Here is a 72,089-nt window from a genome sequence, read left to right on the forward strand (position 1 = left end):
ACAGGGAGGTGGGGGTGGCGTGAAAGGCAGGGAGGGGGGGTGACGTGAAAGGCAGGGAGGGGGGATGGCGTGAAAGGCAGGGAGGGGGGGTGGCATGAAAGGAAGGGGAGGGGGGGGGTGGCGTGAAAGGAAGGGAGGGGCGGTGGCATGAAAGGCAGGGAGGGGGGGGGTTGCATGAAAGGCAGGGAGGCGGGGTGGCATGAAAGGCAGGGCGGGGGATGGCATGGAAGGCAGGGCGGGGGGGTGGCATGAAAGGCAGTGTGGGTAGCTTGAAAGGCAGGGAGGGGGGGGTGGCGTGAAAGGCAGGGAGAGGGGGTGGCGTGAAAGGCAGGGAGGGGGGGGTGGCGTGAAAGGCAGGGAGGGGGGGGCGTGATAGGCAGGGGGTGGCGTGAAAGGCAGGGGGTGGTGGCATGAAAGGCAGGGAGGGGGGATGGCGTGAAAGGCAGGGAGGGGGGGGTGGCGTGAAAGGAAGGGAGGGGGGTGGTGTGAAAGGCAGGGAGGGGGGGGTTGCGTGAAAGGCAGGGAGGCGGGGTGGCATTAAAGGCAGGGCGGGGGGTGGCATGAAAGGCAGGGGCGGGTAGCTTGAAAGGCAGGGAGGGGGGGTGGTGTGAAAGGCAGGGAGAGGGGGTGGCGTGAAAGGCAGGGAGGGGGGATGGCGTGAAAGGCAGGGAGGGGGGCGAGATAGTAGGGGGGTGGCGTGAAAGGCAGGGGGGGGTGGTGGCATGAAAGGCAGGGAGGGGGGGTGGCGTGAAAAGCAAGGAGGGGGGGGCGGCGTGAAAGGCAGGGAGGGTGGTGGTGTGAAAGTCAGGCAGGGGGGGTGTTGCGTTAATGGCAGGGCGGGGGGAGGGTGTTGCGTGAAAGGCAGGGCCGGGGGGGGGGGGGTTGCGTGAAAGGCAGGGCCGGGGGGTTGGGGGAGTGGGGTTGCGTGAAAGGCAGACCCGGGTGTGGTGGGGGTGTTCCGTTAAAGGCAGGGCCGGGGGGGGGGGGTTGTTGCGTGAAAGGCAGAGCCGGTGGGGGTTGCGTGAGTGGCAGGACCTGGGGAGGGGGTTGTGAGAAAGGCAGGGCCGTGGGGGGGAATGCGCTGAGCCCCCATTGGAAGGTCACTACCAAACCAACTGAGCCTAGTCTGGAATGTTACCACCTTCCCGAATTAAAATACTTCCAAAGTCTACGACCTCCCTCCAGGAGCCAATACTGAGTCCCCCTCCCAGAGTAACCTTACTCCCGCCAACAGCAGTCTTTTTTCTAATGTGACCAAAGAAGTTTTTAAGATTAAAAATGTTATTAATTGTAGAAGCTCTTCGGTTATCTATTTACTCCAATGTCCATGCGGACTTCAATATGTACAGTGGCGGCCGATCTGAGTCTAAGACGGCTAGATCCGCGGTTCTCAGATTATCCCGGTTAGGTGCGTTTTTTTGTCTTTTTCGCCCGGAGTGAACTGCGTTATTTTCGCGCTCGTGATTTTACCATTTTATTCTCGCTGTCTGCAATACTGCAATGCAGTGTAAAAACTCAGGGGGGCGTTTGCGAGCTGTTGTCTTGGAATAATACCTAATACCTTCGCGGTTGGTTGTTGTAAATGATTATGACTAGCAGGAATGTGAATAAATATTTATTTTATTTTATCAGGAACCAAAAAATACAAATATAAAAATAATCATGAATAATACATAATGTAGTCTTTATTAAGTTCTTTTGGCAGATTGAAATTGGATAAACATTTAGAAAACATTTCTAAAACATAGGGAAACATGAATAATGCACATTTATAAGAATATTATTTAATAATATATACTGTAATGTAATGCAGCGAGATAGTGATTTTCCTGCAGAGTGTATTTGACCCTTAATGCACTCCTCTCATCATTCTCCTCACTTATTTTGTCCACCAGAAGAGTTGTCTCCCTACAATGTAAAGAAAAACATTCCGGTAAGTAAAAAAATTAGAGACAGTAGATCAAGAGGATACAATATATTGTTCTATTAATACAGTATGCAGCAATATAAAACTGTTGAAATATAAATATAAATATACAAAATATATATACTGTTGTAATATAAATATAAATATACAAAATATATATATATAGTAATATTGTTTTTTCCGTCTATATCTTGTTCCTCATTCTGTGTACAGTACAGTAGTTCATTGAGAGACGAGAGGTTTTGTGTACATCATTACTGCTGTTTATATACTGTACATTTTACTGTACATACAGATTAGACTGGACACAAAACCCCACCTCCCCCCAGGCCACCCTTTTTTCCTGAAACGACAAGAAAACAAAAAATGAGTGCAGTTATGTGCGTACTGTATTATGGCATTGTGTGATGTGTAGTACTACTGTAGATGGCTGGTGCTGCTTTCTCTGGAAAGAAAAAATTGAGCAGTTAGTAGGCAGTTACTGTAGTACTGTCAAACTAGTCTATACTACTGTAAAATACTATGTACTGTAACCTGATGGTTGGTGCTGCTCTCTCTGTAAAGAAAAAACTGTAACTACTGTATACTCTGACTATTGGGAAAGAAAAAATCTGTGCCATACTTACCTGTATCATACTGTACTTACAATACTACAGCAGTACTACTTTCCTGAAGCTTGCCCATTACGCGCAATGACAATGGGCAACACAGTGGCAATATGGTCTATATATTTATTGCAGCATTCCACTGTGAGTACATCGTTCCAAAAACTCATTATGCCTTTCAACAACTCGTCCTTTTTGGAGGGTTTCGCCACTTTCCGGATATGGTCCTTCAGCTGATGCCAGACCATTTCGATCGGATTGAAGTCTGGCGATCTGTCATTGGAAAAAAAGGACAATTCGTTTAAGAGATACAGTACACAGTAAAAACTGTGGGAAACAAATGAGACATGGTTACCGCACTTACTCCGCTGGAGTCTTCACCCAGTTGATACCGCGCTCAAGGATATGCGCTGTTGACGCGGTGTGCTTCAGATCGTTGTCCTGGTAGAAGCGGTGACCATTCGGGAACTCGCGTGTGATGTATTGCATCTCAGGGACAATGTTGTCTTGGAAGAAAGCTTTATTCATGATTCCTATAGCAAGAAAAGAAAAGTGCTCAAAAAACTGCACAATAGTACAGTACAGTGCATACAGTAAGGCTACACTAGTAAAGTACAGTGCATAAGGCTACATTATATTTGATATATTTTACCTTCAAAGATGACAATGCATCCTGGTCCACGCCTAGAGATGGCACCCCACACATGCAGCTTTACGGGGTGTTTTGGCCGCGGCTTCAAAGATATGCGGCCTTTTTTGTGGAATGCAAAGCTTGCAAATCTCTCCAGCGACACAGTAGACTCGTCAGTGAAGATGCAATCCTGGAAAGGTTCCTCACTGTCGATCCATGCCTGGGCCTGGACCACTCTTTTGATTTTGTTTGCGTCCCTTATCATGGGGTACGCTCTGTAATGACAAGGAATAAATAATTTTAGCGGTACAGTACAGTTTCCTAAACAACACTTTTACCTCCTGTACTGTCCAGTACTAACCTCACACGTCCATATTTCCATCCAATGCTGCGTCTCATCTTCTTTATGCTTATGCAGCGAGATAGTGATTTTCCTGCAGAGTGTATTTGACCCTTAATGCACTCCTCTCATCATTCTCCTCACTTATTTTGTCCACCAGAAGAGTTGTCTCCCTACAATGTAAAGAAAAACATTCCGGTAAGTAAAAAAATTAGAGACAGTTGATCAAGAGGATACAATATATTGTTCTATTAATACAGTATGCAGCAATATAAAACTGTTGAAATATAAATATAAATATACAAAATATATATACTGTTGTAATATAAATATAAATATACAAAATATATACACTGTTGTAATATAAATATAAATATACGAAATATATATACTGTTGTAATATAAATATAAATATACAAAATATATATACTGTTGTAATATAAATATACAAAATATATACACTGTTGTAATATAAATATAAATATAAAAAATATATATACTGTTGTAATATAAATATAAATATACAAAATATATACACTGTTGTAATATAAATATACAAAATATATACTGTATACTGTTGTAATATAAATATACAAAATATATACTGTTGTAATATAAATATACAAAACATATATACTGTTGTAATATAAATATAAATATACAAAATATATACACTGTTGTAATATAAATATATATATACAAAATATATATACTGTTGTAATATAAAACAAAAATATTAGATACAGTACTGTAGATGTACAGTACATTTTTGGATCAAATTTTTTTTTCAAAGTTTTATAAATATACTTACGCGTTAGTTAACCTTGGTGCCCTTTTGCGTTCTCTGTTTTTTCCGTGTGCATGATAGCTCACGGTGGTTGCTGGCACAACGAGGCCAGAATTAGCTAACCAGCGTTGGATAGCAGCAATTCGGTGTCCGCTCGTGTACATCTCCTTAATTCGCATGCTGAGATCCTTGGAAATCTTTTTAACAACCATTGCTGCGAGTAGAAAGAAATACAAACACAAGAATGTATATTCAATGTTTAGTCGATGTGTATTCAATGTGCATTGAATCCACAAAATGGATGGTGTATTTATACGATAATGACTCACATTAGAGTACGCCCACTTTCAGCACCTGTACCTCGCTGCCATGCATAAAAGGTTACACACTTTGCATAGCCCACCACTCGATGATCTTTATCTGAACTTGCCCTTGTCCAGATACTGTACTGCCTTTTGCCACCTAGTTCCATGGAGCAACCCCGATTCTACGGACGCAGGAACCCTCTCGCCTCATTCATTTCCATTTATTCATATATATTCTCTATGTTTATATTGTTTATTATTACAGTACCTATATATTGTCCGTTTTATAGTAGTAGCGCTGTTTTTGTATGTTTATGTGTTTATGCCAATCATCCCTAGTACTTCCTCCTTTGCGTCGTGACGTCGTCTGCTCAGGGACTATTTAATTAGGACTGGCTACCACATGTCCATACACCCCTGAAGAAGTCTGGTTGCACCCGGATGAAACGCATAGGGTTTCTGTTGTACCCCGTGGATGTGTGTGTGTGTGTGTGTGTGTGTGTGTGTGTGTGTGTGTGTGTGTGTGTGTGTGTGTGTGTGTGTGTGTGTGTGTGTGTGTGTGTGTGTATGTGTGTGTAAAAAAGTTAACAGCACTCCAGTATATAAACTCGATAGGTCTGGTGCTATGGCCATAAACTAATACAGGTATATGTTACCAGCAGGGATGATGGCACAAAGACGATAGCACTCAATGATGTAATCAAAATAAATTGTATTAAAGAAATAAACAGCACAAATACAACGTTTCGATCCACATAGGGTGATCTTCCTCAGGTGTGTGTGCAGTGAACAACAGACATAGAGTGACTTAAATACCCTAACCCAGTGTAACAAACCACTCCCAACAATTAGCTAATCATGCAAAAACGCAAAAATGCAGGCGAGTCAGATCAGTTCAAATGTGTGACAGCTAAGTCCTCAATATTAACGTATAGCAGCTGTGAGGGTCCTTAGATCAAATCTCAAACAGCTGTGAGAGTCCAGCAGACCCGTCCAGGCCGTGCACGTAATCACATTATGCAGACCATCCTGGCATCACCATGGCAACCATCTCGCGCATGCGCGATTTAATCCAAAATGCTGCTGTGGTTTGACAGCTCGAGCGTTCCAATCGCGGATCCCCAGAGCATCGGATCAGTTTGATGGGGGGGCAAACCTTGAGCGCCGCATCCCATTTGTCCGCCTTAGCTGACAGGAGCGTCAGATATCATGCCAACAGGATCGTGCATGCGTGGTTAGGTCCGTTGGTCCGTCGGTTCTCACGTAGATAGTCCACACACGCAAGACAGTCTGGGCTACCCTAATGAGTGCAATTGCGAGTGAAGGAGGAAACCGTTTGACAGTATGCCCAATGTCCCAAGAAGAGTCCATAGGGCAAAGCGGTGTGTGGCACATGCATGATGGTTGTGCAATCATGTACTCCCGTTAGTAAGTCCGTAGTATAGGTATGGCATACATAGTAACCATGGTAACCTTAAAGGGGCATCTGTAGTGCATCAACAGGTCTTAAATACCGGTGCAATAAAGCCAGGATTTAATTTTACACTAATCGGTCTCCATTAAATGTACCTCTGCACACATCTCTTAACAATGTGCTAACGTAAATTAACGCCTCATTAAGCATTAACTTGTATCTTCCAAGGTCAATAATTCAGCGTTAAAGTATTCTTCTTGTCCAGAAAGTGCCTTACCTAAACCAGGGGTGTGCAAAGTTTTTTGGCTGCCGCCCTGTGTCCCGGTCCCTGAACTCGCGCCCCCCCTCCCGAGTGACCCGGCGTGAAATGACGCTGTGGGTCATGTGACATCACGTGACCCTGCAGCGTCATTTGACGCGTGTTATCATGACGACGTGGCACGTCACATTACCTGTGGCGTCATTTGACACCACGTTGTCATGGGTACGTGAGCAGAAGCCGGCAGAATCCCAGTAAGTACAGGTTGCAGAGGCCTCGTACGGACCCCTGGCATTTAATTTAAAAGCCTCAGAGAAGACCGCGGGGCATCTGCGACCGCCCGCGCCCACCCCAGAAAAATTCTGCGCCCCCCAGGAGGGGCGACACCCAGTTTGCACACAGCTGGCCTAAACCATGATGGACGTTAGCGCAAATGAAATGCAAAGGAAGAATTCGTCTTAGCAACGCACATCCACAAGTCCTGACAAAACTTGGCGTTTCTCACATCCAAACCCTGAAATATGGGTTTTGGAGAAGAGGGGAGGGGTATAGATGAGAGTAATACCACCTTTAGGGAAGACATGCTTAACACTGATATTTAAAATTAACGCAATGTTGTTACGACAATAAGCCTGTGATGAGATATAATTACATAATTACATTGTAGGATAGGTTGAAAAAAGACATGTCCATCGAGTTCAACCTATGTTAAATTTAGATGACAGGTACTTATCCTATATTTGTAGTTACAGTATTTTTATCCAGAGAAAAGCAAACAAAAAAACACTGTGAAAAACATGCTTCCCATGTTTACTTATTTGGTACTATATCCCTGTATACCTTTCCTTTCTACAAATATGTCCAACCTTCTTTTAAGATATCTATTGTATTTGCCAACACAATCTCCATGAGTAATGAATGCCACATTATAACTGCTCTTACTGTAATTATTCTTTTCTTTGTTGTTGCTGAAATCTCTTTCCCTTGAATCTTAAGCGATGACCCTGTGTCATTTCGAATGTCCTTGGGATGAATAGTTCTTTTGACAGTTCCTTGCATTGCCCCTGAATATATTTGTAAAAATTATCATATACCCTCTTTTCTAATTCAAACAAATCTAATTTAGCTAGCCTCTCCTCATAAGTCAGATTTTGTATCCCCTTTATTAATTTGGTGGCTATTCTCTGCACTTTTTCTACTTCCATAATGTCTTTTTTAGGGAGTGGTGGCCAAAACCGAACTCCATATGCAAGGTGCGATCTTACTAATGATTTATACGTGGTAAAATTATGCTTTCTTCCCTACAATTTATACCCTGTTTTATGTAAGATAAGATCTTATTTGCTCTTGCAGCTACTGCCTGACATTGAGCACTATTGCTAAGACTACAACAAGCACTCCTAAATCCTTCTCCATCAAGAATGTACCTAATTTTGCCCCATTTCATTTGTAAGTCACCTGTTTATTCTTCCCAAATGCATAACCTTACATTCATCTGTATTAAACCTAATCTGCCATTTACAGTACCTGCCCAAGTTTCTTTTAAGTTCAATTGCGAACCTCTTTCTGAGAGAGGCTCTCTTTCAGTGCCTTCCCATACTTCTGTTTCAGATTAGCAATCATTCTATCTTTTCTAGAAAAATTACATCCTGCTCTGATTTTACTACTTTACATCATTTAGAGTCATCAGCAAAGATTGAGACTTTGCTTTCTATACCAACCTCAAGGCCATTAATAAACAAGTTAAAAAGCAGGGGTCCCAGTACCGAACCTTGAGGAACTCCACTCACAACTTTAGCCCAACCTGAAAAGGTGCCATTTGTGACAACTTTCTGTTGCCTATCCTTCAACCAGTTTTCAATCCATGTGCAAATATTTTTACCCAGAACAAATATGTCCTTTGTTTTTGCATTTAATTAACTTTCTGTGTATGTGATAACCTCAGCTGCTATTGATTTTGATAACTGTATGTTATGAGCCCAAGTTTAACAGACTTCAGTGGATCTGGGCCTTAGTTCCACAAGAGAATGAGAGTGGACTTGGCCTATACCTGAGAGCTGCAGCAGAGGGAGCCGAAGAGAAGTTCTGATGACATTTACCAGAGCTGTTTTTAATTATGGTTGGCATTAATTAATGGAGCAATACCATTTAACAGACAAATCCGCCTATATTTTAAACAACTTATCAATAAAGTAGGCAACTAACAGCAAGCATTAGCTTATATGGGTTACATGTAACAATGTTTTCTCAGACAAAAGGTGACAGGTGTGCTCATTTGCATGTCATTTCCCAGAATCCCTTGCTGCAGTGGAAGCACTGTATGCTCCGGATAATGGTGAAAGACAAGGTTGCAGACCTGCCTAAGACATGTGAATGTGATCTTTTTATTTGCTAAATAAAGATATACATACATACATACATACAAAAAGGGGTGACTAGTTATGGGGAAAATCACTGCATGAGTGACTGAATCTTTCCAAAGATGCCTACTTTATTGATAAGTTGTTTTAAAAATAGGCGTTTTTGTCTGTTAAATGGTATTTAAATAAATACTGGTTTTATGTGGGGGCACAGGGGGTTGGTGGGTTGTGTATTGTTGTTTATTAAATATTGTAATGGTTTTTGGTGGCCTAGGAGGTGGCTAGTAGGTCTGTTATGTGTATTTTTTTTTTATTGTTGGTAGTGGTGGTGGGTGAAGGGGGTATTAGCCCCAAGGATGGGTGTTTAGGCCTACTGGGTGGGTAGCGGGAGGTTTAACCCCTTCATTACTTTAACTGTATTAACCACTAAGGTAATGAAGGGACTAAGTCCACCCGCAAGGCCTAAACACCCACCAAGGGCTAAATACCACCTTCACCCACCCCCGCTACCCACGATAAGCATGGCACTGCTGGTTAACCCCATCATTGCCTTAGCGGTTAGCTACTAAGGTAATGAAGTTGCCTGTAAATGCATTTTTCATGCATCTGATTCATGCCTGGGGTCTCCAGTGCTGATATTAATGGTTATCAACTCCAGAGGCTCCCGGCATCAATCCAATGCAGGAAAAATGCATTTTTCTTTCTAAGTGCCGTCCGCCGCTTCTCGGCAGCTTCTCCCCCCCCCCCCCTCCCTTCTTGCACACTTTTTGTGGAGGGACGATTTGGAGAGGAAATCTCCATTCTAGAGCGGCAATCAGCCTCGATAAGCTGATCAGGACTACTAGAATTGAGCAAGTTTGAGAAGCTGGCAATAAGCGGCGAAAAGTGGCTTATCGCCGCGCGTTTGACGTTTTCTTTTTTCGGCAGAAAAACCCGCTGATTTTTTCTCTTATCGCCAGTTTATCGGGGCTTACAGAATCGCTGTCAGCTTTTTTTGGCAATAAGCTGGCGATCAGGGGCTTATCGCTGCTTATAGCATGAGGCCTTTAATCGGAATAAGCACTTCAGACATAAAAGAAACATTAGGAAAACGAGCCCTTGTCCCAAAGAGCTTACAATCTAAGATTTTTGTAAAGATTTGGGACCAGGGGATCCTGCAGAGTAGAACCATGCTTTTTACCGCTCTGGGGGCCCATGGTTCTTGGAAAACTCAGAGGTTAAGTTACCAGAATTACTTCCTGGTTTTTGAACTGCATTTAAATTGCCATCCAATAGGAATCTGCAATCGATCATTTTGCAGCTTCCTATTGACTTGAGTTTTGTCCATTTTGTTTCCCCTGGAAGGAAATATAAAGCCTGTGAATTAGACCTAAAAATATTGTGGCTCAGCTCCAGAGGACTATAAAAAAAAATCACTAAACTACAATCTCCTTTTCTAATTAAACAACAACATTGAGCATGAAATTCACAAATCGACCATAGCAAAATGGTGCTTGGTGCCGAGTGCTACTGCGAATACAGATGTAAAAAGTACTCTTAGGGGGATATGTATTAAAATGATGCACTTTGCTCCAAAACAGGAAGCACGCATTTGTACTAGCAACATATATATATATATATATATATATATATATATATATATATATATATATATATATAAAGCTTGCTTATCATCCTTCTAAGGCTAAGGCCCCACTCCCAGAGTCAGTGCGCCCGCACTGCAGACAGGCGGGGCGCTGACATACACAGACCACGATATGCGGTCTGTATGGAGCGGGAGCCGGAGCGGGAGGTGGGCGGGAGTGGGAGGCTTGAGCGGGAGGGGGGCGTGGCTTGAGCGGAGCGACCCTCTACTCTCCCCCCCCTCCCTCCACGGCTCGGGCTGCTGATTGAAGGTAAGTAAAGCAACACACACACACACACACATACACACACACACAGACAGGCACTCACGCACTCAGGCACACACATACACACACACAGACAGGCACGCACGCACTCAGACACACACAGACAGGCACGCACGCACCCTGACACACACACAGACAGGCACTCACGCTGCTTTCACTCCACACTCCTCCCCGCTCCCCGAAGCCTCTCCTCCCCCCGAAGCCTCCCCTCCCCATTGGCTCACAGCCACACCACGTGACGCGTCAACGCTAGGGATCACCATTCTCTTGTATCCCATAGCGGCTGACGCGCCACAGCGTGTAGTAAGCTGTGCAGCCAGGGGGGACCGGGACCGGCTCCGCAGGATTCCCCTGCTGGTGGGGAACTCGCGTGTGGCCGCCCGCGCCACCGAGCGCAGCGGGACCGAGGCCTTACATTGCCACAGATCATTTAAGAGCAGAGGTTAACGTGACTTGAACCTGGTACAGTAGATTTATTTGGAGTAATGACAGAGGAAAACTGCACCAATTATACATGTTAGTATAATATTGTTTTAATTATCTCTTTCCTATAAACACTGCACATGGTGCAAGTGTAGCAAAAAATGGAGCAAAGCCCCTTGATTAACATGGTTATGCCGAGTTAAAATTACACTTCCCCTTAGTTTTGGATTCCTGAACATTTTCTTTAACTTGCTTGGCTGCTGGAGAGACCTCAGCAATGCATTGCTTTGCAATCCAGCGTAGAACCCTTCTAAAGCAAGGGATTGTGGGTCCTACTAACAATGTTACTGCAGCCTTAACTATTTCAACCAATTCTTCAGCCTGCCCCTTGTCAAAGACCCATTTTGGTAAGAGTAATAGGCCAAGAGACCGGGTAAATCCTCCAGTGCAGGTAGTAGAAGATTACCCATAGGATAACATGGTGAAAAACATTTCCAATGGCAGGCAGATCCCCAAGTTATCTTACCTGAAATCAAGTCAATCTGGGAATTGTGGGTACATAGCCAGGTGTAATGGATGCTCACCACAAACTGGACAGGACCACGAGGCTGAGGTGGGGATGTTGATCACTGACCTACAACCACATAACCGCTTCCGGAATGCAGAGTGGTAGACGTGTAGCTGGGTCAGGGTAGGAGAGGTCGGATTGGTCGTAATAATCGCCATGGTCTAGGATAGGAGAAGTCGGATAGTCGTTGTGCGGTGCAGGGGTCCAGGAATATAGAAGGTAGAAGTCCAAATGAGAGCCGAGTTCAGGGGTCAGAGAAGGCGGAGGTCCAGGTACAAGCCAAGGTCAAACAGGAGCAAGAGAAGCAATACAAGGTCAGACAAGGCAAGGCAACAGCAGAGCAGCAGGGTGTTTGAGGCAAAAACTAGTTACACAAACAGAAGTTTATGCTCAGCCAGTTTGCAGCAGGGCTGGCTGAGCATTTAAGGAACAAGCAGCCAATGGTAGAATAGCAGACAGCTGCAGGGTAATGAATGAACACCGCCGCTTAGACATATCCAGTCCACTGATAGGCAGGGGAGGGGAGAAGTGCAGGTGAAGAATAATTGTGGATGGAATTAACCCCTCATGTACCCATGGCAACGCGGCGGCTGAGCGTAGGTTGTGTGTGGTGCGCATTACCAGTGAAGTCGCAGGGGCGGAGCCTGAGCGTTGTCCGTAAGGTGTCTCCAAGCCTGGTAGCATGGCGCGTGTCACCCATCATGTTACGGAACGCGTCACGGGGCGTGGCTTAAGCGTGGTGCATGCGGTGTCCCCCAGCCTGGTAGAGCAGTGCGCGTCACCCGTCTCATCACAGGTCGGGCAGAAGGCCAATCCTTACAGTATCTCCCCCCTTCAGGGGCGACCTCCGGGCATTCCAGGGATGGTTTGGAGGGAAACCTTTGATGAAAGACCCGAGCAAGTGCCTAGGGGTGTGAAGTTGGTCCCTAGGAACCCAAGAACGCTCTTCGGGACCAAAGCCCCTTGTAGAGGGAGAAAGGGGTTGGCCCGGGATTAGAGGGGTTACACCCCATTTGGCCATCCCCTGACCTCACCAGGGAGACAAGGAGTTAACTGGGCTAAGACCCAGAAATGTGATTTAACTCCTGTTATGACATGTAAATGTGTATTCCCCTGTTCCCCCTGTTTTATTGTAACATCTGGTTAAGCAGTGTCTGCATCACACACACACTGGGATCCATGCGGGAGCACAAGGGTTAATAGTTGTATAGTGATTGCAGCCCTTTGTGTAATTTTCCCGCCTTTTCAGGCACCATTTTGCAGGCTCCCATAGGCCGCCATTGGAACTCCATGTATTTCAATGGCGAATCTTGCTGTCGAGTCCTGTTCCTGAGAAGACCAGCAGATGGCGTCCGAGAGGGAGAGCGGCGGTTTCCCATTGTAAGTCAATGGGCTCATTGACTTCAATGGAGAAATCCTCGAAAGGGCTTTCCAGGAACGAGTTGGCTGCCGTCTAAACCGCTTAACCGCAAAGCGGATACATTTTCAATAGGAGAGCTTTGATCACTTACAAGTCAAGTTCAATGACAAGTGGCGTGGGAATAAACAGTTCTAGGGCACCTAGAAATAAAATTCTTTCTGTCCCTAGTTCCTAGACCTCCCCCCACTCGACCACAACCGGGTCCCCGTATCCTGGACCCCCGATAAGGGTCGAACCGTGAAGAGCGGGCCGCGCCATAGGTTCCAATGGCGGCGGCAGAAACAGCTCAGAAAAACGGCTGTGTCAAAAGCTGAAATTTGGTAATCCATAGCTCCGGTTCCAGAGGGCCCAGGGGATCAGGGTTTGGGGTATCTGTAGCCACTGCTCCGGCATCACTGCAGAACCATCCTTGACCCTCTTGGACCAACTTGACGGAGTATGGACCCTCTTGAAAGTTCGGGATTTTTTCCCATAGACTCCAATGGCGGCCAAACCCTATTGACCGGCTACAGCGGAAAAACCCCATTGACTTCAACGGCGGCGTCGCCCCGTTGAAAGTCTATGGCGGGGATTCCCATAGACGCCAACGGCAGCGGTTTGCCATTGAAAGTCTATGGTGGCGAAGCCCGTTTTTTTCAATGGGGATTTAGTGAAAAAACGTGATTTAAGACAGCGGAGATTTGTGTATTAAAATGTGAAACGGTTTTAAGTGTATTTTTGTATCTCCGGTTCCGAAGGTCGTAGCAAGTCGCAAATTGGACCATAGGGTGTCCCAGTTCCGGCATTGAGAACTGGGGAGTTTGGACCTGCTGGACCCAAAGGAACCGGATATTTTAATATGTTCATATTTTATCCAACATACTGTATTTCAAGGGTAAAACCCAGAGGAAATTCCTTTGCATACCAGGGTAGCATATGGCCAGAAAGGCGACCCAATGTCTAGGACTTGAGTATGTTTCAAAGGATTTTGTCACCTCCCCTGTTTGCATGAGGGCGGAGATTACTCAAACCAGAGCAGTCTTCAAGTGTTCCATTTCACACCTCCCAAACAAAGAATATCCTGCCAGGGTCCCAAACTGGTAGACTTGCTGGCATCCCTGATATAGAGGAGGAGTTATAGAAATGAGACCCCAGGGCTCTACTGCGCATGTACCAACTAACAGGGGGGCCTGTGTCACAAAGTGTTCCCACGTTAACGAGTGGCTAGAGGTAATTGAAAACCAATCCAAGGTACTCAATGTTAAGGATAGCGCACAAAAGGTTTATAAACTGTTGTTCCCCCTTTATCCTTTGTCTTCTAAATACCATCTGAAAGCTACCTGATTGCGAGAGAATTGCTATGCTTCATACTTCTCATTCCCCAACCCCAAAGTAAGTGTATTTCTTGTTTGTTACTGTATTATTCGTGTGTTCACCTATCCAAACGAATAAATATACTTTATTATATCTAAGACTCGTTCAGTTCGACCCAGTGATTTGTGTAACCTTAAATACCTGTGGCAGGCTATCGTCACACCCCTCCAATGAACCAGGTACTGGATTTTAACCACGGGTGAGCATGGAGTCCAAGATGGTTTGTTCTTCGAACTCCTGTTGTCCCTCAACCAAGAGGGGTTCAGGCGGGGACACCGAAAGCTGGATACTGAGGGTCCTGTATGAAGGGCTTGAGTAGTGACGTATCAAACACTGATGGAATTTTCATAGATGTTGGCAACCGTAGTCAGTAGGCCACTGGATTGACTCTCGTTAATGGGAAATGGGCCAATATACCTCGGCACCAATTTAGCTGTGGGAACCTTCAATCGGATGTTTTCTGTGGGCAACCAAACCTTTTGTCCCGAATTGTACATACAGTAGGAGGCTCGCAACAATGTCGGTCAGCCGTTTTTTTCTGCACCGAGACTGCTTTACAGAGATTCTCCTGAATCTTAGCCCAAGACTCTTGAAGATGCAGAATCCTGTTGTCTGCTGCCGGTACCCTGGACCTGGGTCCTGCAGTAGGGAGAGCTGAGGGATGAAAGACGAAATTGGTAAAGAACGGTGAGTCTTGGGTTGACTCGTTGCGAAGATTGTTATGAGAAAACTCGGCCCAGGGTAAAAGATCCATCCAGTTGTCCTGGGTATGAGATGAAGCAATGGATGAACTATCCCAGTGATTGTTTAGTTCGCTCAGTCTGACCGTTTGTCTGAATATGATTGCCAGAAGAAAAGTGCAGAGAGATCCCTAGTGGCTTGCAGAAGGCCCGCCAAAACTTCAAGATAAATTGGGAGCCTTGATCTGCCACAATGACCTGGGGAACCCCATGAAGGCGGAACACCTCATTAATAAAGATTTTGGATAGTTTAAGGGCATTGGGTAGACCTTTGAGAGGTATGAAGTGGGCCTGTTTTGAAAATCGATCGACAACCATCAGAATGGTGTTCCTACCTTTTGGACACAGGTAGTTCCACGTTGAAATCCATGGAGAGGTTTGTCCATGGATGATCCGTGATCAGGAGTGACTGCAGCAAACCAAAAGGCCTGTTATGGGGAGTCTTGTTCTTGGCACAGGTGGAACATGCAGAGACAAATCCTTTTATGTCCTTGCCTGGACACTAAAAGGTCAGTTCCAGTAGATCGATGGTTCTCTTAATACCCAGGTGTCCGGAGCTTCTAGAAGAGTGACCACAATCTAGTACTTTGCTACGATATGCTGGTGAGGTAAAGAGACGCCCCTCTGGAACTTGGAGACTGTAACGGATCAGGGACTCGCGCTTCCCAGCGTGTCCCCGTCACCCCAGGTCCCACGGCGGCTAACTGTCCCGCTCCCCTACGTTCCCAATCTCTATCCTCCTCCCTGAGCTATTCCTCCACGGCACGGTCCGCACGCCCAGGCATACGTTCTGCGCACGCGTGCGGTCCCCTCATTGTGCGCGCGCGTTCCTGATCACTGGTCTCCTATCGAGGGATACGCGCCCCTCGGCGTGCCTCCGTTATCCCAGCTCTTTCCCTATCTGGTTCCTCCGCTCCTCCTTCGCCTCTGACTCTCCTGCCGAGCGCCTCCTCTGCGATGCTTCCTCCACACTCTGGTGCACGCGCGGTGCGCGCACATAGCAATGTTATAGAAGGCGCGCGCACCCGCTCTAGTTATCTGCCATCCCCAGGCACTGGCTCCGCCCCCCATCGGCTGCAGGCAATTACCCTGGATTACCTCCTTGTCTCCTCCCCTGCTCTCAGAGACCTATCCCTGCAATTACCCACTCTAACCTCTGCTCCTCCCCTCACCTCTATTGGTCCTTCTTCCCATATAACCCCACTCCTTCCTCTCAGTCCTTGCTCTGCATAGCTTTCCTGTAGCTCCTGTGTGTGCAGTGTCTATGCCTAGCTCCCTTGTCTTTTTCAGCTCTGGTTCCTGTCCCTGCCCCTGTTTGGATTCCTTTGGTTTGAACTTGAACTCTGCTTTGGACTTGACTACGCTGCCTTCTCCTGCCCTTGAACCCTGGCTTTCGGACATCACAGCGCTGCTCTCTCCAACCCTTGAACTCTGGCTCTTGGACATTACCTTCCGACCTCAGGCACCCCGGACTCAGCAAGTATAACGTTAACCCTTACTCACCAGGCCCGGCAACGCAACTACCACACTCCGGGCACGCCCTCACTGCTGTGGGTGAGTGTTATTCCCTTACCCACCTCAGTACTGGGGACTGGCCAGGTCTGCGGGCATAAAGGCGTTACAGAGACCTTCAGGAACCTCGGACTGGCCTTGCGTGATGTCTTCCAACGAGTCAAAAGTATTGGTGGAGATTATACATGATGGAGGGTGTATGGTTTCCTCTCGATCTTCTGCCTTGTCTTCTACTAGAAATTGACGAGAAAGGACGTCTGCCTTAATATGTTTAGAGTCGGGTATGCAAGAAATAATTAAATTAAAGCGAGAGAAGAAAAGAGACCACCGAGATTGTCGTGATCCCAAGTGGCGAGCGCCTTCGATGTAGAGCAGATTCTTATGATCTGTAACAATAGTAACCAGATTTTCCGTACCCTTGAGAAAATGCCTCCATTCCTCCAAAGCCATTTTTATGGACAACAGTTCACGATTTCCTACGTCGTAGTTTTGTTCGGCAGATGAGAATTTTTTTAGAAAAGAAGGCACAAGGCTTGCGGAGGTTTCCAATGGGACAACACTGCTCCAGCCCCGACATCTGAAGTGTCCACCTCAAGGGTAAAGGGTAATCCTGAATCGGTGTGTACGAGGACCGGAACTGAGATGAAGGCATTTTTTTACTTCTCGAAAGCGTACATAGCAGCAGGAGGCCACAGCGCCGAATCGACTCCTTTCTGCGTAAATGCTGTAATGGTGCCACTACTGAAGAGAAGTTCTGTATGATAATAGTTGCCTAAGCCTAGGAACCATTGTACGGCTTTCAGGGTTGTCAGTCGAGGCCAATCCAATACTGCTTTTACCTTTGCAGGATCCATTGCTAGGCCGGTGTCAGAGATGATGTAGCCTTGAAAGGACGTCATGGTCTTGTGTAACTGACACTTCTCCAATTTAGCGAACAGGCGATGCTCCTGGAGATGTCGGAGTACCTGTTTGACATGGCCAGGATGATCATGTATGGTCTTGGAGAAGATTAGTATGTCATCTAGATATACAATAACGTATTGGTCGAGAAGGTCCCAAAAACTTAATGGACAAATCCTGGAAAACTGCAGGAGTGTTACACAGTCATAATGACTGTCCCAAGTATTAAAGGCTGTCTTCCACTCATCCCCCTGTCGGATCCTTGCCAGGTTGTAAGCTCCCCGTAAGTCCAATTTGGCGAAAATAGTGGAACCCTGTAGCCAGTCAAAATGTTCGGTAATAAGGAGTAAAGGATACTGGTTTTTGATTGTGATTTTGTTAAGCCCCCGGTAGTCAATATACGGTCTGAGAGATCCATCCTTCTTCTTAACAAAGAAGAACCCTGCACCGGCCGGGGACGAGGACTTCCGAATAAACCCTCTCTGTAGATTCTCCTGGATATACTCCTTCATGGCTTTGGTCTCAGGAGGAGATAGTGGGTAGGAACTTCCTCGTGGGGGCAGAGCTGGGTAAAAGGTCAATGGGGCAATCAAAAGACCGGTGGGGGGGGGAAATTCCTCGGATTGAGCCTTGTTGTAGCCATCCTGAAATTCTGAATACATTTTAGGTAGAAGAGTTACCTGTTCAGGTACCGAAAGCATAGGGCTTTGGACGGGACAGAGCAATTCTGGGAGCAGTAAAAACTCCATTGGAAAGGTTGCACCTCTGTCCAGTGTATCCGCGGGTTGTGCCATTGAAGCCATGGAAGTCCCAGAATAACATCGAAGGTATGCGTATAAATGACGTCTAAATGGATCTTTTCAGTTTGGACCTCCCCTGTCTGTAATTGAAAAGGAATAGTTTGGAGAGAAACAAAAGCGGGTTGAAATGGTCGATCACCAATAGCCTCCAGACCAACGGTGTGACTTCTGCGTACCAAAGGGATTTGTTTTAACCGCATATCCAAGGTTAATGAAATTCCCACCTGACCCAGAGTCCAGAAAGGCCCAAGTGGTGACTTTGAAGGTATCACTGGTTAGCGTGATGGGTATCAAGAGTCTGGTTGGCGTTTGAGGAGGAGAAGCAGATAATGTTCCCAGTAAGGTCCTCCTAGCTCTTACTGGGATGTTGGCATTTTCCGACTTATGGGGGCACGTGAGTGCCTGGTGCCCAGCATTACCACAATACACACAGAGTCTGGCATCACATCTGCGCTGTTTCTCACCGAACGACAATTTGTTACCTGCGAGCTGCATGGGTTCCTCTGGGTCCGGAAGCGGAGGTTTAAGGGAGCCTGCATAGAGGCTTTGCGATGTAATACGTAGCTCACCACAAACGAAGCGCGTCCACGGTGCTGAGGTAGGAAATTCGTTAACGCCGACCCACAGCCACGCAAGCGCGTCTAGGATGTAGAGTAGTCGTTCAAGCCAGGTCAGGATTACAGATTGGAGAATGGTTGAAAAACTTGCCAGGTTCAGGAGCGGAGAGTAGTGGATTGTCGGGGTATGTTGCCAGGTTCAGGATAGGAGAATATCGGATCGTTGGAGTACTTAGCCAAGGTCAGGACTGGAGACAGAGAATGGTTGTACAAGCCGGATCAGGAGTGGACAGAAGCGGAGTCCAAGGTACTAGCAGGGTTCAGGCAACAAGAGGTTAACAGGCAGGCAAGGCAAGGTCTCAGGAAGAAGAATGCAGCAAGGCACGGCGTCACACTTGACTATGCTCAGCAAGGAATGAGAGCAGACTGAAGGTATATAAAGACAGAGCCACCAATAGCCAGCAAGGGCGGAACCAGGAAGTAAGCACTGATAGGCTGCTGGTGCACACAGGTGTGCCCTATGATGCAGCCTAATCGGGGATGGGGGCAGAACTGCTCATGAGTCATCCTGCGCACGTCACGGAGGTCAGGGGTGGAACCGAGAGCGCGTGTCACTCCCACGCTGGTCTTGTCCATCACCAGAGTGGAGACGGGGCTTGTACCACGTGTCAGCAGGGAGGCTGGCCGAACGCACTCACTGTGCATCAGAGCGGGAGACAGGGTCTGAATCCACGGACGGGGAATCAGGCCACGCAAGGTCCGTGCACGTGCGCGTACTGAGACCATGAGACCGCACATCCTGAGTGTCCGTCACGGAAGGCTTGTTGAGGTGAGGAGACGGTCTGCGACCACCAGGATGGCGAATCCTCACACGCGAAGAGTGTACCTGGCTTGCATCGAGCTCTCTCGGCTCTTCTCTCATGTAGCCTGAAGTCCACTCGGAGGCATAGTCCGATGAGTTCCTCAAACTCTGTGGGGCTTCCTGGGCAGCGAGTTCATCTTTAAGATTCTCTGAGAGGCCTTGCCAGAATGCCACCACCAATGCCTGACCATTTAAGCCGGTCTCAGACGCTACGTCCGAAATTCAACCGCGTAACGGGCCATAGGACAGCTGCCTTGGGATATATGAAACAGAGAATAAGCAACTGTTACTATAACGCTTGTGCTACCCACAAACAAGAGAAGACCCCGGTACTGAGGTGGGAAGGTACAAAACCACGCACCCACAGCAGCGGAGGCGTGCCTGGAAGGCGGATTGTTTAGCGTTGCTGGGTCTGGGTTGGAGAGAGTGGGTTAATCCGTATACTTGCCGGGTCCTTGGGTTGGAGAGAGCAGAATCGTAGAAGTCCGTTAAGCCGTGTCTGGGAGTATAAATATCAGAATTGTCAAGTCTGTGAAGCTGTGCTTGTGGGTTGGAGAGGTCGCCGTAGTTGAGGGTAAACCGAAGTCAATATCAGAGAGGGTTCACTTACAAGCCGGGTCGGTACACAAAAGGTTAATCTGCAAAACAAAACCAGAACAAGGCAAGGCACAACTGACATGGAAGCAACAAGGCTACAAGTGGTTATGCTGAGTAAGGGCTGACTGACAGAACCAGGTATATAAAGGGAGCAGGAACCAGTAGGGCGGGAGGCGCGTCGTCGGCGGAGGTTCCCATAGGCTGCAGAAGACAAGGGGCACTTAGCAGTGTTGACTCGCAGCTGGGGATTGGAGCACGTCATCACATGTGTGCGCCACGTGTGAGGTGGGCGCGGCACATCTGGGGGGCGGAATTAAACTCCGTGGCGTGGCCTGAAGAGCTGCGGGTGTGCGCGCGCTCTGTAATCAGAGCGGGGGTGCGTGCATGACCGGGAGCCGGGACGGAGGCAGCAGCAGTGGCAGGTAAGGAGGGAACACGTCGCAAGGGACGTGCTCCCCAATGCCTTACAGTACCCCCCCCCTGAGGAACGGCCTCAGGACAATTCCCATAAGGCTTGTGCAGGAACCTGACGTGGAACCGCCTTAACAAGCTGGGAGTGTGGATCTGTGGTACCCAGGAGCGTTCTTCGGGTCAGAAACCCTTCCAATGTACCAGGAACTGGACAGCTCCTCTAGAGTACCTGGAGTTGATTATAGATTGGATTTCGAATTCCTCTTGGCCCTGAACAATGACCGGTGGTGGTCTAGGAGAGACATCCGGGAATTGGGAGCTCTGAACAACTGGTTTCAGTAGTGATACATGAAAAATGGTTGGAATTCTCATATACTGAGGCAGTTGAAGGCGATACAGGGTTGACTTGTTCAAGAATGGTGAATGGACCGAGGAACCTTGGAGCCAGTTTTGGCATATGTGTCTTCAGTCTTATATTTTTTGAAGATAGCTACACCTTGACTCCTGGCCTAAACTTGGGCGCCTTTCGGCGATGGCGATCCGCCTGTGTCTTCTGTCTGAGGACTGCTTCCTGGAGCGTCTTCTGAATCCGCCTCCAAGAATTCTGAAGGAAATTTAACCTGTAATCTGCAGCCGGGACTTCAAAAATGAAGTTTTGAGGAGATAGGCAGGCGGGCTTGGTGAAACCCATAATTTATAAAGAAGGGCGACTCCTGGGTGGACTCGTTCCTGAGAGAGTTGTGAGCGAATTCGGCCCATGGGAGTAGGTCTACCCAGTTATCTTGTGGGTCAGAGATTAAGCATCTGAGTTATTGCTCAAGAGATTGATTAGTTCTCTCTGTTTGACCGTTGGTTTGGGGATGATATCCAGTCTTTGGGCGAAAGCACGCCAACATTTTGAGACGAACTGTGAACCACGATCAGAGACAATAGAGACAGGGACTCCTTGGATCCGGAAGGTGGCAGAATTGGGAAGGCCTTTGAGAGGTATGAAATGAGCTTGCTTTGAGAATCTATCCACAATGACAAGAATGGTATTCATACCATTAGAGACTGGGAGTAAGACAATAAAGTCCATTGAAAGGTGTGTCCAAGGGCGATCCGGGATAGACCAAGGGTGAAGCAGACCAGACGGCTTGTTGCGAGCGGACTTGTTTTGGGCACAGGTGGAGCACGAACCGATGAATTCCTTAATGTCCTTCAGCATATTCGGCCACCAAAAAGTGCGTCTGATTAAATAGTACCAGGGTGACCGGCAGATTTGGAGGAGTGACCCCACTCAAGGATTTTCTGGTGGAATTGAGCGGCATATAAGCAACCTTCTGGCGTCTCCATACCCTCGGGAATGAGAGTATGGGTCTCAAACATGTCGCTGCGGGGGCACAACGCTGAGGGGAGAGGACCAGTAGGGATACGTTGTGTCTGATCTGTCATGTTTTGCACAGTCCATTGGAGTTGCTCCATCCGCTGACTGATTTGATCAAGGTATTTCTCTAATTTATTGAACATGTCAGAATGTAGATTCAAGACTCGACCAACCTCAGCAGGGTCCATGTTTGTGGGGCTGAGCATACTGTAACGGGTGCTCACCACAAATTGGATGAGACCATGTGGCTGAGGTGGGGATGTTGATATACACCGACCTACAACCGCCTAACTGCGTCCGGAATGCAGAGTGGTAGACGTGTAGCTGGGTCAGGGTAGGAGAGGTCAGATTGGTCGTAATTCTTGCCGTGGTCTAGGATAGGAGAAGTCAGATAGTCGTTGTACGGTGCCGGGTCCAGGAATATAGAAGGTAGAAGTCCTAATGCGAGCCGAGTTCAGGGGTCAGAGAAGGCGGAGATCCAGGTACAAGCCGAGGTCAAACAGGAGCAAGAGAAACAAGACAAGGCAACAGCAGGGCAGCAGGGTGTTTGAGGCAAACACTAGTTACACAAACAGAAGTTTATGCTCAGCCAGTTTGCAGCAGGGCTGGCTGAGCATTTAAGGAACAAGTAGCCAATGGTAGAATAGCAGACTGCTGCAGAGTAATGAATGAACACCGCCCCTTAGACATATTTAGTCCACTGATAGGCAGGGGCGGGGAGAAGTACAGGTGAAGAATAATTGTGGATGGAATTAACCCCTCATGTACCCATGGCAATGCGGCGGCTGCGTGTAGCTTGCGTGCGGTGCGCATTACCCGTGAAGTCACGGGGCGGAGCCTGAGCGTGGTCCTTGCGGTGTCTCCCAGCCTGGAAGCGTGGCGCATGTCACCCGTCGCATCACGGGATGCGTCATGGGGGCGGGGCTTAAGCGTGGTGCATGTGGTGACCCCAGCCTGGTAGCGAGGCACACGTCACCCGTCTCATCATGGGTTTGCTTCATGGAGGCAGGGCCGAAGGTCAATCCTCACGCCAGGGAAGCCCTTGAACCACATCGATGGCTGGGGAATTGATGACATCCAGCTGGATGAGTTTGTGGTGCAAAACACCAACCATAGCCCTGATTTGAACCATCTCTTGTGATACGACCCCGATTCCAAACATATACTTGGGGTACGTCCTTCCTCTGGAAAGGAATCTTGATCCGTTGAGTGAAGGCATTATCCACAAATATACCGGCGGCTCCGGAGTCCACGAAGACCTTGGTTATCACGGAATGGTCTTGCCAGGATAGGCAGATGGGGATCATCAAACAACAAGGAGATGGAGAGAAGGTGCGGATACCCAGACGATGCTCCCCTACTTGCTCTGGGCACAGGCATTTCCCAACTTCTTATGACAGGTTCGTACCATGTGTCCCTTTTCGCCACGGTAGAAGCACACCCTAAGGATCGCCAGTGCTGCTTCTCCTGTTCTGTCAAATGCAAATTGCCCAATTGCATGGGCTCCATTGGTTCTCCTGGTGTTTCATTGGAAGGAGCCTGAAGAGGTGGAGTCAGCAGAATAGACCGGAATCTGTGAGCACGATCCTGCTCCTGATGTCTCTCCCTCACCCGAAGGTCCAGGAACATACAAAGGGCGATCAGTCCTTCAAGATCTGCAGGTAGGTCCCTGTACATCAATTCGTCCTTCAGCCTCTCCACAATGTCCTGACGGAAAGCAGCCTTCAAAGCCCCCTCGTTCCACTCAGTCTCCACTGCCAGGGTCCTAAACTCTATAGCATATTGTCCGATAGTGCGAGAGCCTTGTTTTAACTGTAGTAGTATGAATTCAGCGGAAGTCGCACAACTGGTAGTATCAATGATTGTCCTGAAGGATTGCATGAAAGCGATGGAGTCGTCCAACAATGGGGAACCCTTTTCATAAAGGGGTGACGCCCAAGCTAATGCTTCATCCATGAGGAGCGAGAAGATATATGCCACTCGAGAGCGGTGAGTAGAGAAGGATGACGGTTGTGTGTCAAACTACACCTGGCACTGGTTCAGGAATCCTCTGCAAGCCGAGGTGAGCCCTCCATACTGGAGTGATCCAGGGCTCCCTTAGGACCACAGATGCTGGTGCAGCATCACAAGCTAAAGGTGCAGGCATATATGGGTTCACCCTGGGTGGTACTGAAGTGGCTGTACAGGGTCTGCAGCATAATGGAGATTGAATACAGTTTCTGATCCAGCATAGCTAGATGGGTGGCATGGGTTCCCAGAAGCTGGTCCTGATGGGTAACAGCGTTCTTTACCTCTGCAGGGTCCATGCAACGTTGCTGACTGCATAACAGGATACGGACCCGCAGGGCAGTCGTAGGGAGTAATACACGACCTTGGCCTGGGATCAGAGGCCTTGGATTCAGGGGTAGTCAGATCCGATTCTGGGGTCGAGGTAGGCAGCAGGAAAAGGATAGTCAGGTCCGGTTCTGAGGTCGAGGCAAGCGGCAGGCAAGGGGTAGTCAGGTTCCGGTTCCGAGATCGAGGCAGGCAGCAGGCAAGGGGTAGTCAGATACAGTTCCAAGGTCGAGACAGGCAGCAGGCAAAACAAAGGCAAGGCAGGTACAAGTATTTTGCACGAAAAAAGTTGGATAGCAAATGCCTGCTACTTAAAGGCCAGAGGCAGCTTCAGGCAATGAGGTCCAAAGCAAGGCTTACTTCCTGTCAGGGGGGTAAGGGCAGGAATTACCAAGAACTTAGGTGGCCATGGCAGCTTTGGAGAAGTTGATTTCACTTCCTGTCAACAGTCATCCTGGATATTCAGACAGATCCCTTATAATAGTTGTTGTTAGATACATTTCTTATCTTTACGGAGTAGGAGAAAATATTATTATAATATCACTAGGAGTCACTGGTATCAGCTAATAAATATATCTTATTGCCTATCCTGTATATCTGTATGTCTGTCTGCAGTATACAGTGGCAAGAAAAAGTTTGTGAACTCTAATGGTAATTATGGAAATTCCATATTTTTTTCATGATAACATTCATGAATCAAAACCCAGTCTTTTCTTAAATATCCAGTAGGGTTTATATTAAGCAATAAAAGAAGACTCCCTATTGCGCAGACTCTCCCTCACGTCAGGAAACAGGTAATGGGTCTTGTAGGCAAAAACACCTCCTTGCAGTGTGTGTTGAATGGGCACACTGCTCCCTCAAAGGTGAGACCCAACAGAATCTCCAAAGACAAGAAGAAAGACACACAGCGTACTAGAGGTGAGTATCCAAATAGGTATATTAAATCAGCTGAAGATCCAGAAAGGAATGAGTCCGTAGATAAAATTCAGGCAGGACATGGTGCGCAGTGTCCCCGGACCACAACTCAAAATGGACAGCAACGAGGGCACAAGCCGTATCACAGCGTGTAACGCACGAACAGGACAACATATGACGTGATGACGTGACATATACTGAAGCTAGCAACAATACCTCAACCGGTTTTGCACGTACTCTGTGCTTCATACGTCTTCCTGTTCGTGCATTACACACTGTGATTCTACAGGAGAATGTCAGGTCATTCATCCGTGAGCTGAAGCAAAAGTGGGCCATGCAGTAAGACAATGATCTTAAACATACAAGCAGATCTACAAAAGAATGGCTGCAGAAGAAGAAATTACACGTTTTAGAATAGCCTAGTCAAAGTCTGGACCTGAACCCCATCGAAATATTGTGGCAGGACCTGTAACAAGTGGGCCATGCAAGGAAGTCCTCAAATGTCACTGAGTTGAGGCAGTTTTGTATGGATGAATGGGCCAGAATTTCTCAAAACTGATGTGAGGGACTGACCAGCAGCTACAGGAAACATTTAGTTGAAGTCATTGCTGCTCAAGGGGGCGCCACCAGATACTGAATCTAAAGGTTCACATACTTTTTCACACAGGGAAATTGAATGTTTAATCATTTGTGGATAAATAAATGCTGAAAAAGTATCATGTTTTTGTGTTATTAATTTGATCAGGTTATCTATATCTATTATTACAACTTAGATTAAGATCTAATAACATTTTAGGTTTAAAATATGTGAAAATCCTAAGTAGTTCACAAACTTCTTGTCGCCACTGTATGTGTGTCTGTCTATCTATAACTAATATAGATTAGGCGACAATGCAGAGAAGCATGTAATGATGCCTGGGAATTGCACTGAATGCATTGAAAAAAATAGCGTATTGCTGGTCTGATGGTTTTTTTCAATTTCTTTTTCTATAAAGCAGTTCACAAAAATGAAAAATATAAAAAGTTTGATCCAGGAAATCTGTATGTAGAGGATTGAGTGGCAATCACTCTCCTTTATCACCAATAACTTCTAACAACCCAGAGAATTGTGTATGCCCTTTTGTCATTTGAAGCATAATACAACAACTTTTATTTGATCCGCATCAAAATGATATAGAGATGTTCTGGAACCTGCAAAGTTTTAATATCACACACATAATGCAAGCTTAATGTCAGTCCAATAAATGTTATTGCTAGTTGGTACTAACGTCATCTTCCCACTGATAAACACAACTGAAATATTTACTAGCTATGCCTTTTGTATCATATATTTTTACATTCAGATTACGCAAACAGAGAATTTAAATGATGATACCAATAAAGAATCGGGGTCTTTCTATCTAATGTGCAGTTCATAACAGAGATCTCGAACTCAAATAGATGAAGATTTAAAGATGTTACATTGCTAAATCATATAACAGTGGTTAACTGCAAGTATTATTCTAATTTTTGACAAATAATCTTAAAATCTACTGACAATAAACAATTTTAGATTTAAGAATTGTTGCGGTGTCCACGAACTTCTATGGTTGCAATTTCCCCTCAATGCCTCGTCCTCACTGTTTATTGGCTCTCGTGTCCAGGAAAGGGCAGTGACATCATAAGACTGGAATTCACGCTTCATCTGATTCGGTTTGCCATTCTGGCTATCCCGGACAGCAAATATTTTTTTAGGAGTACTTCAGACATGCTATATAAATTCTTTATTTATAATCCACATCTTTATAACATTTAACATATACAAAACTATACAACACAACTTAAAACATGTCAGGGTTTTTACACTTTTCACTCTGCAGTCTACAGTCAGCCATACTCAGACTTATTGTATATTATCGTATAAGCTAAGTTATACATTACCGGATATACAATAACACATTAACTAACAGCATTGATACTAATAAAAACATACATAAAACCAACAATCTGACATAAATAAAAAATTAAATAAGTAGTCAAAGATAAAATAAACTAGAAACAAGTCAATCCCGTAAATAGTAGTCCGGGTTATCCTTATTATTATTCTCACTATGGCAAATGTGTCCACTTTCAGATCCTCTCACGGTGTTCTATTAGCAGTAAACTCTGACCATGGCAGCCAAAGGCATTCAAATTTTAACCTTGTGTCAGTGGTTATCCTTGATAATTGTTCCATTTTCATGACCTCCCATACTCTCGACTCCCATTGTCCCATAGTGAGAGCCTCCAGCTTTTTCCAGTTGGCAGCGAGGGCACATCTTGCTGCATTTAGCATATGTATTAATAGATTTCCTAATTCTGTGCCCCTTGACCACTTCTCTGTTTAGCAGTATAATAGTCGGGTCTTTGGGGATTCTAATATTGGTAATATTAAAAATCTGCTGTAATATCATATCCCAAAACCGCTCTATTATCTTACACTCCCACCAGATATAAAGCATTGTTCCCACCTCCTCACAACCTCTCCAGCACTTACTGGAAGTTCCGGGCAGCATTCTTTCAGCTTTTATGGTGTGTAATACCACTTGTACATTATCTTATATACATTTTCTAGAATATTGGTTGATATCAAGGAAGAGCTGGCATTACTCCACATGTGTGTCCACTCCAGTGCAGAATACTCCCTACCAAGTCCTTTTTCCCAGGCTAGTACAAATCCTGGTTTAGTTTCAATATTAATTTCTAGTAATGCTCTATAGATGTACGATATACAGTATTGTGCCCACCTGCACCCCGCAAAACCGGCAGTGTTTCAAAAGGGTTCAGCACCCTTAATATATATTTTTGTTTTTTTTCCCAGTCATATAATGTAAAATTTGCATATATTACCATCTCTCTCCTTCTTTAAATTCAAACTGGTCTTGAAAGTGTTTAATACATCTAGTCTTACCCGTATCCATCAGGTCTCCTAGCCTAATTACACCTGCTTGACTCCACTTTTTAAATATTCTGGAGTCGAGTCCTGGGAGGAAATCAGGGTTCCCACATATTGGAGTTAGAGGGGATGGGAACATGGAGATTCTCTCATCTTTAGAAAATTCATCGAAAGCACTTAGTGGGGTGCTCATACAGACCTCTTGGGCGATCTGTCTTCCTAAATCATTCAGCCTTATTTGTATCTATTTCTTTGCAATAATTATTTTCAATTTCCACACAGAGTATATTTTTAGTACAGTCAAACCATTCAAAAAGGGCATTCACTGGGGTAGCGAGATAATATTTGTTGATGTTTGGTAGCCCAAGTCCACCTTGTGATTAATGTCTTTGCAATGTTTTAGTATTGGTCCTTGGCTTTTTAAATTCCCAAATAAATGTAGTAATTTTACTTTGAAGCGTAGTAATATTTTGCTTGGAAACTTTCACGGGGATAGTCTGAAACAAATACATAAGCCTTGGCAATATATTCATTTTAATACAATTAAGTCTACCTATCTACGAGATAATATTCTTATTCCATCTTTTTAATGTAGAAGTTTCTTGAATGGCGGTACAGCTGCCTTTTGAAAAAATTTGTGGGACCGAAATGGCAAATTGCTGGGTACAAAACGTTTATTGGCACATAAAAAACAGCAAAAAAACAGACTCTGACGCGTTTCAGCCGCCAAGGGCCTTTGTCAAAGATTATAGCATAAACCAAACACTTACAATTTAAATACCCCCCGTTCCCGCCTCCTATGATGACATATCGGCACTCCCTGCCTATCAGAATCATCACGCCCCCTCTGACAGGGACTCTAAATGATTGCTGTGTTAAACACAGCTTGTCTTTACTTACAGCAAGCAGGAATCACACGGAGATATAAACACTTCAACTCCCCTATGACGTGACAGCTGAGCCACCACTGAAAAGCTCCTGGTTTGTTTATACTTTCACTTAACCATTGGCCTGCTGGAACCGATGGTACATAGACAGAGCCAGAAAGGAGGGGGTATTAAAAACACACACAGTATGGTGGAAAGCTACATAAATAAATACTTTTCACATCATACATTCAAAGGGAAATGAAATTCCAAACACAAACGAACAGTGTGGAACTCCCCTGACTATTTGTCAGAATGAGCTGTGTGACACTAAAACTCACTCCATACATGAAGTGATTTAAAATATTAAAAACAACAGTGCTGTATAATAGATCATCACAATACATCACAATTAATATTACCTGGAAAAATTGTTTATATAATAAATTCATATCTTCATAAAGATTTTGTAAGACATGTGTCTATAATTTATAGTTAATGAAAGAACTCATTAATTATTTCTGGACCACTTACATATAATGGACAGACAGATACTTGTCATTGGTTAATAATTGTAAAATAGCTAACCATTGGACATTCAAATTTGGACCTTGTAAACCCAATAATCATTTCTATATCGCATGTCTGACGAAGCAAAAAGTAATATAAGTCATGGATAAAAGAAAAGGAAAAAAAAAAGGAAAAAAAAAAAAGGAAACGGGGGGTATTTAAATTGTAAGTGTTTGGTTTATGCTATACTCTTTGACAAAGGCCCTTGGCGGCTGAAACGCGTCAGAGTCTGTTTTGTTGCTGTTTTTTATGTGCCAATAAACGGTTTGTACCCAGCAATTTGCAATTTTGTTCCCACAAATTTTTTCAAAAGGCAGCTGCACCGCCATTCAAGAAACTTCTACATTGAATACCAACCAGGTAGGAGCACGCCCCACAGCATCTGGATTTGGATCTCAAGAGACGTGTGAGTTTCCTCCTTTTTTCCTTTTTGCACTGCACCCATTGCCTGTGACACCCATACAGATTATACCCTTATATATAGAGGGTGTCCACAAAGAGTGGCATCAAGGGTTGCTAGTGTCAAGGATATAATTATATCAAGCTGTGTGATTTGGATTTCTTTCATTGTTTGTACCACATGTGTGTTTCCTGTGAGCATTGCATAGGAACTCTGGCTCCTATTCCTTCACCTTGATTCCATCTTTTAAAATTGTTTTCTATTGTTTTTGCTAATGGAGTATAATTGGCCTCGAACAGATCTTCTACTTTTGGTGTTATATTTTTACCTAGATATTTTATACTCTTATTTTTCCACTCGAAAGGGAGGCTTTCTTTAATTTGGGCCGCCAACTCTGCTGGAAGACATGCTTAGCGCCTCTGTTTTTGTTAAGTCGATTTTAAGATTAGACGCTAAACTATATCTGCCCCGAACATTCATTATACTTGGCAACAAAACCAGAGGGTTAGTTATTATCAGAAGAACATCATCCGCATATAATGCGATCTTATGTTCTCTCACCTATTTTAACTTCCGCAATATCTGGATGATTCCTTATTGATTCTGCTAATCGCTCCATTATTAGGGCAATAATCAATGGGGACAAAGGGCACCCCTGTCTGGTACCATCAAATATTTTAAATGAGTTTGAGACCTGCCCATTTACCTTGACCTTTGCTGACGGATTACTATATAGTGCCTTTATATACTGCCTACATATGTCTCTCGTTCCTATACGTTCCAGCATTTTAAACATAAAATTCCATTGCACTCTATTGAATGCCTTTTCTGCATTTATAGATAATATCATAGCTGGAGTCTGTGTTTTATTAATCTGGCTCAGTATATTTATAATTTGTCTAGTGTTATCTGTGGCTTCCCTTTTTGGTATAAATTCGGTTTGATCATTCTACACCAGATCCGGCAAATATTCATTAAGTCTGTTCGCTAACATTTTGACAAGAATTTTGACATCTACATTTATAAGTGATATTGGGCGATTAGCTTGCACAATTTAATTTATCCTTATCAGGCTTAGGGATAATTGTTATGTGAGCTTCTAACATATATTAGGATAGGTTTCCAGAGTCTCTTAAAGTGTTAAACATGCCCATAATATATACAAAAAGAGAGTTAGCAAAGATCTTACAGTATATATGTGGTAGTCCGTCAGGGCCTGGACTTTTCTCCTTAGGTAGATCTTTCACCACTTTTTCTATCTCTTCCCACATTATAACCACATCAAGTTTATCTCTTGCCTCAGGTGTAATTGTTCTGTTTGAATAACCTTCATAAATAATTCTATACTGCACCGACACACTTTATTCGAGCAAATACCCAGTATGTACCTGGCAGATACCTGGAATGCGCCGCTCCTCACCTCTGACAAGCCCCGTTGCGTTTGCCTTCCCAGCCTGGGTTCATGCCTGGCTGACGGGCGGCTGATCTGTTAAATGATAATGATTAGGATTTAATAGGCTGCAATGCTTCGCGTGTCTACCAGATGGCATAAATTCATGAATTGTAATGCAGTATATATATATATACTGTGCAGTATTGCAGCCAGCGGGAATAAAATGCTTCAATCCCTGCCTGGAAAATAACCCAATGCACTCGGGCAGAAAACAGTCACAAACCTCAATACACCCAGGTATACCCGAATTCGTGGGACTAGCCGAGCTCGAATAAAGTGTGTCGCCAGAGTATCTGCCTCTATATGTTCCTGCTCACTATTTTGTATGGCTTCTATATTGTATAATTTATCATAGAATAGTCTAAATTCTTCTTTAATAACTTTTGGATCCTGTGACACTGCTCATCCTGCTTCTGAATTTTGCTGATATTATTTTGACTCTGCTTCTGCTTTAACTGATTGGCTAACAGTCTATCCATCTTATTACCTTTCTCATAATATTTATGTTTAAGCCAAGTCAATTACTTTTCTATTTTTTGAGTTGCTAACAAATGTAATTTTCCTCTAGCTGTTATTAGTCCAGCTTTTATATCTCCTTATCTGCTGCCCTCTTTTGTTTTGTTTCAAGGTCTTGGATTAACTTGCTTAATTTTATCATTTCTCTTTCTCTTGTGTTTTTTCCTGAGAGAGGCTTGCTGAGTGAGCATTCCCCTTATGACATTTTTATGAGCATCCCACAGTATTGCCAGCGATATATTCCCTACATTATTTTCTGCAAAATACTTTTAAAGTGCATCCTCAATCACTAATACTACATTACTGTTTTTCAGTAAAGACTCATTCAATCTCCATGTCAACTCACCTTTGTGTATAGACCCCCCACCCAAATCAATTTCTAAAGTTACTGGGCCGTGATCTGACCACGTAATATTACCAATATTGACATTCCATATTTTACTCACATTAATCTGGTCTACAAAAAGATAATCTATTCTAGAGTAGCTATCATGTGGGTGAGAGTAATATGTGTAATCTTTCCCTGACGGGTTCAAAACTCTCCAGGCATCAACTAATGCCTGCTGATTCAATATTTTATTTATACATTTTGTCTGTTTTTTTGCTCACTTTTGCATTTCCTTTAGAAGTATCTAACACCGGGTTTAGTGCAACATTAAAATCACCACCCAGATATAGAGCTCCTTCTCTAAAACATTAATTATTGCCAGTACTTCCTCTAATAAATCTGCCTGCTCAACGTTGGGGGCATATATATTTGCTAAGGTAACCTTCTTCTCCTTATCTTCCCTTTGATCATAATATATCTACCTTCTATATCTTTCTTCGTGGTGATATCCTGCAGCACAAAATTCTTGCTAAGCAGAATTCCCACCCCGTTTTTCTTAACTCGTGATGAGCTATAGAAATGTTGTACAATGTCTTTGTTGATCATTCTCTGTTCTTTATCTCTTTTAAAATGTTTTTCCTGTATAAACATTACATCCCTTTTCATCTTTTTTATCTCTTCAAGTGCCCGTCTCCTCTTTACTGGTGAGTTTAGCCCCATTACATTCAGAGTGTCTATCCTATATGTCATGTTTGTTGTGGTGTTTGGGTTCGTAGTGATGGTTAGTAACCAACCTCAGTTTGTTTCTTACTCCAGCCTCTACCTTCTTTAGAGCCACCTTACCCTCGGACATCATCTGCCAAGTAAAGTTTTGGATAATTTCTCCCTGCGACAGTTGACTTGTTACAGAAAAAGAAAAACAGTCAAAAAAACATAAAAACACATACAAATACACAGTACACAATTAACCAAAAATTGAGATCAGCCTTTTGATCCCCCATTTCTCAAAACCTCCCAACCTAACCTATTCTCTTGTAATGGGTGGCTCCGCTGCTCAGATCGCTAGCAGGCAGAGCCACGTGCTCACACTAGTCCTGGTGTGGGGATATAGGAGGGGAGGCGAGTGTGCAGGCCCGGGCAGTCCAGCCATCCCTGGTCCACAGGGGAGGGAAAAGGAGGGGGCAAGGGGGGAGGGAAGCGGAGAAAAAAAACAGGGGGGGAACGGTGGGGGGTGGGGGGGTTAAGAAGAGGGAAGGAAGGGGGGAGCAGCAAAATCAGTCTTCTATCTACTGTCTTTAAGACAACATTGAACCTTTAATTTATTAGCCATAATAAGCCTGTTATAAAATCACAGCACTACCATAGACATCTTCATAAACTAATCTAGAAAACATCGTCATCCCTTAATTATCTCTAATCCGAACTGACTATCAGAAAGATAACAGAAAGAACAGAAAGAAAAGAGGAAAAACCTTTTCTAAACCTTTGAACTGTCAGATACTGTTACACTTTGTCTTTTCCTCTTGCAAAGGCATTTAGTTTGTGAATTCTAGTCATATCGGCATATGTCCACCGTGTTGCGTAGTTCGGACCTCTAATCTGACAGCCGGACATAAAAGTACATAGTCAAAAATCTCCGTTATATTATAATAATTACTCTTCTTCACTCTGTGGTCTCTGTTTCGTCCTGCGGGTTCTTCCTATCCCTGTTCTGCTTACTGCTGTTATCGTTGGAATTTCAGTTCTTCCTACTGCCCACATCAACCCATTGTTGTCCTCTCCGCTCTTGGGGGAATCGGGTGGTCCTGGCATCGCGGAGTCCTGCGATTCTTTACTTGCTTTGGGTCCTGGAATATTAATTCTTCCAAAAAAGTTAGTGGGGGTTTCCCCGTGCCTGAGGATGAAAACTTCCACTTGTTGTATAACAATCATAGAAGAAATTGATCTAAAGAAAGACCAAAATATCTGGAGCTCTAAAAACAGTAATAGTGATGTAACGCTGGAATCAAATGCTGTAATATAAAGACATATGTCTTGAAGGGTCTATGATGAAAGTCTGCAAGTGCGTGGTTTGTGAGTGCTTTTTTCAATGTCTCAAGCAAAATGGCAATAAAGGGTTAAATTCAATAACCACTCGTATACAGCAGGCAATGGTTGCTTTACTCACGCAACTTCAGACCGGTAAGACCCACTCAAACCGGAGCCCCGATCCTTCAAATTTGGTGGCGGTTCCCTTGCGAAGATCCTGGAGGTAGGTAAGCGCGGCGTCACTCGTGGTAGTATTCACCGGGTGTTGGTCAGGCGATCACGCTGACTCCATGGCACCCTGCGTGATGTCGTCGCCGTCCATATGCGCATCCTCCTCAGCTCAGGAATCGCCGAAATCCTCCAAGGGGTAGGTTGCCGTGCACCAAAGCAGCTGGAGCGGGGCGTGAACAATAAGGCAGGAAAAGCCTCTGCACAGCGTGTCCAGACTGGCGTGCATCCAGGCAGGTAATCAGCAAGAGAGTATATCCACATAGGAGCCGAAGCACAGCCACACCAATGGAGAACAGGACACGAAAGTTCTTTCAATAATTTATTAGCTAAAAAGGCATAAGGACAGATGTTTCGGCAGCCGGAGGTAGAGCCCAAGCACCCGGGCGCAGTGGGCTCGCAAGCACCATCCGACACTCTGTTAGTCTCACCGGGGCAAAGGAAAGAAAGAGAACCCGAAATAACTGAAGGTTAGGTAGAATATGCTGTAAAAGCAGACCTGACGAATTAAGCGACAAGATTAAAAAAGACATTACTACTTTGGGAGACAGGGTGGATGAGCTGGAAAAAGAAGCCGGAATGGTCTCAACAGTTCAGGAGTATGTAACTCATAAAGTACAGGAGCAGGAAGAGATTATGCAAAATATGCTCCTGCATATAGAGGACATGGGTAATAGAGGGAGACGTTCTAACATAAGAATTAGGGGTATACCCGAAACAGTAGAACCCCAAGAACTGGTGCCATACCCTTTGTGTGAAACATGTCAGAGTGCTATTAGGATGTCTGTCCTTATGCCTTTTTAGCTAATAAATTCTTGAAAGAACTTTCGTGTCCTATTCTCCATTGGTGTGGCTGTGCTTCGGCTCCTACGTGGATATACTCTCTTGTATAACAATCATTTTGGTAGGAAATCCCCATTTGTATCTCACGTTGGTTTTTTGAAGGTGCATGGTAATTTCCCTCATCACTCTACGGTGCTGCAGGGTTAACATGGAGAGATTGTTATACATCTGGATATTGACCGCCTCAAACTGTATATTGTTAATCCTCTGGCCTTTTGCATAATTTCCTCCTTTTCAGTAATGTCTTGCATTTTAATGACAATGTCTCTCGGGAGATCTGATGGTCTGTGTCTGGGTCTAAGCGCTCTGTGTGCCCTGTCCATCATCTACGTCCGTTCCTGTGATTCATCAATCAGTCACATTGGAGAATAGCTTTTGTAGGTATGGGACCAGTTCTTGGGGTTCTACTGTTTCGGGTATACCCCTAATTCTTATGTTAGAACGTCTCCCTCTATTATCCATGTCCTCATTATGCAGGAGCATATTTTGCATAGTCTCTTCCTGCTCCTGTACTTTATGAGTTACATACTCCTGAACTGTTGAGACCATTCCGGCTTCTTTTTCCAGCTCATCCACCCTGTCTCCCAAAGTAGTAATGTCTTTTTTAATCTTCTCGCTAAATTCATCAGGTCTGCTTTTACAGCATATTCTACCTAACCTTCAGTTATTTTGGGTTCTCTTTCTTTCCTTTGCCCCAGTGAGACTAACAGAGTGTCGGCTGGTGCTCGCAAGCCCACTGCGCCTGTGTGCTTGGGCCCTACCTCCGGCCGCCGAAACATCTGTAGGGTGCTTTCCGCACCTGCAGTATTTTTTTGATAGTGGGCATTCTTTATAGTTCTACGGCTGCCATGCATGTCTATTTTGTTCTATTTAGCTTTGGGCAGAATTCGTTGATGCAGTTATTGTATAGCTATTTAATTATTTTGTTTCGCTCATGTAGTGCTCCCCTGTGGTCACAGTATCTCATTTAGGTAGGTGTCTCGTCCATTGCCTGCCACATCTCTCCTAGGCTCCCTTACTCCTCATTTGGGCAGGCAGCAGCCATCTTAAGGCATGGAGCTGGGGCTGATGAGCATCCAGCTGGGGCTGATGAGCATGGGGTTGGGGCTGATGCCAGCCAGCCCATTAGATCTCATCTCCATGGTCCTTCAGCATCGCCTCCGGCCGGAGTAGACCCAGTTCTAACCCCTCTGTGCCCCTGGGTGGCTGCTCTGGAGCTCTGAAGAGGTAGCACTGCAGCCAGGGATTCTAGGAAATCACATGCAAATGAGCACACAGTGTCACCTATTACTTCATACCCATTTTAACATATGCCTGCCGTATTACACAGCTTTTAAACACAAGTTAGTTAGGAGGAATAACCTTCTAGGTCAGGGCTCTAGAGCAGGGGTGAGCAAACTTTTTAAGGCCGAGCCCCCCTTTTTATCCATGAAATTTCTCGGGCCCCACCCCTGCCTGATGTAATCAAAATCACATGAAAAAAAACCTTTATTAAACGGTATACAATGTAAATACAAATATGTCTATGGCCGCGCGTACAGTGCCCGCGACAGAGACACGTGATATCACCCGTCGCCGCTAGCAAAGGTTGTATTTTGCTTTGTGGCGGCGCGGGCGACCAGGCCATTGATTGGTTCAGGGGCAGTCACATGAGGCGACAGCCCCTGAAAAATCAAATATTGCCGGCTTAAAAAAATCACGTCGCCCCGTCGCGCTTACTATAAGAGCACACGGCGGCGACAATGCATTTGTTTTCGGGCGACGTCGCATCGCCGGCACTATAAGCGCAGTCTACTTACATACTTCAACAGCTCGCTCTTGCAAAATTAGGCTGCGTCCACGCTGCCGCTGAAAGCGGTGACATCACCAACTCTCCAAGCATGAGCACAGGGTGTTCTGCATAATTTTGCAAGCACGAGCGGGGAAGTGTTTACACTTTTTAAAATTATTTCTGTACATTCATAGTATTATTGATATAGTGGCAGCCTACCCTTTCACTTGCAGAGGATCTCAGCGAAGCAGGTTTCCAGCGGAGGAGAGCAGGACCACAGCGCTATTGCAGGGCAGACACCGGAAGGCAAGGCGTGCTCCTCCCCCGTACCTCCGAATCACGTGGCCATCACCTGCACTATCCTGTTCGGCCGCCCACGCACATCTTCTTGGCCGCCGCACACATTTTTTTCGCCTGCGCACCCAGGTTTTGCCGCACGCACCCCGCCTAAATCTTGCGCTCGTGGGCGCCCCCCACCCTCCAGTTTGTGCACCGCTGCATTCAATTACAACACCCACACACAATCACAGACAACACACACACAGCACACATACTCAATCACCACACACACACATACTCAATCATAACACACACAACCCCACACACACACACACAACCCCACACACACACACTTAACCCCCCACCACACACACAACCCCCCACACACACACAACCCCCCCCCCACACACACACACTCAACCCCCCCACACATACTCAACCCCCCCACACACACTCAACCCCCCCCACCACACACACACTCAACCCCACACACACTCAACCCCCCCCACACACACACACACTCATCCCCCCCACACACACACACACTCAACCCCCCCACACACACACACACTCAACCCCCCCACACACACTCACTCAACCTCCCCCACACACACTCAACCCCCCACACACACAACACCCCCCCCACACACACACACACTCAACCCCCAACCACACACACTCAACACCACCCCACACTCACAGAACCACACACACAACCCCCCCAACAAACACACACACACTCAACACCCCCCCCCCACACACACACACACACACATACTCAACCCCACACACACACTCAACCCCCCCACACACACACACTCAACCACACACACACACACTCAAACACACACACACACACACTCAACCCCCCCACACACAAACACACACTCAACCCCCCCCACACACACACACACTTACCCCCCCACACACACACTCAACCCCCCCACACACACACTCAACCCCACACAAACACACACTTACCCCCACACACACACACTCAACCCCCCCCACACACACACACACACTCAACCCCCCCACACACACACACACTCAACCTCCAACACACACACAACACCACACACACACACTCAACACCACACACTCACAACACCACACACACACACACACACACACACACACACACACTCAACCACACATACATTCAACCCCCCTCCCACACACACACACACACACACACACACACACACACACACACACACACTCACCCCCCCCCACACACACACACACTCAACCCGCCCCCCACACACACTCAACCCCACACACACACACACACACACTCAACCCCACACACACACACACTCAACCCCCCCCCCACACACACAACACCACACACACACAACACCATACACACACACTCAACACCACACACAACACCACGCACTCACAACACCACATGAACTCACACACACTCAACCACACACACACTCATACACACACACACACACACACACTGATACACACAACCACACACACACACACACAAACACACACACATACACTCAACCCTCCCCCACACACACACTTACCCCCACACACACACACTCAACCCCCCCACACACACTCAACCCCCCCACACACACTCAACCTCCCACACACACACAACACCACACACACACACACACAACACCACACACTCACAACACCACACACACACACACACACACTCAACCACACACACATTCAACCCCCCCCACACACACACACACTCACCCCCCCCACACACACACTCAACCCGCCCCCCACACACACACACTCAACCCCCCCCCCCCACACACACACACACTCAACCCCCCCACACACACACACAACACCACACACACACACAACACCATACACAACACCACGCACTCACAAAACCACATAAACTCACACACACTCAACCACACACACACTCATACGCACACACACACACACACACACACTGATACACACAACCACACACACACACACACACAAACACACACACACACACCTGGGGGAGGGAGTAACTAAGCTTGCTCAGGTCCCCCCATGTGCTGCTGACAACGGGCGGCTAACAGACAGGAGGAGGAGGGCTTGTCTGTGTGCAGGGAAGGCCCCGCAGCAAGGCCCCGCCCCCTCTGCAAGACACAGCATAGAAGTAGCAGCCTCTGCACAGAGCTTCTGGCCACCCGTGCACAGCTCTGCCCGCCCCCAGGTTTCCCCGCACGCAGCCCGCGCCCCCCCTAAATAATTATAAAGTTACTGTAGCCCCGGTCTTATTTTGGCCCCAGAGACCCCCCTCCGTGAGTGCCGACGGATCGCGGGTGCCGCCTGAGGCAGCGACGGACCCGCCGGCACAACGCGAAGGTGGGGGCCGGAGCAGGTAGCGCTCCGAGTCCTCGGAGCCTCGGCAGCGCACCCAGCTAGCGGAGGCCGCCATGACAGGTTGCGCGAGCGTGCGCGTTGGTCGCGCATGCGCAGTAAGGTGCGGGGTTTGCGGCGGACACCAGGAGAATCGCGCACGCGGCCCCAATGCTGTAGAGGCCTCTGTGGGACTACAACTCCCATGGGTCCTAGAGAGGCAGGCACCAGGTGCCTCATAGTGGCCAATGAGGGCCCAGGATTACCAGACATGGGAATAGATACATTTCGCGGGCTTTGGAGCACGGGAGTTGGAGCTGGGAGCAGAAAGGGGAAGGAAGGGTGTAGGGAGCAAGTGGCTCCTACACCAGGTAAGGTAGTTCCCCAGATCCCAAGCAGGCTGCAATCCCCACCAGGGTAGTGGGTAGGTACTTAGGGACGGCCCCTAGGTTAGGGACCCTGCCCTTAGGTGTGAGTGTGCAGTCTTGTAAGTGTCACGGCTGGCAGTGCTGTGAGCACTGACAAGTAGGCACAGGGTGTGAGTGCAGTGGGTTGCTGGAGGTACCGGTTCAGTGCAGTGCGGTTGCTGCAGGTACCGGTTGAGTGCAGTGCGGTTGCTGCAGGTACTGTGTGAGTGCAGTGTGTTTGCTGCAGGTTTAGGTTGAGTTAGTCAGAGAGGATCCGGGAGGTGAAGGGAGAGGTAGTGTGGGTGCAGGGGGTCAGTGACCCACCTGCATAGGACAGGCTACCCCGTAGGCCCCTAGGAGTGTTCCCTGAAGTCACCGAGACGTTGCTCCTGATGAGAGTGGCCAAGCCACTAAGGTTACACGTTGAGGTTATATTGCTATAATATAGAGTGATAAGGTTACCGCGCATTATCATATAGTAAAACTGGTTGCATCATATATGTGTGTTGTTGTATTTCTTGCCCAGGGGAATCTCACATCACGGGGATCCTGGGTAAGTGGAGGCTCTGCGCTAAGTAAGTGTATGAGTGTTACCCCAGGCTCCCAGCTAGCGGAGGCTCAGATCTCCTGGAGCCGCAGGTGTTTTACAGTGACCAGTAGTTCCTTTGGGAGGGTTCAGAAAAAGGGCTACATTTGGAGGCGCTGCTGAGAGATCAGACCTGGGGTGCCCTGTAAATTTTTTTCTAAATTGTGCTCTATTTTTATTTCGCCATGAGGAAGCCCTCAAGGCGGGAGAGCCCATGTGCTGACTTTCCGGCCCGCGCGGGAAAATTTTGCCCACAGTTATCCAGGACTGGCGGGAAAACCCGAGCCCCGGCCCCACCACTTGAGTGGCGCAGAGCTGAGCTGGGACCATTTCTTCATAGAAGGTACCTCATTCCCAAGTTACCCCCAGTGGATAGTGTATGAGGAACTGAAATCCGCAGATTCCGTTCTTCATAATAGAACCATAAGATGCAGTGAATCACATCTGCAAGTGTATGGAGCCTGGCTATCCGAGAATGGGAAGCTACCCTATCTTTTGTGTCCGTGCATCCAAAATTTATTGAACCTGCCTGCTGGTATGATCTATGACCCCAACCTGCTGCTACTAAACTACAAGGAGGTGTTCATAGAAGGGATAAGGTGTCTGCACAACGCTTGTGTTACTTGTGACTTCCCAGGTGGTGAATTTACTTGGGTACACAGGTGTACCTACTGTGGAGTACAGTTTCTAGAGCCAGTGCTGCGGGAGACTCCGGAACCCACCAAGGAAGAAGCAGTTGACGGCAAGGCTGGAGCAGGCAGTGCAGGTAATCAAGCTACCTACCTCCCGGATGTTTCGGAGGGCTCGTGCCCTCTACCCGTGATTCCAGAGTCGGTTCTAGAGCCGGAACCAGAAGAGAAAGATGTGATTGGCCTTCACACACAGAAGGGGGTACCCTCTGTTCTGACTTTCACCCCCAGCTGTATAGAGTCATATGGGCTCTAAAGGCAGGCTTGCCACTGGTAGTGTGCCCATGTGTAATAGCCGACTGGAATGCGACTGGTGAGTGGATGGACGGGTCAACTACGTTACCCCTAGCGCTCATGACAACAGTGGTGGACAGGGAAGGATGCCTGCACTGCTGCCTGAGCGGATGTGCTTTCCCCATCGGTGAGTTGACCCGAGGGCCCAAGTGCCCTGACCGTGAGGCGCAGTTCCTGAAACCCAGACTGCCGCAGCCTACGGCACCAGCAGAGAAAGAAGAGGAGGAGCCTGACCTCTCTACTAAAGTGAGTTATGCTGGAAATCAGTCTGTCCTAATTCCAGAGGCCTCAGGGGACCCGTGTGTCCAAATCAATGTTCCAGACCCTCTCAAAGGGGACATCCTAGTGCTAGAGCAGGAACCTCTGATGGCGGAACCCGTGGAGAAAGAGACGCCTGATGTCTCCACCCTGCCGGCCCAAGCAGCTGCTTGTCCACCTACCTCAGCTATGGAGTTTATGGAGGGCCCGTGTACCCAGATGGACATTCTAGACTCAGGTTCCAAGCCGGAGCCACCAAAGGCAGAGTCACAGATGTTCAAACCCCAGATGTCGGTTCCAGACACAGATCCCGAGCAGGAACCACAGAGCCCAGAACTGCAGATTCCGGAATCACAGGGTAAGGTATTTATACCCCCATCCTCTTTTGGTGATTCCGGCGACCAACCACTCATGGTGATGCGCCTGCCGGCGGACCACTCTTGCCAAGTCACCGAGCCAGCTATCTTGGCGGATACAGAGCCTGCTGTGGGCCAGTGTGCCCTACTGTGGCCAGTCCGGCCTTCTACAATGGTACCAGCGGCCCAAGGCTTGGGATCAGTACCTACCAACGACGACAGGGGTGAGTTGACTGCCCCAGGGGTGTCGGGTGTGAGCTCCCCAGTGATTGTGGAGCCTGGTGGCTCAAAAGGTAGGGTCACCTGGGCAACAGGCTCCCCTCGTCATCGCGTCCTGGTGGAGGTGTCTCCCCCAGAAGATCTCTGCAGACCAGGGAGCGGATTTGACCTCATCAAGGTATCCGGTACAGCGGCCAGGAGCGAAGCCTACTCCTGCGTGAGGAATCTCCAAGCTTGGTCTTCTCAAGACCCCGGGCCTGCCCGTAGACATTGTGCTGTCCACAGAAGATGTCACCGTTAAAGGGATTGCTGGAGCAGACAAAGACTGTGCTGAGACCGCTCGGGTAGTTGTGGCCTCTTCCATGCTCGCGATGGAGCGTTTTGTTCGCCATGTGGTGGACCGAGGCAAGAGACTGAACCTCCCTGTCTCCGGCGAGACGAAACCAGAGGATCCGGCAAGGGTCAATACCCAGAACCCCGTACTATTTTTTCTGTGAGGGGGAGGCAATGGTTTGGTGGTAGAGACTGTAACACCTGATCTTGAGTTCCAAAAGACTCACAGGAGTCAAAGTGGGATACCCTCACCCAATCAGTTAGGGGCACTCCACTATGAGACTCAGCTGACCTCGGGTATCCAAGTGATTATGTTGGGTACCGGTGAACAAATGCATGTTGTGTGTGGTATATCGTTTGCAATGCATTTTTCATTATATAACCCCCTGTTGCATGGTTCCTACCCAAGCGGGGTCGTTGGGATTCTGCGAGGGGGAGAATATAGCCCTGGTCTTATTTTGGCCCCAGAGACCCCCCTCCGTGAGTGCCGAGCGATCGCGGGTGCCGCCGGAGGCAGCGATGGACCCGCCGGCACAACGTGAGGGTGGGGGCCGGAGCAGGAAGCGCTCCGAGTCCTCGGAGCCTCGGCGGCGCACCGGCTAGCGGGGGCCGCCATGACAGGTTGCGTGAGCTTGCGCGTTTGTCGCGCATGCGCAGTAAGGTGCAGGGGTTGCGGCGGCCACCAGGGACCCGCGCATGCACAGGAGAATCGCGCATGTAGAGGCCTCTGTGGGACTACAACTTCCATGAGTCCTAGAGAGGCAGGCACCATGTGCCTCATAGTGGCCAATGAGGGCCCAGGATTACCAGACAGGGGAATAGATACATTTCGCGGGCTTTGGAGCACGGGAGTTGGAGCTGGGAGCAGAAATGGGAAGGAAGGGTGTAGGGAGCAAGTGGCTCCTACACCAGGTAAGGTAGTTAACCAGATCCCAGGCAGGCCCCAATCCCCACCAGAGTAGTGGGTAGGTACTGAGGGACGGCCCCTAGGTTAGAGACCCTGCCCTTAGGTGTGAATGTGCAGTCTTGTCAGTGTCACAGCTGGCAGTGCTGTGAGCGCTGACAATTAGGCACAGTGTGTGAGTGCAGTGGGTTGCTGGAGGTAAAGGTTCAGTGCAGTGCGGTTGCTGCAGGTATCAGCACTCTCAGCTGTTCCTTTCCCTGCTCCCGATGTGCAGCTACGAATGCTTCCATCCACATGCAGTAGCAGAAAGTGAGTCAGAGAGGCAGTTACTTTGTATCCTTGCACACCGGGCAACCAGCTCGTTGGGCCTGCAAAGCTGAGGAGGTGCCTTAAAGGTGAAGTTGAATCAGCTGTGCCTTTGGGGGTTCCTGAAGGTCTGCGGGTGCTGCGAGCAGACTGCAGTGGACTTGGTGCACCAAGTTCTTATTGCATAACATCTTTCTGACTGTCAGTTCTCATCTGAACCAGTGGAACTCCTTTATAGTTTTTTAAATAATTTCATAAGTTAAAGGGTCTCCCAACAGACGGAAGTTGTCTAGCACAACGAAACGCGTAGAGCCACGTTCATTGCTGCAGCTGCTCTTTTCACTGAAGGCTCCAGAGTTGCCGAGTTCCCCCACCGCTCCCCTCCAAGACCGGACGCCGTCACTCACACAGCGGATGTGACGTCAGACGCCATCTCCCACCCGGTCTGCTGTGAGTTAAGGAGAAGATCCCCGGTGAGCTGTTCCACACTGAGCCGGCACTCCATCTGCCTCAAGTAAAATCCTACGTGAACTTTGAATATGTACACATTGTGAGTACGATTCCTAAGTTTTGTTGTTGTTTTATTCAAAAAATTTATGCACGATCGACACTATGGTCTGCCTTTCTTTTGCATGCCTTTGATCCTCTCACATCTCCTGACGCCTGAGCTGAGGTGCTGACATCATATGCTGTAAACCAAGGCTGTTTTTCCTGAAGATCCTGACACCTTTCTACCTATTGTGTAGATCAATGCGGTTTACTTATTGACCTGCTGTAAGTAGGCATTGCTACAGAGCCAAGACATATATGCTTTATCCAGATTGAAAAAAAACAACTTATTGCACTATTGTATGCTTTTATTTTCTATTATATAGAGTTAAGGCAGAGTACTCAAAACCTTGTATATCTGCACTGCTGGATGAAGCGTGCATGCAGCCCAGAAATAGTAGCAGAAAGAATTCTCCCAAGCGGGATGACATGGGCGGTGCACTGCGTGCCAAATGAAGGAAAATACTGGGTTCCCAAGAGAAAAGAGCTGACGGATGCTGGATCGCTAAAAAAATATTACTTTATTCGGCAAACTGCAACATACAGGTAAACAGGAAACCCAAGAAGAACCTCTGACGCGTTTCGTGCATCCGTGCACTTTGTCAGAGTTCTGTCTTCTTAAAGGTACCGGCCCCTGCTTCCCACCAAAAAACATCCCGCATGGTGTGTAAACTCCATTGGCGGTGTATGATGAGACAACCAGTGGCGGTTCTCCAGGCAATGACAAACAAATACCGGACACCAAAAAATACAATCAAAATATGACTAAAAAAAGAAAAAGCAAAATAATAAAAGGATAAAAAAAGTTTCTTAGTGACTGTAGCGCACTTCAACCCCCTGCCCCCACCCCCATGGAAGATATGGCAGCTACGGTGTGTGTGGTGCGTTACCTGTGGCTCACAGAAGGCCTGAACCACCGCCGCTGGGAGCACCTGATTCGTCTGGTGTACCTGATTCGTCTGGTGACAGACAGCGCCTCCACCTGCAAGGGATCCCAAAGGGGGGATAATCCTCTTACAGGAACAATAATACACTCACTCAAGTATATACTTACAACCTTTACTGAACACAATAATATCGGTACCCTGTACCACACAGTAATACAGGCCCCAACCTGTTGCCACCAGTGAGTGTCCCCGAAGTACATTGGGTGCCGGGCACCAATACCCTGATGTCCCTCTTCCCAATGTCAAGGCCCACCAAAAGTGTTTTGGAAATAGCGCTATTCATGGAAATGTTAGTTGGGTACCTGCCTGGGGCTCCAGCACCCTGGGTGATGCAGACGAGCAAAGAGGATCCAACTGATCCAACGTTGTTGTCTGTGATGGCGTCCGCCTCTGCGTGGGGTGTATTCTGGTGTGGATAATATCACCTAACCGTCTTTACCATGTAGCTAGTCTGGTTCCAGACCAGAGGCCACAGTCACCGCGTGGTGTCTCACCAGTGCTGTACCTGACTATGTGCAGCTACTGGGGAAAGGTCCCTAACTATGGACTTTCCCTATAGCAGCCACAAGCTACAGTGAGTCGGGGCCTTCCTATGGGGGAAGATCTGGCCTAGTCCAGGGAAGCACTGCTCCCTGGACACTTCCTGCTCCTCAGAGGTCCCTCTTCCGACTGGCGTAGTGCCAGACACGCCAAAAGTAAGAATCGCGGTGCAGGGGGAATACTGTAGCCCTATTGGCTGTGCTTATTCACATGTCCGGCAGCCACAGTGCATGCTGGGTGTTGTAGTTCCCTTGCGGGCCATACCCTGCACTGGCCGCTTACTCTGCGAATGCGCATTACACTGCGCATGCGCACGCACTCAGACATGGTGGCGCCCTGCTATGGGAGCCACCGGTGATCCGGTCGCCTTCTCCGCTTTGCCGCAATCCGTCTCTGCAGCTCTCCTCCACCTCCCCACACTATCGAAGACCCGCATGCCCCTGCAACACTTGGCACATGCCATCAGCAGCGGAGGTAAGGGGCAAAAGGGGTCCAGGGGGACCCATGCTATAAGACCAACAAAACACAGTTACTGTGTATGAATGATTAACTAATATATCACAGATCTAACTGTATCGACTGTGGCACATTGAAACATGAACAAACATTGAGACAAATGAAACAATAATAATAAAACATCTTAAAAACAAAAAGATGATACCTGTTATATTAATTAATCAATACATGGAAATGTTATATAGGAAATGTTAGAAGCATTAATATTACACGGTATTAAAGATTACAATAAACATGCATGTACAGTATATTCTAAACATATTACCTTGAAGGAAAACCACAGTCATATGGAACATATAATCTATTAAAGTGTATGTATTGTGTATATCAGTGTTTCCCAACTTCAGTCCTCATGGAACCCCAACAGGTCAGGTTTTAAGGATATCCCTGTTCCAGCACAGATGGGTCAATCAGCGGCTCAGTAATTTTGACTGAGCTACCTATGCTAGAGCAGGGATATCCTTAAGACCTGACCTGTTGGGGTTCCCTGAGGACTGGAGTTGGGAAACACTGGTGTATATGATGGTCAATAAATCCAAAAATTATCAAAATTAATTTGGATTTTTTATATATCTAACCCTGTAAGCCCCTTTTCTTCCGCTGCGCCGGCGGATGCGTCCGGCGGGTGCCGAGAGTGTTGCGGGGGCGTGCAGTGCCAGCAGCAGGGTGTGCGCGCATTTGATGGAGCCTGAGAGGTGAGCCAGGAGCTGGGTGCTTGCGGCGCACCCAGCTAGTGGGGACCGCCATCTTTAGTCGCGCACGCATGCGTAGATAGGACCAGAGGTGTGGCAGCCAATTCAGGGCATTGCGCATGTGCAAAGAGTGCAGGAGAGGCGGCCAATGTCAGGAATAGGTCAATAGGGCTGGAGACTCCCTTGCTGGGGGAAATAGATACATTTTTGCACGATGCAGCCATGCCAATTGGAGCTGGGACAAGGAAGGGGTAGGTTGTGTGTGCAGATGTCTGTGGCACCTGCACTAGGCCAGATACCCCCTATTAGGCCCCAGGTAGGCCCCGACTCCCCTCAACTTGTGGTTGCTGCAGGGACAGGTCAATAGATAAGGACACTGCCTCTGTAGCATTAGAGTGATGGACACAGCCAGGACGCGGCTACATTCTGTCCTCAGGTGATCTGGGACCAGAAACCTGCTACTACTACTAGACTATTAAAGGTGGTACAATCCACGCAGGATCTACCCAATGTAGAGGCGGAGGCTTCGCAGATAGCATCACCGGATACGTGGAACCCATCTTCCTCATCTGCGCGCCCGGGTGTTGACACACCCAGCAGGTACCTCACCTCATCAAGTGCACCAACAATACACTGGCTAGTAGGGCAGCGCTGTCTCACACACTTGTGTGGGTGTTTGACTCTGTGGACACCAGGGTGGTTGGGTGCCTAGGGGCACCTCAGTTCAGTGGGGTAAACCCTACAGGGGTGTGGACACGGAGCTGGGAAGGCACGGTGAGGGGTTATGGCCCTGTGAGGACTGAGTGTTTCTGTAGTGTCATTAGTATTATATTCTGTGCAGTAAAACATGTTATATTCTACTGGTGTGTGTTTATTATATTGTCCTGCATGGGGTTATCCCACATTGTTAGGATCCCGCGCAGGTGGAGGCGCTGTCATCAAACGGATCAGGTACACCCCAGGCTCCCAGCAGCGGAGGTTCAGGCCCTCATGTGAGTCGCAGGTAACGCACCACATACACTGTAGCCACCATATTTCTCAGTGGGTGGGGGAAAGTGTACTACATATTTATATATATATGTAATACTAAAGTTACATCATGATAAGAATTCATAAATCAAGATCTGCAATAGATAGTATAGACACCCATAAAGGATTCATAATTAGCATTTTAAATTATTGTGATGTTTCAAAATTCAATGTTCATGAAAAAAATGTCATACAAAAAAACATATATATAAATTATGTGAGAAAATGTTTTAATTCCCAATCAGTATTTATCCCAAAAGGGTTCAATGTTTTCAAGGAAAAGATCAAGAACATCTCTCTTTGGTTCAGGATGCCCTGTCTGTGTAATGGACGTGCTCGAGACAAACCAGGACCGGACCACGGGGCTGAGGTGGGGATGTGAATACACCGACCTTAGACCACGAAGCCGGTTCTGGATTGCGCAGTTCATAGTCATTCGTAGCAGGGTCAGGGTTGGAGAGGCCATGGTTATCCTTTGACACGCCAGGGTCAGGCTTGGAGATGGTAGGGTCCAGGCTTGAGTTCGGCAACAGGAAGTCAGGAGCACATCGCTTCAGCGTAGCAGTTGAAGCGCGGGAATGGGAGCGGCCCATGATAAGGTCTCTGCAAGGGGAGAATGCAGGTCTCGGGAACAAGGTAAAGCTGGTACTGGGGTCCAGCGCTTCAGCACAGGAACCAGGAAGCAGACCTCTGCCTGGGGTGCAGCAGGTCTCCGTAACAAGGCAAGACTAGCACAGGAGATCCAGTGTTTCAGTACAGGAACCAAAATGCAGACCTCTGCCTGGGTTGAATGCAGGAGGTCTCAAGAACAAAGCAAGGCTGAGGCATAGTAGTTTGTGGCAAACACAGTTACATCCTAGTCAATCTAGTGTTATGCTCAGCAACTTCCTAGGGGGAGGGGCTGGCTCTATATAGTACAGCCAGCGAATAGGGGCAGAGCTGCAGTGATTGCAAGCACAGGTGAGTGCTTGCAAATCCAAGGGATGGTCTGTTCTGAGAGCTCACCAACTCTGCAAGAGTGAGCTCCAGCCAAAACTAGGAACGGATTCCTTACAGTCTGTTACCTTTCCTGATTGGTAATGGAACATGTTCCAGACCATTAAATGAGAACGTGTCTATGTTACCCTGAGAACAACTGGGGAAGTGTCTGGATATGGGAAATCTGACATCCTTCTTTGTAATGGATCTCAGATGCTCCATTATCTGTATTTTGAGTGATCTGATGGTCCGACCTACATAATTATTTCCACATTCACAATGTAGAACATAAATAACATGATCGGTATTACATGTAATTAGATTATTTATTTTATATATATCTTTTGAAACTCTAGATGAGATTGATTTTATGGATTTAACATATTTACATAAATTGCAAAAACCACATTTGTGGAAACCTCTAGGAGGTGAGAAACCTGTAGTTTGTTTTGTAGGAGCCTTAAACAGACTTGGAGACAAATGTGTTGAAAGTATGTTTGCTTTCCTAAATGTGAATTTGGGTTGATTCTTGACGAATGGTTTAAGAATTTAATCAAATTTCAGAACATGCCAGTGTTTCATTATGATAGACTTAAGGTCATTAGAATGACGACTATACTGTGTTATAAATAATGGACTATCACTGAAGTTTTTTCTTGACACTTTCTTTGATTTGGTATTTTTTTTCTTAACATTGCCCTTCAATAGATCAGTCCTTGAAGTATTGAAGTCATTGTCAAAAGCAAGCTGTATGCTGCTGCATCCGTAGCCTCTTTGTTTAAACCTCAGGGCCAAATCTCTAGATTGTTAAATGAACATGTCTATATTGGAACAAATCCTCCTTAGTCTTAGAAATTGAGCTTTTGGTATCCCTTGAATAATGGACCTCGGGTGGCTGCTGGTTGCTTTTAGAAATTCATTTCTTGCGTTCTCTTTACGAAATATATCGGTCGGGATAGAATTTTCCATAACAATAAACAACAACACATCCAAATACATGATGTGTTGTATATGAGAGGTATACGTAAAATGCAAATTGAATTGATTATTATTCAGACTATCCACGAATGTTCTCAATAAAACAGTGTCACCATCCCAAATTAAAATAAGGTCATCAATAAATCTAAGATAAAAAAATATTATTATTTTTTAGCGTAGATTTAAAAATAGATAGAAGCAGATTGTCCTAGGGGTTTTCAAGGGTAAACTTGTTAATGATTGGAGAAAGCCTGTAACTAAGTCTGCTGCAATAAATGTTTCTAGCTTAAAAAAAGGTTTGAGTTTTATTCAAAGATGCATTTTCTATGGCAGGATTGGACAAAATTTTAAAAACTTAGGAGCCAGACTGTTTTGAGGAGCCAGAGTTTTGTTGAGTGGCAGGGGAAAGGGCAGAGGTGAATGTTCCTCCCCACCCACTCCTTTTTGGTGACTCTTTATGTCAAAGTGTGTGGGTCAGTGTGTATCTGGGGGACATATTGGCACTCACACTGGCACACACACACACACTGACATGCCTCTCTCCAGACCTGGAGCGCTCCTCCTCGCTCCCTTCCCGATCCCTTGCACCTCAACCTTCTCTTAATTCTTCCCCCTCTCTTCCACACTAGGGCACAGTGCTTACTGATTGCGGTCGGCCACAGCGTGCCCTATCCTGCTTTGTAAGATAGGGAACACTGTTGCCAATTGCAGGGGTTATTGGTCTGTGCTCCCAGGTTTTGCCAGTATGTTTGCTGATGGCAACGTCAAAAGAAGAAAGGCCGGGTTTAATCCATTTAAGATTCGTATTTCCCGACCCCACAATGTACCAACCCCGGCCTGCCAATACGATTGCAATAACGGGCCGAACGTCACTGACGTCACTGAAAACCTAGTGAAACCACCTGATTACAATCCTTGCTACCTGACCCCACCTGTCAACAATGATTGCTATGTGGCCCCATCTGACTACCGGCTTCAGCAATCAACTGTCAACTATAATGCAGACGATATGAGTGACCCCAGCTTCTACGCACAATACACTATGACTTGCCAATACGATTGCAATAGCTGGCTGACTGTCACTGAAAATTTAGTGAAGCCGCCTGATTATAATCATTGCTACCTGGCCCCGTCTCACTACCACCAGTCACCTGTCAACTACTGTATAATGCAGACGACATGAGTGGCCCCAGCTTGTACGCACAATACACCTCTGACATTGGCTCATCTCCACCCGGTTGGCAAAGTTTACAATTAAGGTAAATATAATGTACTGTACTACACAGTGATACACTATACAGTATTAGCTTTCATTCCCAATGACACAACAGTAGTGTACAGTATGATTGTAGACATGCACCATATACTGTAGCGCAAGTTGACGCATGCGATGTACCAGAAATAATAGCACACCCTGTAATTTTTTTTCCAGAAAAGAAACGTTGAAATGGAGCAGCAAAAGATACTGTAAGGATGAAGTTCGATGGAACTCTAATTTCGTTTTTTTTAAACGTTGCCATTTTTACTTGTATACAGTCCGTCAGTATTACCAGCTTCGCACTTTTAAAACTTTGCCACGCTAATATTTTACAGTATTGTACAGTAATTAGACTTTGCATGTGTAATTCATTCAGGTAAGAAACCCCAAAAATACTATTCAAAACCTTCCAATTTGTTTATGGAAATCAAACACACAGAAACATGTTCTCCAGGGAGTTCCAACTTTTAATACATTTTAAAACACTTCAAATGATTTTCATTCTACTGTCATCACAACTTTAGCCAAAGACGGCTTAACTTCATTGCACCTTTCCCCACCCCCACACCCTTCCAAAGCCAAGGTAAAAGCATTCAATGTGTTCTCAACACCTCCCCCTGCCTGACTTCACAGCCAATGTTAATTGCAAGTCAGAAATATCACATACACAAAAAAAATTCAAGGGATTTAGCTGAATCACATCACTTGTCGAAAACGAGCCTGGATTTCTTTTGTCATTGAGAGAGGGGGGATTAGGACAAACTATTGACTGTTATTATGCACACAGTACAAAAAACTTGTACTCCCACCCCCTTCCTGTAGTGCTTCATCGCCTGTTGAAGAAAAAAAAAGGCTGCAGGCTTAGGAAATAGAAGATCTTGTCTGTGTAACTCTATTGATAGGCACACAAAATGAATAAACTATAAATAACCGTACCTGTAAACTATAATTAATTATTAGAAATAGGTAATACACACATGTCTAATACAAATAATGCAAGTACTGTATATAATATATACTGTAGAAAGTTGAGAGTAAACACAGATATAAAATGGCTAACATTCAATAACAGTACCTTTAATATAATATAACATTAAAACAGGTTATTGTCAGTACCATACTTACCTGTACTATACACACTGTACTTACCTTACTACTGTACAGTACAGTACCTGAGTACTTGTCAGTGGCCTGGCCATTACGCTGTCAAATTACAGACACAACGCTGGCAATATGGTCAATATAATTATTGCATTTTTGTACGGTGAGTATGTCTTTCCAGAAACTCAGTATTCCTTTTCTAAATTCACCTTTGTTGGATGGCTTAACAGCCTTTCTTATACGATCCTTCATCGCATGCCAGAACAATTCTATCGGGTTCAAATCTGGTGAACTGGAATGGGAAGGGGAAAAAATGGTGAATTAGTTTATCAGATAAAAACTGTTTAAAACAATGAGAAACAGTTACTGTACACTGGAACACTTACTCCGGTGGAGTCATAACCCAGTTGATCCCACTGGCAAGAATATAGGTAATAGAGGCGGTATGTTTAGGGTCATTGTCTTGGAAGAAGCGGTGACCACCAGATGGGAAATCATGCCTAATGTATTGAGCAATACGGGTGACAATTTGCTCTTGAAAAAATACTTTATCCATGATTCCTGGAACAAGAAAAGAAAAAACTATAAAAAAGATGAACATTAGGGTACAGAATACACTACAGTTGTACAGTGCATAAGGCTGCAGCATGTGACTTTGTGCATTATTTTACCCTCAAAGATAATTATGCTTCCTGGTCCACGTACAGAGATTGCACCCGACACATGCATCTTCAGCGGGTGCTTGGGCCGCGGCTTTAGAGATAACCGTCCTTTTTTGCGGAATGCAAAAGTGGCAAATCTCTCAAGAGCTACCGTTGTCTCTCCAGAAAAGATGACATCCTGAAAGGTCTCGCGACTTTCGATCCATGCCCATACTTGGTCCACTCTTTTTATCTTGTTGGCCTCCCTTATCATAGGATACGCTCTGTAATGATAAGGAATAATTTTACAGGGACTGCACAGGCAAACCACACTGTTACCTAAAGTACAGTACTGTACAACACTTTAACTGTACTAGCCAAACTACTGCACAGTAATTACAGTATCAACCCTGTTGTGTTACTCTGCATACTATTGCAATATCGTGTATATTACTTCAGTAAAGCACTTATTTTGCACGTCCATATTTCCATCCCAATTGGCGTCTCATGAACCTGATGCTGGTCTCAGATGCTGTGATATTGTGACTCTTCTCTAGAATAGTCATTACTGTTTCTGCACAGCGCTCATCATTAGCCTCGCTGATTTCATCCACCAGATGCTTTGCTGTCCTACAGTTTAAAGGAAAAGAGAACAATATGTTAGACCCAAAAATAAGTCAAAACAAATACATGTATTTGTATACAGTATTCTAAAATAAATTAAAAGAAAATAACTAAACACAAATATGCATTTTAATATGCAAGAAGCTTTCCTGTCCTACAGTTTAAAGGAAAAGAGAACAATTTGTTAGGCCCCAAAAAAGAAAATAATTAAACAAAAATATGCATTTGGATATGCAACAAGCATATACAAGTACTGTAATACAGTAATTACAGAATGAAAACAAAAATACTTACTTTGTTGTGAGTGGGGGACTCCGCTTTACACTTTTTGCCTTACCATGGGCATGATAGCTGACTGTGCTTTTTGCTAAACCAAGGCCCGAACTAACTAACCAGCATTGGATCTGTAAAATTCCGTGTCCTTTCTTGTACATATCCTGTATTCTCATGCTAAGATACTTTGAAATCCTTTTCCTTGGCATCGCTGCTTTAGAAAATAAATCAAGCACAGAGGAATGTATATTCAATGTGTATTCGATGTATATGTGCATTGAATCAACAGAAGTGATGGTGTATTTATAATGTAATGGACCTTGCTCGACAAGTTTAGTATAGAGTACGTCCACTTTTAACACCTGCACCTCGTGTCTATGCCCACCAAACAATTCAAATAGGGACACAGTGCATATAAGGTGACACAAATTGCATAGCCTCCCACACGCTGATCTCTATCTGAATGAGCTCTTGTACAGATACTGTATTGTTCATTTTTCCATCTGCATCCATAGATCTACCTCGATTCTACGGATGCAGGAACCTACTTTCTTCTGCTGTGCCGACCATGAGAAAGCGAAAGTTGGAAGCTGTTTCTAAGCCAAAGCCAAAGGTGCCTAAAGAAAAGGTTCTGAAGGCTCCCAAGACAAAGAAATCGACCATGATCAAGTTCATTGGCCGAGCCCCAGAAGTGCCCCTGCACCCCCCAAAGCCGAATTTGACGTCCCAGACTTTACACTGCCATCAACCATCAATGTTCATCCCAAAGTCCCCTGCTCACCTCCGCCAGCACAAAGCCACGCCGAAGTTCTTCCCGAAGTCCCCTGCTTACCTCCTCCAGCACCTCCAGCACGCCAATGTCCATCTGGATGACACCAGCACTCCTTGCACAAGATCCAGCTCGGTCGCCCACATGCTGGATGTTTTTAGTGGTGACAAAATGACTGACCATTACACATTAACTGCAGATCCTTTTCTACAAGTTTACCAAAAACCTCCACATAAGGACCTTTGGATTCATAACATCTTGCTTTCCTAGCACCTCTCCTTCCCTGTTACAACTAGGGTTGTGCATCTGGGTGTTTACATCCCTCATTCTTATGTGGCTAGGGCTCTTATATAATTTATTTGTGTCATTTTGACAAGGTTATTAATATATTATCGTATTATGTGTATTTTTTGTATGATGAATGATTTTTCATGATAAAAATATATGTATTAATTCTTGTTTCTTTTGGTTTCTTTTGGTTTCATTTTCATGCGCTCCTATTTTTGTGTTTTATATTGCTGTTTATACTGGTTCCTTAGCTCCTGCAAGGTTCCTGTGTTTACTGCTGTGCTAGCTATTGCTATCATCCTGTTCCAGTCTCCTCGTTGCCGACCTCTGCTTGTTACCTGACTACGCTATCTGCCGCCTGCCTCTGACCCCTGCTTGTTATCTGACTACACAATCTGCCGCCTGCCTCTGACCTCTGCTTGTGACCCCTACTACGCTCCCTGCTGTTCCTGCCACTGGGATCCACTTCAGCCAAAGTCCAATCCTTGACAGAATAAACAGGCCCTACCATGGATTCCGCTGGAACAGACCCGACCCAGGCTCAGACACTCCATGACTTACAACGTATCATGGTTGGTTACCAAGAACAACAAAGACACGTGTTCAATCGTCTTGGCCGCTTGGAAGAACAAGCCGCCACCGCGAAAGCTGAGAATCATGAACTACATGCAGCCTTAATCACCATGTCTGTTCAAAACACTGTCCCTGTGCAAACCGCACCCCATATATCCCTTCCGGAATTTTTTTGGGGGAAAAAACAATCTTTCTGGAATTTCCTTAATCAATGCAGACTTGTGTTCAAGCTTCAGCCCACCATTTATCATACCGAAGAAGCCCAGGTTGGACTGATCATAACCCTGCTCAAGAATGAGGCCCTTGCTTGGGTCTCCCCTATGTTAGAACAAGATAGCCCACTAATAAGGGACCTGGAGGAGTTCATCAAAGCCATGAGCCTTATTTTTGATGACCCAAATCGTAGTGCAACCGCTGAGGCAACTCTGAACAATCTTCGTCAAGGAAGACGCTCGGCAGCTGAGTACGCCGCTGAATTCCGCAGATGGGTTAACGATACTGAGTGGAATGAGGCCACGCAGAAATATCATTTTCGGCAGGGTCTCTCGGAGTAAGTTAAAGATGAACTAGCCTGGGGGGAGCCCCCAGAGAGATTTCAGGACTTTGTCCGTTTATGCATCCAAATTGATCGCAGGCTTACGGAAAGACGATTGGAGAGACAGGGGTTCATGCCAAGCAACCCCGGTTTAGAGATGTCAGTACCCCAAGACGTTCCAGGGAGACTGAGGAGGAGCCGATGCAAGTAAATACACTGCGGAGATCCATCTAAACTGGGGAAAGGAATAGACGCCGAACAGAAGATCTCTATTTATATTGCGGAAACGATGGACACTATCTCGCTGATTGCCCAAACAAGTCCAGGAGGTCTTCTTTCCAGAGCCCTAGGAGAAATCAGCTGCACGCTATTTCAAAGACTGTTTTCTCTGCTTCTCAAGGGTAAGATAACCCTCCTTCGCTACACCCTCACCTCCTGGTTCCTATTATAATCGAGGACGGAACACATCGTTTTTCAACCACAGTAATGGTCGACTCAGGGGCGGCAGGGAATTTTATGGACATAGAATTCGCCAAGCACAATTCGGTATCATTTGTAGCCAAAGAATCGCCAGAAAGGATGGAAGTCGTTGATGGTTCTCCCTTGAGCTCTGGACTTGTTACCCATGAAACAAGTAACTTAACACTAATCATGGAGCCCAATCACCAGGAGAAGATTTCATTTGGTCTCATTCCATCACCTTTGTTTCCAGTGATTCTGGGAATTCCATAGCTCATGATCCATAACCCACTAATTGACTGGAAGACAAAGACCCTCACGTTTCCCTCGGAGCACTGTCAGCTAGCCTGTCTACCTAAAACTCCTATACCAGAGTGTGTAGGAATACATAAGATTTCCTCGTCTCAAGAAAATCTTCTGCCGGCTCCATACTCTGAGTTTTTACATGTGTGTGACAAGAAGAATGTGGATACGCTTCCCTCACATCGCTCTTATGACTGTCCCATTGAATTATTACCGGGTGCTGCCATTCCGTTTGCAAGAATCTATTCCCTCTCAGAACAGGAATTGAAGGTCCTCAATGACTACCTATAGGAGAACCTATCAAAGGGTTTTATCCGACCCTCTACTTCTCCAGCAGGCGCTGCGCTCTTCTTCGTGGGAAAGAAAGACAGTTCTCTACGCCCCTGCATTGACTATCGGGAACTAAATAAGATTACGATGAAGAACAGGTACCCATTACCTCTGATTCCTGAACATATGGAAAGAATTCGGTCAGCCACAATCTTTACCAAATTAGATCTCAGAGGAGCGTATAATTTGGTCCGCATTCGACCCGGTGACGAATGTAAAACAGCCTTCCGAACCCGTTATGGGCACTATGAATATCTGGTGATGCCTTTTGGACTCTGTAATGCCCCTGCTACCTTCCAGCATTTAATTAATGATGTCCTCCGAGAGTTATTAGACCAATTCGTAGTGGCATACCTGGATGACATCCTAGTCTTCTCAGATAACATCATGGATCACCAGAGACATGTCCGAATTGTCCTTGAGCATCTCCGCAAGTACAAATTGTACATCAAGTTAGAAAAATGCAAATTCGAAAAGACCAGCATGCAATTTCTCGGTTACATCATCTCTCCCGAGGGTTTGAGTATGGACCCAGGCAAGATTTAAGCCGTGGTAGAATGGCCAATCCCTCGAAATGAAAAGGACATTCAGAGATTTGTGGGCTTTGCCAATTTCTATAGACATTTTATTAAAAATCTCTCTGGCATTATTGCCCCAATCACCCAACTCACACAGAAAGAATTCCCCTTCAAATGGTCTCCTAAAGCGGACGCGGCATTCGAACAATTGAAGTTACTCTTCACATCTGCCCCTATCCTCATCCATCCAGATCCAGAATTACCATTCATCTTGGAAGTGGATGCATCCGACTCCGCTGTTGGTACCATTCTGTCACAAAGAATTGGACCCAAGCTGCTCCTTTATCCATGTGCCTTTTATTCATATCAAATGTCAACAGCTGAACGAAATTATGACATCGGAAACAAAGAACTCTTGGCTATAAAAGCTGTATTCTCTGAGTGGAGACATCTACTGGAGGGGGCCAATCACCCAATTACGGTCTTTACAGATCGCAGGAACTTAGAATTCATTTGATCCGCAAAGAGACTGTCTGCGCGACAAGCCAGATGGGCTCTCTTCTTTGCAAGATTTCAGTTCCACATCTCATACCGCCCTGGCTCCAAGAATGGGAAAGCCGATGCCTTGTCACGGTCATTGCCTAATCCTAGTTCAGACAAAGAGCAAGAAGAAACTATTCTTCCAAAAAGAATTTTTTTGGGCGTCACATTCTCCGTCGATCTCCTCACACAAATAAAGGGAGCCTACTCAAATGACTCTTTTCTTAAAAACCCTCCTCCGGAAGCAGAACTATTTCTATGTGATGGTCTCTGGAACTGTAAGGATCGTCTATTCGTCCCTAAGGAGGTAAGATAAGAGGTGCTCCAATTAATGCACGACTCCCAACACTCTGGTCACCCAGGTGTCCTCAAGACACAGGAACTGTTGTCTCGCTCTTTTTGGTGGCCTAAATTAGCACAAGATGTTAAAGACTATGTCCTCTCCTGTGAGACTTGTGCTAGGACCAAGACCCCTTGAGCCTCACCTGTGGGTTTGCTGCAGCCTCTTCCGGTTCCAACTCGTCCTTGGGGGTCCATATCAATGGATTTTATTGTTGACCTGCCCCGATCAAGTGGACATAATACATCCTGGTAGTAGTGGATCGACTTACAAAGATGGCTCACTTCATTGCAGCACAGAATCTTCCTTCTGCAGACCAGACAGCCAAGTTGATTGTGAAAGAGGTTTTTTGGCTTCACGGGGCTCCTGATGAGATCATATCCGATAGAGGGGTACAATTCACTTCAAAATTTTGGAGAACCTTCTGTTCCTCTCTAGGAATTCATTTAAATTTATCATCTGGCTATCATCCACAATCCAATGGCCAGACAGAAAGGACCAATCAGACTTTGGAACAATACTTACGATGTTTTGTTTGTCATCTCCAGGATGACTGGATTGATTTCCTACCATTAGCTGAGTTGTCATACAAGACCTCACATCATTCATCGACTCAGAAGAGTCCTTTTTTCTCAAATTATGGATTTCATCCAACCTTTATTCCTCGTTTTCCATCTTCGGGCCCCATTTCGGCAGTTACAGAGAAACTGGAGACTCTGTGAGACATCCAGAAGACCCTCAAAGAGACACTTCGTGAGACTCAAGTAAAGTACAAAAGAGCAGCAGACCAACACCACCGACCCTCCCCAGAATTTCAAGTCGGGATAAAGTCTGACTTTCTACAAGAAATCTACGTTTAAAGGTTCCAACCATTAAATTGGGCCAAAAATACATCAGGCCATTTCACATCTCATCACTAATAAATCCAGTGTCCTTCAGATTAGAGCTTCCTGAGACCATCAAAATACACCCTGTGTTTCATTCTTCTCTGCTGAAACCTTTCCGTGAGAATCCGTTTCCTGGATGGAGACTTCCTCCCCCCGAACTCGTCCTCGTGGATAACTAAGAGGAATTCATTGTGGAGAGAATTTTGGATTCCAGGTTACACCGAGGGAAACTACAGTACCTGATTCACTGGGGGGGCTATGGCCCAGAGGAGAGGTCTTGGGAACCCAAAGATTTTGTACATGCTCCGCAACTAGTCAAAGCTTTCCCCCGGAGATATCCAGACAAGCCTAGCAAGGATCGTCCAGAGAACGCTCTTGGGAGGGGGGAGTAATGTCATATTCTCTAGCATGCTGTACCCATGCTTGGCCACTGGGACTGCTACCACTCTCAATGTCTTGTTCTAGCCTGCAGTACCTATACTTGTCCACCGGGATTGCTGCTGCTAAACTAAGGAACATTCCAGACCCTGATACCTGACACCTCTGCACCTGTGCTCCACCTCTCAGCCTGCATATATAAACCTCCCTTTCCTGTTCCTCCCTTGCCTGTTTATACTGGTTCCTTAGCTCCTGCAAGGTTCCTGTGTTTACTGCTGTGCTAGCTATTGCTATCATCTTGTTCCAGTCTCCTCGTTGCCGACCTCTGCTAGTTACCTGACTACGCTATCTGCCGCCTGCCTCTGACCCTTGCTGGTTATCTGACTACGCAATCTGCCACCTGCCTCTGACCTCTGCCTGTGACCCCTACTAGGCTTCCTGCTGTTCCTGTCACTGGGATCCCCTTCAGCCGAAGTCCAATCCTTGACTACAGTAAGTACAAAATACAATATAAAGCTAGAAAATTAAAGTGTTTGCTACTATTTAGATACACCAACAGCAGTAGTACAGTACTGCTGTCTAGCAGATAGAGTATCTAGTGACTCAGTGAGCAAATGCACTGTATCTTACTGTACAGAAATTGAATTAGGAACATCAGGACACGCACGCGCAGAAATGTGATGACACGTATATGTGTTTCAACAAGGTTCTAATTTGAGAAACACGCATGCGCAGAAATGTGATGACACGCATATGCGTTTCAACAAGTTTCCAATTTGAGAAACACGCATGCGCAGAAATGTGATGACACCCATATGCGTTTCAACAAGGTTCCAATTTTAGAAACAAGGCATTCGTGGAATACATATTTTACATTCGGAAGAAGAGGCGACGTTGTATTGTTCTATTATTATTTTCCCCTTTATTATCCTGTCCAAATTTTTTTTAATTCTTTAAATATACTGTACTTTTTTGTGTGTTCATGTTTTTACGGTTTCAACAAGGTTCCAATTTGAGAAAAACTCAGTTGCGGAAAACATATTTTACATTCAGCAGAAGAGAGAGGCAACGTTGAATTTTTGTATTTTTGGCTATGGAGCCTCAGAAAAAACTTCTTTCCCATGTATACTGTATGAACAAATAATGTTCATAACGTTATTCTTCTAATTACAATTACACACACTTGAAGTACAGTACTGTACGACAATAAAAGACATGTTGAATTGCAATTAAATCTTTAAGACAACAACTCGCGATCGCCCACTTCAATTTCTCGACGATATTGCAGATAAAGCTAAAATGCTATTTTCTGTACTCGATCAAAACACTACTAATCTCGCATCTTAACGCGAGAATATCTCGAGAAATCAAGCTCCATCACCCTGTAAGCAAAGGGATCTAACGTGTGAAATGTTCGAATAACAGCCGCTGCATCTGTATGTGCAGGCTATAGAAAATAGCAGGGTACAACAGGGGTTTGTGTTCAGCTCATCACCAGATAAATAAATCCTGTTTAAAGGAACTGGACATTGTTGATAAACATTTTTGTTCACACACAAAAACAGTTTTGAAGTGAAACTTCTTTAGTGGGACCAAATCGCTGTTTCTGGAGACAGAAGTGGGTTATGGAAATGACGTCAGTGCTGGCAGATGAAGCCGTCAGCCACGCACTTACCTCTATGCCCACAGTCCATCTCTGCGCAGGCGGCACGGCACGCACATGCGCATTAGACACGTCTCTCTCGCTGCCAGTGCACAGCAGGGTCCTCGGGCCTTTGCGCATGCACAGACATGTCACACTTGCGCAGATGCGGGCCTTTGTGCATGTGCAGAAGAATACTTTGGCCGTCTCTGGCGCGCATGAACTGAGGCCTCTGGAGCGCCGCAGCCATCAGCGGGTCACGCTTGGGCAGCAGCAGCAGCAGAAGCACCAGAGAAAAAGAGGACACGGAGCCGAGACCACCCACCAACCCTCCTCCCCCACTCCCACCCTGTCACACACACAGTGTCACACAGAAAGACACATACACTATCGCACACTGCCACACACCCACTGTCTCACACACACACACAGTAAAACATACTGGACACCTAACAAGCTCCTATTGAACCCCCAAAAAAACCACAACATATATATAAGCATATGAGTGTCACAGAGGAGTGCTACTGAGCATGGCAATATATTTAAAACCAGAGACAGAACATAAAACACAGACAAAGCTCAGTTTTAGCACATCCAGTGAAACTCATACACGGTACAGTGCCTAAATATATATGTATAAATATCTATTAAGTAAAATGGTCTTTTAGTTTAACATTTTTGGCCAAAATTGTTGTAAGCCCCTGAGCCAACTGCACGGCAGACCACAATTCAGGGGTCCCTAACGCTAATATAAATTCTTAAAAACCTGTGTAATAACAGGAAGAATGATTTATAGTAAATCTGTCAATATTAGTTGCAAAGTTCTAAGTCTGATTGAAGCTTTTATTAACCTGTACATTACCAGGAAAAGCACTCTGTATTAGAGTTGTCACAACCATACTGCAAGCACGCAAGTTCCCCTGAGTGGAAATGCTATGGAGTGAGCCCTTAACCATTTAAATGTGGGAGGGGTTGAGCTACAATTAGGAAGGAGGTTGCCACCCTCCAATCAGCCATGACTAGCTGAACAACAATTGTAAAACATACTGGACACCTAATCCTGGTATTATTAGCGTTAGGGACCCCTGAATTGTGGTCTGCCGTGCAGTTGGCTCAGGGGCTTACAACAATTTTGGCCAAAAATGTTAAACTAAAAGACCATTTTACTTAATAGATATTTATACATATATATTTAGGCACTGTACCGTGTATGAGTTTCACTGGATGTGCTAAAACTGAGCTTTGTCTGTGTTTTATGTTCTGTCTCTGGTTTTAAATATATTGCCATGCTCAGTAGCACTCCTCTGTGACACTCATATGCTTATATATATGTTGTGGTTATTTTGGGGATTCAATAGGAGCTTGTTAGGTGTCCAGTATGTTTTACAATTGTTGTTCAGCTAGTCATGGCTGATTGGAGGGTGGCAACCTCCTACCTAATTGTAGCTCACCCCCTCCCACATTTAAATGGTTAAGGGCTCACTCCATAGCATCTTCCACTCAGGGGAACTTGCGTGCTTGCAGTATGGTTGTGACAACTCTAATACAGAGTGCTTTTCCTGGTAATGTACAGGTTAATAAAAGCTTCAATCAGACTTAGAACTTTGCAACTCATATTGACAGATTTACTATAAATCATTCTTCCTGTTATTACATAGGTTATTAAGAATTTATATGAGCGTTAGGGACCCCTGAATTGTGGTCTGCCGTGCAGTTGGATCAGGGGCTTACAACAATTTTGGCCAAAAATGTTAAACTAAAAGACCATTTTACTTAATAGATATTTATACATATATATTTAGGCACTGTACCGTGTATGAGTTTCACTGGATGTGCTAAAACTGAGCTTTGTCTGTGTTTTATGTTCTGTCTCTGGTTTTAAATATATTCACACACACACAGTGTCACATCACACAGTGTCTCTCCACACACACTCACTCATACACTGTCACACCACACACACACACAAATGAGGAATTCACAATTATTGCAAATAGCTAATACAAGGGGTGTGTGCCGAGCACATGCTTTCTAAGTCAAATTTTTTTGCGTTTGGTCAATGAAATTGTATTTTGATTTTTAATTAAAAACATCACCAACACAAATATAATTTCTGTGACAAAACAGTGACAAAAGACAAAGAAGTTTCACTTAAAATGCGCGTGCTCGGCACACACACAATTTTTTTTGTTTAAGCAGCTAGACTAGAGTTAAGGGATTCAGTGATTTGGAGATGCAGAGGAGAGGAGGCTAGGGGGGAGGGGGAAAGGGTAACTGCTGAGGACTGTAGCAGGGGCCATGTCTAGGGGGAAAGGGGAGGAGCTGTCACGTAGGGAGGGTGTCCCCCAGGAGGAAGAAGCACAGAGGTAGGGAGCTTCTTGTGAAGGAGGGTGAGGGGCTATCACTGAGGGGGAATGTTCGCAGGAGGGAGACAGGAAGAGGTAGGGAGGTGCTTGTGGAGGAGGGGGAGGGGCTATCACAGAGGGGGCATGTCCCGAGAAGAGATAAGAGCCAAAATGGGAAGGTGCTTAGGGGAGGAAAGGGAGGAGCTGTCACAGAGGGGAAGGAGCAGAGGTAGGGAGGTGCTTGCATAGGAGGGGTATGTACTTGGATGGGAAAGGGGGTCGCTGTCACTGGGGGGAAGTGCCGAGGGGAGGAAGGGAAGAAAGGGGAGTTACCCGGGGGAGAAAAAGGGGAGTCGCCGTCATGGAGGGACAGTGCTGTCATGTAGAGGTGGTGTTAGGAGGAGCAGCCTGCAGAGCGGGAAAGAGGAGGTATTTTCCTGCCAAATAACCGTCTCCCCCCTGTTGTGACACATTAGATAAGAGAAGGTGGACATTTTTTATTTATTTTTTAAATCCCCTGTCCCCAGTGGAATATTGCTGAAACCTAGGGGTATTCAAGAGAGTCAGTGAGGTGAACCATCATTCAACCGAAACATACACTTAAACATAACCATTTCTAACTAGGTATTCTCACATTATAGCTATTCTCTCCCTCCCAATGGTGCGCGCGCGCGTGTGTGTGTGTGTGTGTGTGTGTGTGTGTGTGGCATAGATCCCCCATTTGCACAGAAAGTCTCTGACAACATAGTTTATAACTTTTCCTCTGAGGATCTGAGAATGTTCTTATTTCTCTGGATCAGCTGGATAATTGCCCGCTTGCATGAAGTCTGCAGTGTTTGGTGTCCGGTCACGCTTTGAGTGTGCACTGGAACCTTTCACTAATATTTATTTTTCAGTCTTTGGTGATATTTCTGGGAGGATCTTGTGAAGGTGAAGGGGTACCCAGGCCATTAATAAAGGTATTTGGCCCGGCTGGTTGCCCCTGAGCCATATTGGGGAATTGTAAAATATCAGCTCTGCAACCCAATCATGGCCAGAAACACTGTGTTTTGTGATAAAACTGTATATGTGTGTCTTATTATTCCAGGAGTGTTAAGCAGTGGACATTTCCCTGCTTCAGCACAGACCAGAATAGTAAGACCGGGCAGGGGAATGAATTACATTCAGGTCCCCTGGTATGCCCGAGAACCACAGAACCATCTGGGGTCCGAGTAAAGTCATTTTTAAGATTATATGTAAAACTGTGGTAGTGTTTTCGTGTAAGCGCGTGGAAGGAAAAATGGTTTTAAAACCCAGCGCTAGCAGCATAGCAGGCGGCTTTTTGCTAACTTTCGCTCAGAAGCTCCTAGCACCGTAAGATTTGATGTGAGTGCTGTTGGGGTAAAATCATGAAAAAGTATATAGCACAATTTTTATAAAGTTATATAAAAATTGATGAATTAAAGTCCCCCTATTTTAATTGTACCAACATGTTAGGCATATTGGGATTTTCATTCAGACGCCCGGAAAAGAGGGAACAGTTAGTTTACAAGTACTGTCATTTAGAAATGTATGGAAGGACATTCCTGCAAGGTAACGGTGCATAATCAACCCCTGGACTTCTATAGCATCCCGCTGGTTCGAGGCCAGGATGTCTGGAAAAAGTCCATAGTTGAAAGACTACCACTCACCCAAGGTTTTAGTCAGGGAGGGGATCCTCAAGTACCCCCATCCCAGTGTAAAGTCCGGCAGTTTAGCAAATGGGGACTAGCCCAGACTCAGCATCGCCAGGTAAGGGTGTTTCATCTCATATGCTAAGAGGCAAAGGTGCGAGGTTTGCACATGCCCTTAGCAGAATGAGAAGCCCCTCTGCCAGGTTTCCAAAGTATTGGCAACTACAGGATAGGTGGTGAATATTATTCCCACGGAGGAGATTGGCTGCACGGGTTAAAGATAGGGTTTTGTATTACATAAGAATCCCTGCAGCCCATTGGGAAGCAGTTACATCTACAGTTCTAAAATTCTATAAGATTCGTAATAAGCTTAAAGATTTCGTAAGAACTGATGTTCCAAGATACAATACTACAGCCGCAGAACGAACGAAGCAGTTTCGGTGGAGTACACAGTGGTTGCGACTGGCGCCACTGACCAAAGACTGTTTCCAGCTCTGTTTGCGAGCAACTCCCGCTCCTGGGAAATTGCTCCTAGAGACATTTGTTTCCAAGATTATGTTTTGGGAAGAAGTTTTTCGTTTGCCCCTATACCAGTAAGTGTATTTCAAGTGTTTTTTGTAAACTAATGTGTGTGGGTTCATTCTGTAAATAAATCACAATTTATTTTACCTCTTCACTTTGCTCAATCAAATGATCTGGGTATTAATGTGTTAAAAGTGCTAGTCTCTTTTTGGTTTTGCTTATATCCGGTCCGGTCTGACCTCTGCGTTGGTCCTGTTCTTCTCCTTTGCTTCCAGAGGTAAGTGTAATCACAGACGATCTAGGAGTGACGCCAATCTCTATAGGGATTTGGGAGAAAGACACCATCAGGTCTAGTCCCGAGCTCAGCGCGAACTTGATGACATAGCAAAAGTACGTAGACGACGTATTGTTTATTTGGAAAGGAGGTTTAGAGAGTCTGAATGAGTTTTTGGGTTTTATTAATCCTAACAATAAAAATGTAAAGTTCCCCTCTAAAATTAGTAATCAAGAGACTGACTTTCTGGATTTAACAATCTATGTTGAGGGTAATGGACTGAAGACCAGGACCTTCTTCAAGACAGTGGATTGCAATAATTTAATTTTGCAATCCAGTTGCCACCACAATCAGTGGAAAGATAATATCCAATTTGGGCAATATTGGAGAATTAAATGCAACTGTACTGATAAACAGATCTTCATCAGCCAATCCGAATCCCAGACTAAAAGATTTCTAGAACAAGATTACCACAAGGCTACAATAGAACAAGCTCTGAAGAGAAAAAAAGAGAATCGATAGAAAGGATATAATTGCCAGTAAGAACAAAACTATGCCAGGATCCTCTAGAGAATGTGCAGTTTCTTTATTCATGCAGTTTAATAAAGATGCTAATAAAATGAATGGGATAAAAAGGAGGCACTGGTATATCCTTTGGAGCAATCCAGTTCTCAAGGATAGGAACTGTCACCAATCCAATCCGCAGGGTTTGACCTACTTGGGGATTGAGCATGTTCTACACCATAGAAGAGGGGGCAACAGAGATCAAGCACTTACCAAGAGGGAAACCTTCAGGATTTTTCAACTGAATATGATGGCCACGCACTTAAGAAAACAGTCCAAGATACCGTATTCAAACAAAGATAGTCTCTGATCCAAGGCTCCTGCTGGACAGGTTGATGGACTGGTTGATTTAAAGTTCCAGATGGGTGGGTGTCCTTGATATGATGTCTTCAATGATTCTGAAATAACAGAAAAAAGGCACACCAATTGCGCAGTATACCATAGCAGCAAATCCCTAACTCGAACTTCAGAATCCTACTCACAGAATATAAACTTGCACATTCATGGGAGAGAATCTGTATAACTTCCCGTCTCTGCATGGCTTCCCACGGACCCCACGTGTTCTAGCTTGTGTAATTTCCCTCAGATGGACGAGGTGGATCGTGGATGTTAACAATGCAGCATACACCAACGGTAAGGACAGGAAATAGGACAATAATGGTGAAATACGTAACAGACTTTATTAACACACATACAATGCTTAAAAACCACACTCACATGGTATGGAGGTGAGTTGTAAAACTCACGGATGCCGTCCGCAGCCTGATAGTTCCTCGATCTGCAGGGTAGAGACTCACTGCACACAACACCCGCTATCGGCAGACGGGTGACGTCAGCAGTGCAGGAAGTCCTCCCTGTGCCTGGAACTAAGGAAGCTGGACCGGATCAAAACACTAAGCTCCTCCTCCCTACGCGTTTCATGACACTAGGTCACTTCCTCAGGGGCTACCAGAGCTTAGCTGTGAAACATTTAAATACACACCCCAATAGAGAGAGCCTCCTACAAATGGGAGTTACTAAAAAGGGAAATACAACCAATATCACACATAAAACAGCTTTCTCGTGTAAGAAAGCTGATGGGGTCTGATTATGAAAATACATATTGGTCTCACCCATTCAGCTCATTAAAATGTATACAATATTACACATTACAGGGAAATATAAAAATGATGAAGACCATACATTGATAAAAATTCAAACATATACTGGACATATAATTGAAGAAATCTCATAGATCATATGCAAAAGAATAATCAAGGATCTTTCAAAAAGGCCGCCAGATCGAATTCGATGTTAAGACCTAGGGGGGACAGAGTTTTTAATACATAGATCCAATAGCTCTCACGTTTAGATACCGCATTTAATCTGTCCCCCCCACGCCAACAGCCCTTAGGATTATCAATTCCCATGCATACCAATCCCTCAGGATTCTGCCCATGATGTATTTTAAAATGATTAGAGACACTATGAGTCTCAAGGCCCCTCTTTATGTTATATACATGTTTGGCGAACCTACGTTTGAGGGGCCTCCCAGTGCGGCCTACATACTGTAGCCCGCACGGGCATTCCAATAGGTAGACACAGAAATTGGTCCTGCAGTTGATAAAAGTACTAATATTAAAACTTGCCCCTGTTACATTTGATCTAAAAATTTTACTCTTTTTACTATGTTTACATCCTATGCAGTTGGAGCATGTATAATATCCTTTAAGGTCATTCAATCAAGTTACATGGCGATCCCTCAAGCCATCGATGGGACAACTGGGGGATAAGGTGGATTTTACATTTCTGGCCCTTCTATATACAATTTTCGGTTTACTGGGGAGAATAGTTTTCAAGGTTGGATCTCTCTGGAGGATACTCCAATGTTTATTTAGCGTCTTAGATATAACAGGAGCCAAACCACTGTATTGTGTAATAAAAAATGGAAACTGATCCTGTGTTGTTGGAACAGGGGCAGGATTCTTTTTCCAAATCAGGGTGGCTCTATCAATTTGATTAACCTCCGAGATGGCCTGATCCAATTTGTGACTACTATACTCGCGCTCTAAAAACCTATTTTTTAAAACTTTGACCTGCTGTTGGTAGATCGAGTTTTCAGAGCAATTCCTCCTTACTCGCAATGCTTGGCCTTTAGGTATATTCTGGAGCCACTTCGGATGGTGGTGGCTCGATGCCAATAGATAGGTATTGGCATCCACTTCTTTATAGTAGGTCTTGGTATGGATGATATCATTAACAACATAGAGGGTGAGGTCAAGGAAATTAATATTTGATCTGCTGTGGTTAAACGTGAATTTTAAATTATGGAATTATAACCACACGGGAACAGGAATTTCTGATAATTGAACAACCCAAAATTCCGGTTTTCTATTTCATCCCGAAGATCCACAAGAACCTCACGAGACCCCCTGGTCGCCCAATAATTTCTGGGATTCGTTCCCTCACCTCAAACCTTTCCCAATTCCTAGATTACCTCCTTCAAAAACATGTAGTTCAAGTCCCGTCGTATCTGAGGGACACTTCACAAGTATTGACCCTAGTACAAGATCTCGTCTGGAAGGACGATTTCTGCTGGGTAACTTGTGACGTGGTCTTGTTATATACTGTGATTGACCATCAAATGGGATTGGATGCGATTAAGAGAGTTTTGGAAAAAGATGTTGGGATAGATGACAAACTGAGACAGTTCATCCTGGATGGGATCAGATTTATTCTGACCCATAATTTTTTCAGTTATGACCATGAATTCTTCCTCCAGACATGCGGCACTGCCATGGGAACCAGGTTTGCACCTAGTTATGCGAACTTGTTCATGTCAGTCTGGGAGGAGGACCACATTTGGTCCTCCAACCCATTCAGTGCAAACCTGGTGCTCTGGAAGAGATACATCGATGATGTGCTGTGTGTCTGGAGGGGGTCATTTGATGAGCTGGAACAGTTTAAGTCATATGTTAACACCAACACGTTGAATTTAAAATTCACGTTTAACCACAGCAGATCAAATATTAATTTCCTTGACCTCACCCTCTATGTTGTTAATGATATCATACATACCAAGACCTACTATAAAGAAGTGGATGCCAATACCTATCTATTGGCATCGAGCCACCACCATCCGAAGTGGCTCCAGAATATACCTAAAGGCCAAGTGTGGACGGACGTTCACAGAGGTACGCAATTAGGAGGCTTTATAATGTGAAATTATAATAAGGCTTTATTGTGCCTTTTCCTTTTTATCAGGAAAACATCCAAACAAGGGGGGGGGGGGGGGGAACAAAGCTTCCGTTCACTTGGGAGTATTTCTAGTGAAAACACTATGCAATCAATTCACATCTCCCTAGTCAAGCATTTCTCCCCAGCCCCAAACATGGCATGCAATAAGCAGATATAAGCAGTCTCTTAAGAATAAAAGTCTTATCTGTTTATAAGCTTCTCTGCTCTCCTGGATCCGCACCCATGCATGCACAGAAAATATCAGCATCCAGGTTTTAGAAGTCTTATTTGGTCCTTGTGGTTTGGAGGGAAAATCTTTACCGTCCCTGCTTCAGCTCCCTTGTCTTCAGGGTTTGTCAGCATACAGGTTTAGAAGTTTTCCCTGTGTCTTGAAAGCAGCTCTGCTATCTTTTGGCAGAGCTCAAGACAAGTGTGTCTCCAAGTTCAGCTCAGGTGTCAGCTAAAGAGTTCTCACTTCCTGTTTCAAAAGACAGGCTTTCTAAGCCATCTAATCAGGCAGGTGGTGTTTAGTAATTAACTACCAGAGGTTAACCACCACACTGCTGGATTAAAGGCACATTACTGAACAGGGATAAGTCCCCTGTTACATACCTCCCCTGTTTGTTTGAAGCTCGGGCTTACCACGGCCAAAGCTCATCCTTCCACTCTCATTCTAGATATCTCTGTGACTTGAATGAGAGTGGATGGAGGAAGAGAACCCTCTGTCCCGCTGGGATTGGAGCCCTTTCTCCAATTTATTTTTGTCTCCTCCCGAAGATGCTTGAGATCAGCACTCCTCAGTCGCTCGAGGAGGACTTTTTCCACGTAAAGTCTTTTTATCACGTGCGCGGTCTTGAGAATTCTGTTGCGTCGGGCAGTCCTCTTTTTGTAGACAAAGTGTATGGCAACAGTTATAGAGCAGTTAGGACTAGCCCTTAGAGTTATCTGCTCTTGAAGTGGTCTTTCTGCCGCTTCTCCACACCACAGAGTCGCCAGTTCAACTTCTTCAGCTAAGGATTCTTTGTGCATTGATTCTGCACTCCTACCTCTGTTTGTTGCCTGTTGGGCAGCTGTAGGTTTGGCTAGTGCTTTCTTTGGTGGCTCAAACTTCGTAATTTTGTTTTGAAGTTGCGTGGAGTCCCCAACTCTCACTGTACCCTTGTCCTTGCGGGCATTAGTTACTGTGGGATACTGGTGCTTGGGCAGAGCCAATACCTTTTTCCGTATTGGAGGAATCTGTATCAGAGTCTCCTTCATATTCTGGAGCTCTGTAATTTTTGTCGTCAAGGTTGCCGCTGCGTCTGTTTTCTCCTTGGTGTACTGACTCAAGGAAATGGAAGAGTCTCTCTGTCTCTCCAGCTCTTGCTCCAGTTTCTGAGCCTTCTCACGCTCCCTCTCATACAGTCACCTGGTATTGAAGCTCCGCTTCCAACGATGCTCTGAAGACATGCAGCGTGGCCTTTAGCTCCTCATACTGCTCTGTGGGGACGTACTGGGTATTCAGACGTTCCTACAGCGCTTGTACCTCTTTAGCAGCCTGCAGTTTTTCTTCCTGTAGCGTTTGCTGCTTCTCCTCAGCATACTGGAGGTGTGTACGCAGACCTTGCAGTTGGTTCTGCAGTCGGTGCTCTGCGTCAAACT

The sequence above is a fragment of the Ascaphus truei genome, chromosome 4 (assembly GCF_040206685.1).
Source record: "Ascaphus truei isolate aAscTru1 chromosome 4, aAscTru1.hap1, whole genome shotgun sequence".
Classification (NCBI taxonomy): Eukaryota; Metazoa; Chordata; class Amphibia; order Anura; family Ascaphidae; genus Ascaphus; species Ascaphus truei.